General features: G+C 46.7%; 3 protein-coding genes across 6 annotated transcripts; 2 read left to right on the top strand and 1 right to left on the bottom strand.

Moving 5' to 3' along the window:
• Positions 1-14,249: 14,249 nt before the first annotated feature.
• LOC144119717 (uncharacterized) lies at positions 14,250-16,482 on the bottom strand. Its single transcript, XM_077652271.1, has 3 exons — positions 16,415-16,482; positions 16,060-16,356; positions 14,250-14,455 (listed from the first exon to the last, which is right to left on the bottom strand). The coding sequence occupies exons 1-3, from the start codon at positions 16,446-16,448 to the stop codon at positions 14,250-14,252; spliced, it is 537 nt and encodes a 178-aa protein (XP_077508397.1). The 5' UTR covers positions 16,449-16,482.
• An 8,331-nt stretch (positions 16,483-24,813) lies between these two features.
• LOC144118624 (uncharacterized) lies at positions 24,814-29,134 on the top strand. Its single transcript, XM_077651507.1, has 2 exons — positions 24,814-24,909; positions 28,111-29,134. The coding sequence occupies exons 1-2, from the start codon at positions 24,819-24,821 to the stop codon at positions 28,947-28,949; spliced, it is 930 nt and encodes a 309-aa protein (XP_077507633.1). The 5' UTR covers positions 24,814-24,818; the 3' UTR covers positions 28,950-29,134.
• A 2,572-nt stretch (positions 29,135-31,706) lies between these two features.
• Positions 31,707-63,240, top strand: LOC144121325 (uncharacterized). 4 transcript variants are annotated; one of them, XM_077654493.1, is made up of 6 exons: positions 31,707-33,591; positions 35,200-36,173; positions 37,363-37,565; positions 44,013-44,152; positions 58,692-58,839; positions 62,412-63,240. In XM_077654493.1, exons 3-6 carry the CDS (start codon positions 37,371-37,373, stop codon positions 62,772-62,774), a joined length of 846 nt encoding a protein of 281 aa, XP_077510619.1. In that variant the 5' UTR covers positions 31,707-33,591; positions 35,200-36,173; positions 37,363-37,370; the 3' UTR covers positions 62,775-63,240. The 4 variants fall into 4 exon arrangements, with proteins under 4 accessions (XP_077510619.1, XP_077510618.1, XP_077510620.1 ...); XM_077654492.1 differs by having other exon boundaries at positions 31,707-35,258; XM_077654494.1 differs by lacking the exons at positions 31,707-33,591; positions 35,200-36,173 and adding an exon at positions 36,184-36,960.
• Positions 63,241-70,898: the final 7,658 nt, after the last annotated feature.

Here is a 70,898-nt window from a genome sequence, read left to right as displayed (position 1 = left end):
CGTTCATGAAAACCACACGCAATATGACGTGCTCTGTGTGTTTATTCTATTTATCATTGAACTTCAATATTCGATTGACTCTTCGATATTTATGTTGAAAAACTGTCAAAATACCGTAAAGAAGTCCTTAAGTGCATACTGCATTATAGCTTTGGCGTACAGAAGTGTGGTTATTTCGGGGTGCTCGTTTTCTTCCCGCACGCATGTTATTATGTTTTGCTGTGACTAGGCCCCGCGATAATGCACCGCCAAGGAAGCGACCCGCTTAGGTATAAAACTGTTTTTCATTACACAAAGCCTGCTCTACTCGCTACTTCTTCCTCTTTAGTTGGGAAACAACGAAGCACACGATTCCTCTCATCAATGCAAAGAACCGCAATAATGATGATTCTGTATTGGCCAGTTACTTCGCAACATTCAAGTGGCCTGTGGGCAAATAGCAGAATGAGGTTGAAGTAATAGATTTCATTGGTTCTTTGAAAATTAAAAATTTGCAGGGTTTTTCTTGTTTTCCTCTTTTCTTGCGTACCAAGAGGAGCTTTCATTCATGGTCGCAGTTGCTTTAGACGCACGGCAAGCCCGGTCTGCCAGTTTTAACTTGTTCTCCTGGTCTCATTTGCACACAACGGCCTCCTATTGGGGTGGGGTAGAATAGGTTAGCGGTGGTATTGCCAGGATTTCCTAGCTTTCTTATGTAGTATGGTATACTAGGGTTTCTGAGAAATTTTCTGAAAACGGATGACGCAATGGAAAGCACGTGCGAGTATCAGTATTGTGATAGTACAGCTGTTTTAGCCGCACTTAGAGGCATAGTAAGAAATTAATATCCCCCCCCCCCCCCCCCCCCGCCTCAACGCTACTTCGGATCTGCTCTCTCGATACTCTCTTCTGTCGCGCAGGGTGAAGAGGAAATTATTTACGGTCTCCCTCGGGGTTATGTTCAAATTTTGATGACACATTAGGACGCCTATCTACCGAAACCACCATTAAGAAAGCTGTGATAAAACCTGGGAAGCGCGACTAGAAGTAGTGTTCTCTGCCCCTGAGCGAAATTAATTAGGTCAAGACCACAGCATCATCATCATTGGTGCTGAAAGCAAAAGGCTGAACAGCAGCTGTATTATATTGTTTTGCTATCGTGAGTTTCAAGTCGCTCCTGAGCACATGACCAACGCCTAAAGGAGCAATCTCATCGAAGGCTACGTGTCATCGAGAACCGTCATCAAAGAATGGGTCTGCGACCGCCAGAATGACCTAAAAAAATCCTGAAAAAAATCGTTGCACAGCATAGCCTTATACCATTCAAGTAAACAAAGCATCGGCAGGCCAGGGCTACAGCAATGGAGTGCGATAGTAAATACGCGGTTACACTACTTAAAGACTGAGAGTTCTGGTTGCCTGCATTGGCAGGATTAGATTCTCATTACGAGGCGCTGAAGACGAAAAGTAGTTATCACAACGGTTTATTATTGGCAAGGAAAAGGAAAGTCCTTAAAGGGACACTGAGGAGAAATTGAAGTTGGCTTGTATCGATAGAATACCAGCTCCTGATCACAAAAAAGCCGCTCTTACTGAAAACAAAGCTCTTGTAAGGTAGAAAATAGCAAGAACCAAAATACAGGTATCGCCGCCACAGGCCAAACTCGCAAGTACAAGCGTGGTGACGTCGTAGGACAAGAGACGCCACCTTGGAGGAATTTTCCTTCCTACATGTTGCGGGAATCTCTGAGGCTGACAAAAGAAGATTGCGCGGTTCAATATTGAAGTAAATTTTGTTTTAAAACCGATAGTGCACTTTTATCACATAAAGAAGGCAGACAAAAGGCAACCTGAATGTTGGAAGAAAAGAAAACCGATGCTTGGCGGCACCACAGGCGGGCCAGGAGAGTTTCGTTTTGTTAAGGCGCTTCGCGTATATGAACTTTGCGTGCCCCGTGGTTTTGTTTTTGACGCTCCTCGATTTACAAGCGCCGAACAGCAAGAGGAACTCCAAGTGCCGGTTCAAGTGCTGCTTAACCTTTGAAGGAGCCTGTTAAGGCTTGTCAGATGATCGCCACGGTCGATGAAAAACTATGATGGCACGATGGTCGGTAATCGTACAAGGCAGCACTTGTGTCTTCGCACGCTCGCCCGGCGAAACAATCCCGGCTGTGCCGGTCAACTTCAAACTACTTAACGGAAATCGTTTATTAGGGACGGGAGACAAGGTACAAGGCAGTTCAGAAAAATTTCTGACGGCCTAGCTCTGTTAGTCCAGGATATTCGTAGCGAAAGCGCGGAGATTTCTGCATAAGAGTGCATTCACTAGATGCGCCTTTATTGATAATTGCTGCTTGAGCCGTTGTGGCGGAGTGGTAGCGTATCCGCCTCAAACATACAAGGCCCTGGAACCTCGGCAGAGGTTTTTTTTTTTATTCAGTGAGTGGGCGGGGGGTTTCAGTGGCTCCCATAGATGCCGCCACCGAATACGTTGGTTAGCGGTTAAGCGCAGGCTCTGTTAAGGCGCGTTTATGCTCCGGCATAACACGCGCGCGTTTCAGTGGCTCCCATAGATGCCGCCACCGAATACGTTGGTTAGCGGTTAAGCGGAGGCTCTGTTAAGGCGCGTTTATGCTCCGGCATAACACGCGCGCGCGAGCGCGCTGCACGGCGCCGCCACGTCGGCCAAAGCGCGACCCTACACTGCGCTTGACCGCCGACGCGTTCGGCGGCTTCGGCGCACTCTGACCGCACTGGCGGGGATACTTGGAGCATGTCTATATCTCGCGCCGAGTGCGCCAGCCGCCGCCGGCCCGGCCAGACTAATTCGGCTCCGCGGCGAGGTGCGCGTTGTGACGTAATTCAATAACTTCGGCAGTTGGGCGGAACTGTTCTTTTCGAGCTCTCGGCTAATTTGATCCATTCACGGTACACATCTGAAGGTACATGCAAGTGGGCGAAAGAGCCCGATCCAGTGGACCCGTTGGATCTAGCGGAAGCCGTTGAAGCGTCGTGCGTCGGCTTTAGTTTCAAGGCGCCCACTTTAAACGCGACCGCCCTTGAGCACCTATCCGTTTTTTGTGGCAATAAACTAAATAAATAACTTGGCCCTTGCAACCGTGGGCCTCGACGCCGCCTGCTGCCCCGTGCAACAGCGCCGTTCAAGGAATCCCAATCCGTTGGCCCCAAAGCCGCGGCCAGCCTCCGATGGGCGCAACGCGCCGACCTTGTCCCGGCGCCTCGCGACTCCCCGCACTGGGATTATGATATTTAGTTTGCAACGGCTGCTCACTGAGGAAGGGGGAAACGACCCGCCGGCGCCTAACCTAGCCGTGCTCCCTCAAAAGCATCGCACGCTCTGGGGGGCTGAGGTCGCTGAAATGCAGGCCAGAGTTTTTGCGAGAACTACGTCGTCGGGTTCGGGAACGGGATCCATCGCAACGCTGGCAAGACGCCGGTGCAAACGTAAATAGAGCGACGGTAGCGACCCCCGATAGATGCCTTCAACGTGGGGCGGCGGTAGCTTTCATTTCGGCAGCTGCTAGACCGCACCGCTAGCCACAGAAATCACGGAGTTTCCGTTTACGTCACGTTTCACATCACTCCGTCCTGTGACGTCATAAGAGTTCTCCGTGTCGTCATAAGAGTTCTCGAGTTTGAATCGGAGCGGCGGGAAAAACTTTTGCAACTTCGATTCCAAATTTCTTTTAAATAAATGCATCTTTCGCTGCCGGACAAGCGGCAACAAAGCCATGAAATGCCGAACTATCAGATTTTGCTAACGAAAAAAATTTGATAGGGTTCTCCTCGTGTCCCTTTAAAGGCGGAAAATGTGTGCTCAGTGCGACCATGCAACAGAAACATACCTGGTCAAATGTTCAGGGAAATTCCCCAAAGTGGAGTATATTTGTAATAAGGAAGCAATTACTCATTTTCATCCACCAAACCACAACCACACGGCTACAAAGGTAAGCTGTAAAGATTTCTCAGAAACTTCCAAATTAAAAAGAAAAATTCGTCCAAGTCCGAGGCTTGATCCCCGGACCCGGACGATTGGAGGATTTCCCTAGACATTTGACCAACACTGTTCCCACCTTGAGTTATTGATGAAATTGCTCTCGCTCTACCGTAAGCTTGTCGCCCCGATTAGCTCAGTTGGCAGACCCGCTGCTCCGGTGAAGCGGTGGTCCCGGGTTCCAACCCCGGACCAGGACGAATTTTTCTTTAAGTGCGAAGTTTCTGAGAAAGCTGTAATGCTTTCCTTTGTAGCCGTATGGCTGCGATTGGTTGGATGCCAATATGTAATTTGCTGCCCTATTAGAAACATATCTGGAACACGAGAAATGTTCCAACCTGAGCAGGAAAACGGAAACGACTGCGGTCGTCACCGAAAACCGGAAAAATTGACCCTGCGTCCAGGAGCACACGCCTGTTTGTCAGGGGTGCGTCATGGGGCTGGAGACAAAACATATTTCAAGCTTTTTTGGCTGTCGTTTCACAGTTTTCACCACTGATTAGCCAAGACGCTTTTTGCAGTCTGCAAAATACCTGATTTAACTGCACTTTTTTTTTGGCGGGGAGTCATAGTTTATAGGTTTTTGCGGCTCTGCCAAACACCCAGAAACTACTGAAGCTTATGAAGCTTATTATAGTTTGAGCTTGTTGTGCATCACTTATTGTACGTATAATCAACATGGCCTTCACAAATCAGCATCGTGGAGCAAGTGACGTACAGCCTTCGTCATATAAAGAAGAAATGTGGTATTTTTGTGTCAGTATGGTCCATAACAAAACGCCTTGAGCTCTTTGCATCTGACAAATGCAGATGCGGGACATTTATACTACAATAAACTGTTTTATGTCCCAAACGCATGCTTAAAAGCCCTACCAGGATGAGAAGCTGTCGGCCGTGTATTGCTAACAGCGAGGGCCAGTATGCGGTGCTGCACACCACAATGTTCACTTATAGCCAGAAAATGAGTTCAAAGCTGATACCGTGTTTCGAATACTTCACAATTGTTTTAATTGACGGCTCATATTTATAGTAGCACCAAACACTGCAGCTGGGGTTGCCTATATTGCATTGTATTGTAAGAGAAATCGTAAGCTGTGTATTAGGCGAATAAAAAAGCGAAAAATATGTTGCCGGCCACTGGCTGCAGCGCACGTTATCTCAGAGTGACCCGCAAAGAGGCCGTGTCTCCTCAGTCAGGGCCTCCTTGTTTGCAATAGAGTTTTGATGCGCCACACTTCCATCAGCAGCACGAGGTGCAGCAGGGTCAACGTGAGCAACGTCATCAGCAAGAGCGCCGGCGATAGACCCGCAATGCGTCGCAACACGGTGACTGCCAGAGCTGCCCTGGCCGGCGGGGTTGACGCTGCCGCCTCTGCGGACGAGGAGAAAGAGAAGTTTCTGCACATTACTATAAACAATTCCTATAAACTGTTACTGCCATGGCGATAACAGTTTTGTATGAAATTCGACTCAAAGTTGAAGCTGCAAGCGATGAACACCTAGATGTCGTGACGTAACGCTCTTCCGCGTAGGTTTTATACAGACAACGACGTCGTTGCCAGAAAACATCTGTTCATTGAGGCTGCAGAAGCTTAAAGCTACTGCATTATTCTGTGTTATCTTGAATAACTTGTTTATGGTTTATGGTTTACGCTTTATGGCGTTTAACGTCCCAAAGCGACTCAGGCTATGAGGGACGCTGTAGTGCAGTGCTCCGGAAAATTTCGACCATCTGGGGTTCTTTAACGTGCATTGACATCGCACAGTACACGGGCCTTAACATTTCGCCTCCATCGAAATGCGACCGCCGCGGCTGGTATCGAATCCGCGTCTTTCTGGTTAGCAGCCGAGCACCGTAGCCACTGAGCCACCGCGGCGGCTAACTTATGTATTGATAATATTATTGACATATGTGGCATCAATAACTTATATGGAGTGGTAGGTGCATCGAACACTGAATATCATGAAAGCAGTCAGACAAGCTCTTGTCCATGTGCCCTCGTTTTTGTCCTGTCAGCGTGTTGTACCTTAGCTCCTCTGGGCTGCTCCGACAATTTATACTCTAAAGTCTTTAAAGAGGTTTTAAACCGCGCTCAAAACGCCGGCAACAGTCTAAAGCTGCTGCTCCTATTGGTTGATATGTCCGCCAGTCTATGCCGACCAATGGGAGCTGGGGTTTGTGACCGTTTTGTGACTGTTTTCAGATTGTGATCGTTCCCTAATTCGGCCCCAGACGCTCTTCTGAACATCCGACTAGTTCCTGGGGTATTACGCAAATATTGCATGGCGTGCGAACGAAAATGATTATAGACGATCAATACGACTAATGCGGTGGAGTATGCGTCAGCATTAGTGTTCCCTAGGACGGAGCAGCCGCTGTCGCGAAGGGCTTCAGCCCGAGCTAGCAGCTGGCGTGATACAGTCCGTCAGGCACCGTGTGACAAGCCGTACTCCTGGTTCCATTCGTACGATCCAATCCAGCAGTCACAATGTGACACAATGTGTCCCCGCTCCAATTCCGCCACCCGCCACTTAGCGCCTCCCGCCCTCTTTTCGTCTTCCTTCGGCCAATTTTCCCGTCTTTCTCTGCCCGCAAAGTGGAGAGGAGAATTTCTCTCTCTCCATTTGGCCACCTGGCAACCGAGGTCGCAGACGAATGAACGGCCGTATTTTCTGAAATTGGGGTTCCGATGCTAATGGATCGAAAACTACGCTGGTCTTTTCCAATAAATAAAAACAATTACTTGCCTCCTTCTTGCCGTGTTTATTTCATGCTCATTCGTTCAATAATATTTTGAGCATCCATTCATATTCGAGGTTGTACTTGGCCACAGAATTCTACTGAATGAATGACATCACTCACTTGCAGTTAACCAGATCCTCCTATACACGTAGTCAAGACACAGTAGGTATGGCATGTTTTCAGTAATTATCGCATTAATTTCATATTTGATGTTTGATGACTAATTTGATATTTAAAAAACTGGTCGTGTGCTGCCAGTATAATGTGTTATTTTACTTTAGAGGTTGAGGGAAATGAAAGACTGTTATCATATTCTACCAGAAAAGCTGTAATTTCGAGAGAGGACAGCATTTAGAAATGCAAAAGCCTTAAATACAGGTATCGCCACTGCAGGCACTTGTCACAATGTGGCATCAAGTGCTTTTCATTTTTGTTCTCTGGAGCTAGGCCGCATTGTTGTTGACTTCTATACATCGATTGAGGAGTCTCTAACGCTCTAAAAATATACAACGCCATAAGATTCAACCAAGTGGCAGGAAAATGATATTTGTTTTTAACTGAAAATTTATCAGGAATAAACAAGCCTCACGATTCCGAACAAACGTCAAAAGATGCGGAACAATCTAAACAATATACTTTACAAAAACCTAACATTATTTGGAAATATCCGTAGGGTCCCTTTTAGCCAAATTTCTCCTTGCGTATTAAGCTACTGAGTGCGCCTAAATGCATTTTTTCGCTTGCTATTTCAGGTGCATAAAGCGACGTCTATTTGCCACTGGAGGTTTGAAATGTGACCGGTGTCCACTTCATCAAAAACCACTCTTAAAATTTTAGGAGTTTAAACATGATATACATGGCGGGCTTCTTTTAGTAACGTTGCTTACTGGATGTCTTCCAAAAGTTTTTTTTGTAAACTCAGGCCGAAAAGTTTTTCTCCAAGGTTTCCATGTAGCAAATGGCACCAAAAAAGTTCTTCATTGAAGGTTTGATTAAGGATCCCTTAATGTGCAGACTGTTGTTCAAGCACAGAACTGATTTGACGTTGCACTCAACAATATAGTAGCAATTTCTTCGATGAAAACCTTCCCATTGAGGAGAGGGTTTCGTCATCAGTGCTAACTACACCAAAGTCGCCAAATATAGACTCCAAGTTTGTGTTGCTCGGACCGCGGATCGATTTTGCACACTTAGTCGTTTCTTAAGCAGGACTCTTTCAGAGGGGTGCTCACGACTCCAACCTTGCGTTGATAGTCAGCAGCCGCAGCTTGACAGGTGCTGGACCTAGCTCCCTCAGTGAGCACGTCGTGGCGCGGTTTCAACTGGCTTTGGCATCACATTTAACATTTCGTTAAAAGTGTTTCTGCACTCCCCCTTTGTCAGCACCTCACCTCCTCACATAAAAACAACAGTCCAATCCGAGTCGTTTGAACCCTAAGGGGACAGAAGACTGGATTAAGATTAACACTGGATTAAGAGGGATGGTCTAAAAATATGTAAGAAAATTGTTGAGTTGAGTTGAGTTGAGTTTAATGGCGCATAAGCGACTAAGGCTATCATGCGCCAAGCCCGAAAATTGTGTGCAGTTTCAATTAACCCACAATGCATCATAGGTCATCATGGATTGCGTCCCATACGCAAGCTGTGCGGCAAGAAAGGGTGAATCACGCTATGAAGCCGAGGGGCTGCTCATTACGTTTGGAGAGTCCGCGAAAAGCATACATGCAGAGGCGAGCTCGCCATGGCCATCTGTTACATGATCAAATAAAATGCTCTCCCCAGTTGCCCACCGGTGCACCACGACGCACAAGGGTCAGGATTGCGAACAATACTGCCGCAGATTAAGAGGTGCCCAGTGTGATGTTGACGGCATCAGTGCGTGAGTTCTAATGAGGCGTATGCTCTAGTTAGGTCGCACTGTATTAACAAGATTCCCTTGTACAACTCTTGAAACGAGGAGCATCATTCCAGCGCTTAGCGTGCTTGCCTTGTTGCTGTTCAGGTGTAGGTCCTTGTGGAGACAGGTTTTCAGGCCGCCGCGAACTCGCGCCGCTTCCTGGGTTTTCGTAGGCGAGCCCCCTATCATCACCATGGGAACAAAATAGCCCTGTGTCTCCGACACAGCTGACCACTGCCGGATGTGACGAGGAAGCAGATATCGCCGCGAAGTCAGCGATATCATCCTCAACGTCGCGAGGCTCAGGACCTGCTGACAGCAGGGCTCGGTCCGATTCCAGAAGCCTCTCCATGGCCTGAGAAAATTCCAAAACTTAGAGAAAGGTTTGCATGAACACATTGTTCATCGGAGCAGTGATAGAAAGAAAGGCTTAAAAAATGGGAGCTCTTCTTGAGCACAGCTCACCCGCTCTCCTAGCTTCTTCTTCTTTTGTTGCAAAGGCAAAAGAACTATACCATCAAAAAGCACTTCGTTGTCCTCTTTCACTTCAGTTGGTCACAATGTCATGTTTCGTACTCCGAGAAAAATACGTGCTAATGATATTTTCAGAGCACAAATGCTGCATCATATTGCTCCCATGAAGCTATGCTTTCAGGGTCCCGAAATTTCTGGGCTAGAACAAATGACGAAAGGGGAACGCGAGCTGTGGTGTGCACAACGTGCACAACCTTCTGCCACTGCTCCTCCTTTTTTCGTTAGAACACCGTTAGGACATAAGAGCTTAACTGATTTTTCGCTTTCTGAATTGTCGTCTGCGCTAGCCGTTCCGACAAGGATGTGACTTTGGCATCGCTCCTCGTCTTACTTTTGTCTAATTTTCGCACTTGTGCATCTTAGAGTCCCTCATGACTGTCAAAATGTTCCTGACCTTCTTTTCCTAAGACATGCCACCCGCGCCCTCCTCTGTTCTCTTCCACTTGCGTGTCATCGCCCTTCTCTGAGTGATTGCAGCTGGATAGCTGATGGCCAAACTATCTTCTTCCCCATTATCTTCACGTTCAAACAACGTCCAGGGTCAACTTTTGATGCCTGGTTTTGGGCATCCGCCATTTCACCTTTGAACAAAATGGCAAACCCGACCAGCTTCTTCATAGTTTTCAGCCTCTCTTCTATGCGGCTGTTCTGTTACCTCCTTCATCCTGTAGCTATGCTTAAAATCGTCCGATATGATCACACTTGTAGGTATGCTGACTCATCGTTGCTTCCGTCTTTCTCGCCATGTCTCACTGTCTACGAAGGAATCGCAGCCACACTCCTCACATTTCATGTTAACCATTTTCCGTGACCCTGCTACCCTACGCGTATGAGGTTCGTCTATTATTCTAACTTTAGGTCACAGAAACACACAAAAAGAAGATCAAACCTACCACGCATTCACCACTGCTGATTAGGTCTTCATTCCCCAGTACAAATCCATTTCCCAAACACAAACACCAAGCCCTCGGGCAAAAAAGAAAAACAAAGAGGAAAGATAGCTCATGCCTAACGCTTAAACGCCAGAAGAGTTCGACAAAAATTGTGACGATGGCGCCTCCCGTTGTTGCATCTGTAAAATATCGAAATGGTGCCAAGTGGGCCCTTCCTGGAAAAATGGCCCATACTCAACTTCCTCTAGAAAAAGTTGCCAGCGCTATCACAACGCCTATCTGCGAGTACGTCTCGAGGTACGAGGTGCGCGATTTGCCGAAACTTCACACAACGTGTATCTACCTATGAGGCTATGTAGGGTGCACCTAAACAAAGAACGCTACCAATAGTGCGCGCATCTCTCAGCGTTCAAAATCTCATCTTGCTTCTGAAGCGACCCAAGTGATTGTCGGCGATTCGTTGAGCAGTATGGGCGTCCCACCGCCAGTTGAGTAGCTTGGGTCCCTTAATGGAGTTTCAAAATATTAACATGCAAAAGCTCAGCGCCCTTTAGAGTGCGGCGACCACCGCGCATGCACCTGTTCGCCGCAGTTGTTTCACCGGAATGGCGGGTGCACGCCGCATGTGTCTGGTGTTGTCGACGCCAATACCCTCCCATTCGCAATGAAGCATGTGCAGCCAAGTCCGAAGCTCAGAGTGTTGGCGAACTCGCCAACACACGCTGAAAGACCTGATGAAGCGTTCAGAAAGACAGAGCCGCTCATAAAGCTTAAGAGGCATTTGGTCATACTAGTTGCAATATTCCTTATGACGCCCGTGTATTTTGCAGGTTTAGCGCACTGTGACGCCGCTTTCGGCATTCAGACGTCGTGCATCAAACTATTCAAAACAGTTGTACAGCTTCAAGCAGCATATTGTTTTACTCACAGGCGGCTGTAGTTTCGTAACTGGTGAGATCAAAATTAAACGCTGCGGCTTGCTTCATGACATCATTGTTTCCTCTCATCCGGGAGCCTAATACGAAATGGTATTCTGAGTCTCTATATCTGTATCACTCCGCTGTGAATAATGACAGATCTTTCGTGGGGAATCTGCGGACTTTTCGAAACTTTAGCGACATTTTAAAACATATTTTTCGCTTCATCCGCAACTAATACATGGTGAAAATATTGTTCAGTACCCGGCAACCGTACCAGAGCCTATAGCGCGGCGTAGAAATTCCGTGCCCCTACTCCTTTCATTTTGCTACGTGCATAAAGCGTGGCAAATTGCACAGAATGAACATCGTAAGCGTGTGTAGAATGAAAGCGGCAGCTGTTGTTGACATATGGTTCAGAGATACGCGGATGAAAGAGTAGGTGCAGATGCGCTTTTGGGAGGTGGTTTGTGAGCGAGGGTTCGTGAGATGATACTGCGACGTATCAGTGTCTGAAATGCCGAATTAACGATATGGTTTTTTGAGACATTCGTGACGCATTTTTTTTTTGCATTATTTCCTAATTATGAGAGAGCCTCTCTGAACCGCCTAACATCCGCATAGCTTTTCAAAGTTCGGAGTCGCGACAGCGCTCTCGTCCTCTTGACCCATGTCGTGCAAAGATTTCTGGATTATGAAACGTTTCTTTGATCCACGCTCGTTCCAGGGCGCGTTAGTCGCGATCCTGTGTCCGTCTCCGTTTTTGCGCCGCTTCGTCACTTCACCTGTTCGGCTCATTGCTTCATTCAAGCAGGTATAGTTATTTGTTCCATCAAGCCATGAAGTACGAATCTCACGTGGTCTAGTCTCATCCGGCGAATAAGGAGCCACCCCAAGGCTTCGCTGTCTAGGTACAAACTCGGCAGAGCTGCCGCGCTGGCTGCGCCGTTGGGACAAGAAAATAAACGAGTGTTTCGAGCGCATCTTTCCCATCCGAAAAAGAGTAGAGGCGAGCGAATTTGTAAGCTAGCAGCCACTTCGTTCCTTTTCAGTTTCTCTTTGCGCATGCGCGGTTTGTCGAAGAGTAGGGATTAAAAGGGGTGGGGTTTGGTGCCGTGTTTGGCCGAGGCATAGCATAACATCTGACGCTTTAAAAAAGACGGCTTTTAAAAGGCGCAGGAACAGAAGTGGTCCTCTTACAGTTATATTTTTTCATTTGTTCATGCAGATTCACCTTAACTATTTTGCTTTACTCTGGTTAGCATCCGAGCAGCCGAGCTTATCGACACAACATGGCACGTATTCGCTTTTGAGTTACAAATCCTTCTTTCGGCCATGCGTTATCAGATTCCTGTTTTCTCTTTATTCAGCTTCATCTAGTCTGTGCTTCGTTTTGCGCTTTTCTTACCACATTTCTTTTCTATTTCTTGCTCGTCTTTATTATTTGGGCTGCTTATAAATAATTTTATTTTGTTTACTCTCAGTTCTCCTTTCTGTACCCAGCCCTTCAACTCTCCGAAAAATGCTAAAATCGTTCCTTTTTGCTATTCCTGCCCTGTTGCTTACCGTTTTCTTGTGAACTTTTTTCATGCCTACATGCCATGTACAAAAATATAACAAAGCTTTCAGCCTACAGCGTAACCTGCTCTCTTTATTGCTAGAAACTACCGTCGTTGTCGCTCGCCTTGGAGCAGAAAGAAGTTTACACCAGTCAATCTGACGAAAAGAAAGCATCCGGTGCAGTCAATAATAATAATAATAATTGGTTTTTTTGGGGGGAAAGGAAATGGCGCAGTATCCGTCTCATATATCGTTGGACACCTGAACCGCGCCGTAAGAGAAGGGATAAAGGAGGGAATGAAAGAAGAAAGGAAGAAGAGGTGCCGTAGTGGAGGGCTCCGGAATAATTTCGACCACCTGGGGATCTTTAACGTGCACTGACATCGCACAGCACACGGGCGCCTTAGCGTTTTTCCTCCATAAAAACGCAGCCGCCGCGGTCGGGTTCGAACCCGGGAACTCCGGATCAGTAGTCGAGCGCCCTAACCACTGAGCCACCGCGGCATGTGCAGTCAAGTTCCCGAGTCCAGTTTTGTCATCGTGGTTTTCCTTATGATTTTACGGGCTATCTGTACCTTTCAACTTTGCATAGAGGCCTCATTTTCTATCCTATTCACCTGGACACTCTACTCAAGAGACTTTCCGACCTATTCTGCCAAAACTCAGTGCCTTACAAGTCGGTACGCATCGCACCCTGCAATCAGATAAGTAATTGAGACGTTGACTTTCTACTGAGTTTTACAAACTGAACACGTTCCTTTTCAATCGCTACCAAAAGAGATAAATGCTGTATTTTTGCAGCAATTCAGAGTATTCAGAAATGATTCCACCTGATTCGCACTAAGCGGCCAAGGACCAGCTTTATACTGGGACGCTCGCTGGTTGACAATGTTTACAATCATAACCATACACAATGGTTGTCTACTTATTTGGACCAGCCTTTACTGTCAATCTATTGAATTCTGCTCGCAGTCACATCATCAGAACCTCACTGCACAATCGTTATAGCATTAGGAAACCAGAGTAAGCCTCAAGGAACTATACGTTTCAACGAAGGTAGAATACAACATGGCCCCTAAATTATAGAACCCCGTTTCAGCTCTTCTTTTTTATACACTTTTCGCGTCGGTGCGCTATTACGCAATCTTTATTTGCTTTCCTTTCGCATACACTTATAGAGCGCAATCATAAAAAAAATGGTGGAGGATTTATTGTGGTTAGGCCAAACGCGCATTAGTAGCGCTAGCACTTCAGTTTCGGATCGAGGCTCGGTTTTCAAGGACAAACAGGTTTCAGACAAAGATCGATGGAATCCGTCTTTAGTTTCACCTCAAGGTTATGACGCGATAGCGCCAATGGGTAGTGCCCATATATGCGGAATTGGCTATTCTCTACATTCATAGATCACTGCCACTCATGGCACTTCAGGCGCAGCGCCATCAGCATGCCCCATCGGAGCATGGCATAAATTACTTTGTCAACAGCGCAGCAAAATAAAAATATAAGGTACGGGATGTCGTGCATTCATAGCAGCGCTACAAAGTAAAGTAAACGTTTTTGCGGAACGTAATTTGCAAATGCAACAAGCAAAACAACGTCTTGTTGTCGCATTATACTTCACAACGGGAAAACTTGCAAAGATACGCTGGCGCAAAGTTTAATTCGTGTCGAGCGAATCCCACTCGTGCATACAATCCGATTTCCGCCGTTTCTACGAGGCAGCAGCGTCGTCGTTCCCCGAGTTCCCCTCGGCGTGTGACTCAATAACTTTGTGCCAGACGCGCAGCATCACAACGAAGGCAGCCGTCGTGAAAATCAGCAGCAGCAGCTGGAAGACGGTCAAAGCGAACCGGTCCACGGAGCGCAGAAGCTGGTTTCCCTGTGCGCCATCGGCCGCCTGCTGCAAGTTTCCGGCTTCTGAAAAAGAACGGGGAATAAAAAAATGAGTACTCTCAATCGGGGAAATTATGACAGCGCATTCGGACAAAAGCAGTGAATTTCGGCAATACGTATCTTTTGTGCTTGCACACTAGAAATCAATAACCTCTTGCCAACCCGGCAGCTTTTCTAGTTTCACAGGATTTGTCACTATACTTTGTAGCGCTTACGTCTGCGAAGGTATCAGGACACGCCCTGAAAGGTGCACTTTCTAAAACAGGTTCAGTGCCTGAACCCGCGCCAGCGGCAGTGGCACAAAAGCGGATTTACAGCCAACGTTTGGAAGGCTGACCGGATGGGAAGAAGGTGCAGGGAACATTTAAAATGAAACTCCTATGTTATTTTGTTTTTCTACGAGGCATTTCTCGCTCGCTAAATTCGTTTAAGCACTGGTTCAATTACAACGAGCAAATGCAGGCACTTTTCGGTGCTTGTGACAAGCCAGACCGTCATTTTAACGCCATGAGGGAAGAAAATATTTGAAACAAACGGGCGTAAACATCTCACAAGGGTTGGTGAGGGGCCATAGACAAACGTTAGGCAATGAAGAGACGGAAATGATGGTGTACGGGTGCTTTTAGTGCTTATGTATGTCTGCTTGTTTCCCCAATACCCGTTGGCCTAAAAATGTATTCAAGACACTTGCATTCCTTCTAAACTTAAGCTGACAAAAAACACGTTAGTAATATCTTTGTAAGGAGCATTCACAGAGGAATTTATGATTTGCCAGCAAAAATAAAAGCACGGTAATGTCAGGATGCGTCAGCAAAGAATAACTCAAATAGCGAGGTGAAATACGTGGCTGGATGCGCTCTGAACAGGAAACAAAAAGCTCGAACAAACAAGGACGCACAAAGAGTCATACCAGTGCTCATGCATGAGAGGTACTCTGAAATGGGCTTTAATAAAGTTGAAGTTCACCTGGGCTTTTAAAGGAAGCCGCTTCACCCACATTATCCAGCAAGAATTTTTTTAATGTGCTGTGTAGAAGCCGAGTTATCTGTAGCCAAGATTTGAATATCACCGTCTTCGCGCCTTTCCTTCTCCGCTCGTCACTTTTTGCACGCTGGAATGTCGGCGCTCCTCCGCCGGCCCCACCTCCGGGGGCGGAGCGTCCTGACCCGCCGGAGCTACGCGGCTTACTGGCCGCGACCGTGGTAGCTACCTGCCATCTGAAAAATGTAACCAATAGCTATCTTTGAACTGGTATACGCAGGTGCGATCGAGCGAGGAAGGAGGGTGCGACAATGAAAAATTCGCCGGAAAGGGCTCGCCAACTTTCGCACGTGATTGCTGGTTCTCTGCTGCATGTAGAAGTGCATTATTTGGCTCATGTGTTCATGACAACACAGTACAGTGATTGAGTGAGTTTATGTACTCTCCTAGAAAGTATTTCAGAGCCCTTTTAAAGGATCGGCGTACTTGATTGTTCCATCACTTTTCGTCGATATCGAGACGAACCATTATCACAGGCCTTAGCGCCTCTGAGAAATCAAAACCCATTTCAGGCTTTTCTCACTGCAGACGCTTCTAGGACTAATAACGCTATATCTGAAGGCACAAAGAATCCAATCGGCCCTTGCCTCTCTGGCACCGACGACACTGCCTGCTCTCCGACGCACTGCTCTCCTGGCGTGAGCGGAAGGGATTGTCCCCTGTGTCGGTCGAGTCGCGTGCCTGCACAGCGCTGGTAGACGCAGTTCCTGCTTGACCGCTATCCGCCACTGGCAGTGACGGCTCGGAAAGACGGCGCCTAGGTTCGACTGGAGTGTTCCCAACGTCAGAAGCGTCTGGCTCATCCAGAACAAAGGCTGGGTTGAGGTACGTGGCGGTACCCGACCTTGGAGACAGCTGCAGCGGTTCGACTGGCTCGGTGCATTCTGCGAGAAAGACCAGAGACAAGGGTAAATCAAGGATAAGCCTCTAGAAGCAATTTACCTTCTTGGGAGGTGGTTTCCTCTGCCGGCTCCATTACACAGTGAGCAAAGCACAGCCGTCGTTTTCCAATCTTCCTTGTCACAAAAATTCGTTCTCTTCTTTCTCACCGATAAGGGTTTCCTAGGTGGAACGTTGGAGTAGCTGTTGTTGCCTCAAAAGCGATCGCACATACCCACGGTGAGGGATTGGTCAGGGTTTGGTGCAGGTCCAAACAGGAGGAAACTCATCCAGGCTCATCGCAAGCGACTCACAAATATAGAGGAATGTGTGAAAAAAAATCACGAATTTTAAAAGATCTTGGGGAAATCGCAATGAATATTAAGGAAACAAAGCGGTGACGGTTGAATAAATAATTTGGAAGATTGCAAAGATAAACTAACTTTAACTTTCACATAGCACTGAGAATGAACTGTGCTAAAGCAGACAATTGTCAAGTTGGTAAATCATACTTAAGAAGGAAAAAATTGGCGGTGGTTTGCTCTGGTTAAACCTGGAGTGACGCGATATCTACAGTTAAATTGCAAAGTCAGTCTTTCGCCGCTCCGTTTCGCTGCGCGTTCCTTCTTCATCTTCGTCCCACTTGACACGGCGCATGCGCACAGCTGTGTCAGCTCCGTTGTGCACGCGCGCCGCGCCGCTGGCAGCAGCAGCTGCTCCACATTACGTGGATGGTCACGTGACCAACCGCGTGATCAGCCACGGCGCCGGCAGCAGCAGCTGCTCCACATTACGTGGATGGCCACGTGACCAACCGCGTGATCAGCCACGGCGCCGCGCCGTCGGCAGCTGCTCCGCACTACGCGACCAACCACGTGACAGCGTGGCGGCGCCTCCACGCTGAAGGCTCGAACTGCTACCGTAATGTAGCTATCGCTACAAAACGGAGCAAAAACACTGGACGAGAAGGAACAGAAGGAGCCAATATATGCACAGATTTTGTTGAAGTGTCTTCTATGTTCGCAAGGATAAACCTGTTGCCTCTGCTATCGTTCGCCCACAACCCCACGTGATACCTGTCTGCGTCAAAACAACGTTTTTCACTTCACCTCGCATCGATTGTGCTCAGGAAGTTGGTACCGCTGATGGACAGTCTTTAAAGGGGCGCTCACATTAGCGGGAAAACGCGCAACGCCGGGCGTTTCCCGCGTGCCGCTTCCCGCCCAAGCCGGTTTTTCTCCCGCGGACAGCCTGCTCTCCCGTCCCGCGGAGCGATGGGTTCGGTACCTATTTTTCCCGTGCCGGTGACAGAACAGCCAATGGGCGCCGACCGTGAACCGTGAAGTCGGTCCCAGTTCAGTGACCCCGTCGGCGGAGGCGGAGGCTGCGCGCGTCCGGCCGGGGCACTCGGCGGCTGCTTTGCCAGGGCGACGGGAGGGGAGCTAGCAGGGTGCGCTTTCCAGTCTTCTCTAGTGTCACGTGACTATCCCCTTCTCTTTCTGCTCGTTCGGGTCCTCCCTCAGCGCCTCCTCTCTCCACATTCCAAGACAACCGCAGCGAGAAAACGCGCGTAGTGTGAGCGTCATTCCGAGGAGCTGCGAGGCAGCGTCGACGTTGACGCTGTGCCGGCGCGGGAAGCTTCCCGCTAGTGTGAGCGCGCCTTTACTCAAGTTCATTATTGCCTGAACCATGCCAAAGCTGGAATAAAATCCCGGAGCCAGCCACACGCGCCGGTTTACACATCGCCGCTAAGCAGCAGGGCTACTAAACAAAACCTTTAAAGGAGCGCTCACATTAGCGGGAAAACGCGCAACGCCGGGCGTTTTCCGCATGCCGCTTCCCGCCCAAGCCGGTTTTTCTCCCGCGGACAGCCTGCTCTGCCGTCCCGCGGAGCGATGGGTTCAGGCGCGCTCACACTAGCGGGAAGCTTCCCGCGCCGGCACAACGTCAACGTCGACGCTGCCTCGCAGCTCCTCAGAATGACGCTCACACTGCGCGCGTTTTCTCGCTGCGGTTGTCTTGGAATGTGGAGAGAGGATGCGCTGTGGGAGGACCCGAACGAGCAGAAAGAGAAGGGGATAGTCACGTGACACTAGAGAAGACTGGAAAGCGCACCCTGCTAGCTCCCCTCCCGTCGCCCTGGCAAAGCAGCCGCCGAGTGCCCGGCCGGCCGGCCGGCCGACCGGACGCGCGCAGCCTCCGCCTCCGCCGACGGGGTCACTGAACTGGGACCGACCGGTGACCAGAACAGCCAATGGGCGCCGACCGTGAACCGTGACGTCGGTACCAGTTCAGTGACCCCGTCGGCGGAGGCGGAGGCTGCGCGCGTCCGGCCGGCCGGCCGGGCACTCGGCGGCTGCTTTGCCAGGGCGACGGGAGGGGAGCTAGCAGGGTGCGCTTTCCAGTCTTCTCTAGTGTCACGTGACTATCCCCTTCTTTTTCTGCTCGTTCGGGTCCTCCCACAGCGCCTCCTCTCTCCACATTCCAAGACAACCGCAGCGAGAAAACGCGCGCAGTGTGAGCGTCATTCTGAGGAGCTGCGAGGCAGCGTCGACGTTGACGTTGTGCCGGCGCGGGAAGCTTCCCGCTAGTGTGAGCGCGCCTTAAGAGGCGAAAAAACAGACGCCGGGTGAGCTGTCAAAAATACCGACAGCAGTATATTTTCATGAATCATGTAAGAGACCATTCAAAAGCGCCGTCAGTCAATGAAATGCTTGTGATTAACTTCATTTAGACCGAAGTCATCGTGTCTCAGCAATGAGTAAGCGGTGAGTAGAAACGACGACGTGGAAGCCATACTTGCCGTCCACGGGGAGCAGTTGTCGGGGTGGTCGGTATACAGTGTGCGTGACCTAAGATTGCACACATTTTTTTTAAATAGGCTTTCCGAGTTACATGAGCAGTTATTTCGGCATAGCAATGTCAGCGGTGCACTACATCAGAATACAGCTAATACGTGCTAAGTAGCAGGCTGGTTAACTAATACTGTACACTAAATTTTGAACTATTACTGTTAGTCTCCTTAATTATAATGTTCGCCATCCCGAAGTGTAGTACGTCGCCAAATGCAGAACCAATTATGGACATCAAATGCTGAAATTTCTACTTCCCACACTTCTAAATCGCGTAATAAAAGAAACTAACATTGACTTATCTGGTATATCACTAAAAGAACTGCGTGAAATGTTTGTATAATGATGTCATACACTGAATTTTTTTCCCCTCATTTCCTGGTGCTTTCTTCTTGGAATGTTTTGCCTGACTCATGTATGTGTTTTGTCCAAGTGTTCTTCCTTAGCCGCCCGCATCTATGCTGTCCCGTGTGCTAGGGGGTCAGGGCTCCTCAAGCTGTTTCGTTCAGCTTTTACCTGCCCTCCTCGTAACTTTTTTGTTGCGGAATAAATTTGATTTGATTTGATTTATTGAAAGGCGTGTATCCCACCGGAAGTAATATTCCATAAATGTGTTTATAATTTCAAAGACGCGGATATCCTAGGCGCTGTGGCCCAACGAATTTCGGCTATTTCGACCAGTTGCGTGCACTGCAGAGGTTACTTTGCCTGCGAGCTTCTCGAAAGGGCGTATATTTTGGCGCGATGTAGCCAAAATTTGCTGGGTCATAGCGCTCAGTGTAACCGCGTTTTTAAAATTCTAAAAAGTGACATTATTATTATTAATATTATTATTATTATTATTATTATTATTATTATTATTATTATTATTATTATTATTATTATTATTATTATTATTATTATTATTATTATTATTATTATTATACTTACCGTGGGCTATACACGCCTCTCAATAATTAAGCAGGCTGACAGTAATAGTTAAAAATTAGTTAGCTTTTCAATATTAGTTAACCAGCCTGCTTGTCAGTAATATAATGGTGACGTAGGCCATAACGAATGCAACAGGATGTGGGGAAGGAAACAACCAATCAGATGCTCGGCGAGACTCGTCGCGGCGCCGCCAATAGCCACCCTATATGCTACCGCCGCGTCCAGCCTGGCCGTGCCACAGGGACCATGCTGCCAAGTCTCTCAACGCAAGGGCGATAAAGTTTGTCAGTCTAATAAGAAGCGTTGTTCTGCTCCGTCTTTCGCCAGCGCCAGCACGCCAGTGCAGCAATGTAGTGGGGCGTGTGTGTGAAGGTAAGTAAAGTGATGGGCGTGTTTCAGCCCCGACCAACTTCAGGTCATCTCCTGTGGCCTACATCACCAGGAGCTGTGACTACTGCAAAATAAGGACCAATAAAAAGCTGTGCGCAATAACGTATGAAAAAATTATAATGCGAGTGCACAACTAACTGAAGGCGTATACAAGGTGTTTCGCCTGAAAGTTTACACCACTTTAAAAATAAGCTTTTTAGTTAGAATAGCTCTTTTCGTGGCATAGCATTGGCAGCGGTGTTGTACATCAGAATAGCTAAGGCGTGGTAACTAGCAGGCTTGTCAGCTAATATTTAATACTTAACTTTTAACTCTTACTGTTGGGCTCCTTGGGGGGGAAATCCGACTGTGCGGCCTGCCCGTGCCCCCCCCCCCCCCCTCCCCTGCCACCGGATACGGGCCGGTGTAGTTTCGGCTACTAGGCTTTGTTCCGGTGCAACGCCAGCGGTGGGGATGGGCTGGCCGGGGCCCGTCCTCTGGGGATGCAAAACCCCATGGGAGTGGCAGCGACTCCCAAGCGACTGAGAGGGCCAGTCGCGCACGTGAGGTCCGATGCCTGTGCGGAGGCAGGCCTGGTTTTATAATCAGGTTGGACTCACGCAATTGGGCTCAAAAAGTGCTCGAAAATCAAAAGGCCTCTGCACGCGGGGGCGTGCGTGGCTACCGGCTGGCGCGTCGGTTTCTGGTCACGGAGAGGCCAGGTCCGCGCGGGGGTTTCCAGCAGAAGGGCTCCTTGGGAGCGATGTCCTCGGGGAAGTAGCCAGGGATGGCTGACCGCGGGGCCGTGAGGCTAGAGCGCGGGACGCCGAGGTAAGGGGGACCTTAGTACGACCGATGCGAAAACCGTCGATGTTGTGGAGTAGCGGTGGAGTAGGCCCGGGTTATCTCACCCTCGGCCAGGTCTTGGTTTGTGGCCCGGTCAGCCCGGCCCTGAACACTCCCTCCTCAGTAGGTGTGGAGCAAGCCAGGGGAGGAAATAAGTGCAAGGTTGGTTGGTTGGAAGCACAGGTGGGTCCCCGGGAGTCTAATTCCATTGGCTGGATCCACCACACATACTTCCGGAGTCTGAAAAGCCGCGAAAAACACTTGACGGTTAGTATCTGGGCAGCGTTACGCAAGTCCGAACCGGACCCCTGAAAGTCGTGGAGGAGCCCGAGGCAGCTGCCCCGGGTTAGGATTCCCTGTCTCCGAGTCGGAGCTATTGCGTCGTTGGGTGGTCGGGCATCCCGTGAGTGGAGCCGCACCATTGGACAACATCGACGCCCTCCCTGTCCTGGCCAGACAGGAGTCGAGCGATGATAAAATGAGGGCCAATATCTCGCTGTCCCCATTCCCATCACATTACCCATAACCCTTCCCTCAGTCCCATTCCCACAACCTATGTCCCACCCCCTCCGCTACGTCCCAGGGGAGATCAGGGGAGTCTCCCCGGGCCCGCTCCCCCGGCTGTGGGTCGCTTAGTAGCATTACCCCATTTTTTTTTATTTTCCCACCTGCGGGTGGCAAAAGCACAACATAGCCTTCGGGCCTTTTCATTTATATTACGATTGGGTTAAGCCTGTACTTTAGTGGTACAGGCAGGAGCTTATTGGTTTACGTTTTTTTATGGCAGCTCCACCATACTCTTTGTTGGGCTCCTTATTCTTGAGAGCCCTGTAGCCCGCCATAATCAATATCCATATCAGTTTTGGAAATTTTAAAAACTGATGTGGAAATTGTTTACGGTGGGCTACATGCCTCTAATAATTAACGACCCTAACAGTAATAGTTAAAAAGTTAACTTTTCATTACTAGTTAACCAGCCTACTAGTTACCACGTCGTAGCTTCTGATGTACTACACCGCTCACAATGATATGGCGAAAAAAGCGCTTTTCTAACACAAAAAGCCTGTTTTAAAATTGTGTAAAGCCTTAGGTGAAACACCCTGTCCTGTAGCTGCGAGTATTGGGATAATGTTACGCAGCACGCTGAACACTGTATAAAGGGCTTCGCTGCAAAAGGTCTTGGGTGGGGTTATCTGAATTACTCAGATAAGTTCAAATAATTTACGCTTCCTGGCGCTGGTCACGTGTCGACACGGGACCATGAATCGGTGGCCGCCACATGACTGGTCATGTGACCAGAAGTTTAGGGTCTACGTTCTAAATCGGCCTGGCAGGGCTCCGTCTAGCTGCTTTAGTTTAAAAAAAAAACTTTTTTTTAGTGTCTGGCTGGGCGAATCTAGTACACGTGTGACTGTTCTGCGAGTGAACAGTTCGAAGTGACATTCGTGATTGTGTTGTCTTATGTCTCGTCTCTGTTGCGACCTGGCCTAATTAATCATGCAGTACCAGCTAGCCCGACCACGTATCATACTGAAGGAGGCCTTGAATGGCGCTATCTCGAGACTGTTGAAGGCGCGTGCACCGCGGTGCAAGAATATCGTGGTGCCAGTGAAGCAGCCGTAACACGTTTTTCAAGGAACTGATTTTAGCTGAGCCTTTTATTGACAAAGGATAAGTGTGGATGTCCGTGCCTGTTTGCCTGACTAGTCGCCGTTACAAGACATCTTGTGGTGTTGCTGGCTGCGTATGTGATTGGCGCTTCCCTTTACACCTAGGGGGGCGTGCGCGCGCCTGCAGGTGCCACATATTTCCACGTTTTCTTGAGTCACCGAAAAGATGATGTAAAAGACCCCTGACTTTTGTACATTTCTTTTTCAATTTTTCTATCCATATTGCAAAGGTCTTGGAAACAAGGCCGCAGTATCAATAAATAAATAAAATGCGAAATTGCGTATTCGTTGTCAACTGTAGAGAATTGCGAACTCTGATTAATTTATTTTTTAAGTGTTTCCTCTAGCTTGCCTCCTTGGTCACCGTAGTTTATAAGCACACAAGGAACGTCGTTCGCAGAGCATCTACAGAGCCACCTTCCTCTTTGTTGTCATTTTTTTCCACGTGCAGCAACATCAGCAAGACGTTCTTTGGTGTAGTTTCACATTTTAACTAAGCGTAGCTATTTAAAAAATATGGTCCGGAACGAAAGGCAGATGATTTGGAAGAAAGGAACCAAAAGAAAGCGTGTCTTCGTTTTTTGTCATATTTCTATTTTTGGAGCGCAATAGGAAGCGATTAGCACTGTTAGCGACGACGAAGAAATCTTGTCGTGGTGAGCTCTCTACTTCACATTTTATAAATATGGTTTTTTAGCCAAAGATTTTGGCGAAACGATGAATATCTGCAGGTTCGGCCCTGGGTGCCCGAATTACTATGGAAGTGGTTCTAGTACAGGACTGAAAATGAGATATGGAAGCTATTTTTAATACACGGTTACCCTGGGCATAGCGATGTCAGCTACTTTATCAAGGCTTGCATTTCTAAAACTGCTGGACAGTGCTTCCAGGACAGTATTCAGAGTAGCGACAGACTATTTTACAGCGGGCAGCAAAAGTTTGCAGGATCTGCGTGCTTTATACAAAAATTTCTTCTTGTGCTGCCTGGAGACACCGTCGCATGGTATTGATACCAGCGGATAGAGCGTGCACGTTTTCTAATACCTGCAGGCGTTTGAGGCGCTCTGGTACCCAGACAATACTGAAATATTATTTTCCTTGCAGGAGTCAATTAAAAAATCTTCATTGTACGGATGGCTCGAAGCTGCAGAGGAAGTAGACACACTAAATTTTCAATGAATGTTTCAATCTTTGGAATGATGCGCAGGACACTAGTATACTAGAGTTACGACGTGGAGTTCACCTACGACGTGGAGTTCACCTAGCTGCTGAAACCGAAATCGAAACAGCATTATAGAAAAAGATGAAATTATGAATTATTTTCCTCTTGGCGCAATCCACGCAGCTGTCCATCGTTATCAAACGGCTGCTCATCATTCCAAACAAGGAAAATGTAGCGTTTTGCAATACTGTTTTAATGCTGGGAAATTCTTTTCAGCTCACCTACGTCCCCTAAATTTTTGCTGCCGACTAGCTGCTGTATGAGTTAAGCCTAGAGCAAATAAAACTCCGAGGCACAAGCGGCTCACGTACAACAGGAACCGAACGCCGAAAAGAAATAGCTATTTTTGCCTATTCTTTCTCCATGCTTATGCACGGCGTTTTTGGACATGCACTAGCGAAGCTATTTTCACAAATCCGGACCACAGCCTTAACATCATCGGTGTACTCTAGCACCTTATGAAGACATCAAAACAGAGGATAAAATTTTATTACGCCGCCTCATTGCTGAGCGCTTGTGCGTATGGGCGTCAGTATTAACTTTTTCGTGTTTTCACTCGCGCCAACAGCGAAAAGAGAATGGCCTACCAGCGCCCACCTGGCTTTGGGCCCCCTCAGCAATCCGGCGGCCCTCCAGCCGGAGTTGGATTCGCCGTACCACCGCAAACAGGTTAGCCCAACAGGCCTTTTCCGGCTCCGAAGTTTTCTTGTGAGACCTTCTCAAAAAGGGCTTTCTGCACGTAGCCATATTTCTCCGTCTCGCAGCAGTTCGATGAGTGAGTATTTTGACATCAGCACGTATCCGATAAAAATTTTTTGGGGCGGTCGAGAACATCTTGTACGCTCTTCCAAGACGAATTATACGTCAGAACATGCATGAATGCGGATGATAGAGCAGTGCCATTCAGGGGGAATTCCTTTTGTCGCGTTGTATCTTTCAGCCCAACGTTCGCTTTTGAATTACCATACCGCGACAAATAGCACAGTAGGTTCTTTATATGTGGTGTCCCTAGTAGCAAGCGGTGTCCAACACTGCACGGCTGAACAGTCATGAAATGCCGCACGCGGAGAATTGGTCACATCTCGACAAAAGCTCAGCGCAGGTGGTCAGTGTCCTTTGTGTAAATGTGTTATTATATATATTAAATACCGTAGTTATCCAACGTGCTATATAAACCCCAGTTGGCGCTTTGAGAAAATGAACGCACCTGGATTAAGAATTGCCTATATATTATATATTTTTTTTACTTCAATCAATTTTAATTATATTCGGATACAACTGAAGAACGCAGCGGCTTTTCCCCGTCAAGGACCCCGTTCCAGCCAATGGCGCCGACCGATTCTCATCACCCTGCTAGTGCGACTAAAGAAGGAAGCGGTGCCACAATGGAGAGAGGGCTCTATCCACAACCATAGATGGAAGGGATTATCCTCTTTCATCTTCATGAGAGTCGGCCGACGCCATTGGCTGGAAGGGGGAAAAGCCACTTCGTTCTTAATTTGTGTCCGACTTAAGTGCTCATTATTTGGTTCTTCAAGTGCGCATAAGGGTTACATCACGCGCTATTTGCCGACTGTTCCGTGAAGTCATTTGTTTGTCCATTCGTAAGCTAGATATATGCAAAGCCCCTGTTTGATTTATGTCGATAATCGAAAATCAAATATTTGCATCTATTTAATTACAAACATGCAGCATCATTATGAAGACTCGCTATAGGTAAAAATAAATCTCTTCATGGATGCCTCTTTAGTGGAGCATCTGCACCATCGGCACGGTGTACCAACCACACTAGGAAACTCTGAATCAAAGCCCACCAGAGCTGGTAACAATCGACCGGTCACACCGGAGAAAACCAGATTGGTCCACACCAGAACACAACTACCTGTAACGCATCAGAAACCATGTCTGGAATCCCGGACTGACGGGAACACCAGACACGGTCACGCCATTTAACATCACACTGGCCCACGCCAGAACCCGTATCTGAAAAAACTGCGTGGTGCAAACACCCGACACAGACTGCTGATGCCCAGGTGTAGACCTCTGAGCACTAATTCTTTCCATACAAAGCACTGAAAACCCAGGCAGCACCGTAGCATTGCAGCAATGTTACAATTTTGTTTTGGTCAAATGTTAATTCAGTGTTCTTAATGTCCTTTTTTCTAACGTTTCCATAATGTTACATATAAACTTTCGAATTATCTTTCGCTAACATTACTTAAAATTTAAGCAACATAACTTAAAATTCTCGAAAATGTGAAAGCAACCCTGCACAAGCATACTTGTGCAGGGTTGCAAGCCCGCCCGTTGGGACGACACACAACTTACAATGCTTTGCAAGAACCGACGACGGCAACACTTGAGCTCCACTGCCCAGCACAACAGGCAACCCGTATATACACTCAGCTCGAAAGGATGGAAAGGAGTCAAGCTCATATACCCATTACCGAGGCGTGTCCCATGAGTGACAACGGCGAGTGGGTTACAACCAAATAATGGTGGTGCATGCAATCTGTGGCGAGTACTGTCTAAGAGATGTAATCCGAAATTACTGCTAGTTGAAAAACATCTTTACTATAAGAACATCGGGAAAAGTTCTAGAAACCAGTGAACATTTGTAATGTTTTATAGTTAGAACGCAAACATTATAATAACGTTTAGAGACTCTATTAAAGCGATGTTTATTTCGAACGTTATACTGAAGTTTATGATATAATAATAACACTATTTAATAAGTTCTAACAGTATAATGCTACTTAAAGTCTGGATTAGAATAATGTTTGCTTTCAATGTTAATGCTTTCTAAATAACCTATAACGTTCCATGTTAATTTTTAATCTTAATGCAACGTTCCGACGCAGTTTCTAACGTTAGTGCAATTTAAGGACATTTTCGTAACCTTATTCTAATGTTCGGTGCTGCCTGGAAAAGAATTTCATTCGATAAGATCATTCGGTGCACGCTCATGGGGCGGAAACAGGTACGGGCGCTTGCCTTGGTTACGCGCATGACAAAGGAAAAAGAGAAAAATAAAAACAATTGGTGCTGCAGCGATGATAAACACTCTACACTCTTCATTAGAGTCAATTGGGTTGCCCATAATTATAAGCTTTCTTTCGCCTGCACGCCACCCAGTGACCTTCATCAAAGGTATGGTGGGCGTCGTGCACAAATCATGTCCATGGTGGGGGCTGCTCTAGATGATATCAATGCGGTGGGCTGCTGTGCAAGCGAATATTGATTTGAAATTCTAAAATGCAACGCAACGCGAGCGCTCTCACGCTTTTTGAGCGACACTGACCTTGTCTCGCGTTTGTGATGTCAGAAAGTGTGCTTTTTTTTAAGTAGTTTTTCATCTGCCTCCTCCCATCATCATCGTCCCCCATCGTGACCTTCTTTTATCTCCTCTTCCCGTCCCCCAGAGCAGAGTAGAAGGCCAGATATTTATTTTTCAGGCCAACCTCTCTGCCTTTCTTATCAATAAACCCCCCTCTCTCTCTCTCTCTCTCTCTCTCTCTCTCTCTCTCTCTCTCTCTCTCTCTCTAAAATGCCGAGGGAAACGAGCTGCTGTATTTGCTGTACTGTTTTTCAACATCCATTTTATTTTTCTGCATCAAAGACAGCACCAGGAAACTCTTTCTTGTTTTCTTTACTTGGTTAATTGGTTGTAAAACAGTATTTATAACGCCAACGGAGGCGACAACATACAAGACAAGAAGCATAAACCACTGCCATACAAGTTGGGCTTATATATTTCGTAATTTCTCCTCGAATGAGGAGGCGGGATTCTGTTTTACTTTTGTCTCGGGGATTTCGTTATCAAACAGAACAACATTTGCAGCCTATAAATCTTTTTCTTCTCAACTACAGAGCCACCACCAGGCTTCGCACAAAGTGGCCCGCCAGGCCCCCCATACGGATCTTTTGGTCCACGACAAAACGTACCGAACCCAGGACCTCCTCCATTTGGCTTGCACATGCCCGGCACAGCCGGCGCAGGCCCGCAGCCAGATCACAGCTCCGCACCTACTGGACAATACCAACCGCCCTCTGCTGGACTGTCTGGTTGGCAGCTGCCAAAAGATTCACACAAAGAAGGGAGACCACCCTCACAAGAAAGAGGAGCACCACGGCCTCCAACGGCTCAGGGCCCGGGCTGGGAAAAACCAGATGGAGCCGTCTACGGGAGTCGTTCCTCTGAAAAAACCAAACCAAGCGGTGGCGGTATGCCTCCAACTGCTCGAGATAAAGGGGCAAACCGAAGCAGCAGTTATGGTCCCAGTGCACCAGGAATAGTTCCCCAGCGTCAGGCGGAACAGAGCAGCAGTGGACCGATATATGGTCTTCGCGACCCCACTCCCCCGCAGGGCGGAGGACAGCCTTCAGGACCGTTTTTAGGAATGATGGGAGCACCACCTCTGATTGGATTTATACCACCGGAAGCCGGGACAGGGCTCAACGGATACCCGCCAGATTCTTGGTCTAATTCGTCCCGGCAGGGGCCACCAGGACCGAGCAGCACCGATGCGTCGCGATCGACGGCACGAAAGTCGTCGGAAGGGCACGGATCCACTACCGGCGGCGCCAAACAAAAGTCCCGGGAAGGTTCGCGTTCTCGGTCGCGCCGTTCGCGGACCGCGGCCGAAGAGCAGGAACTCCTGGAAGCGATAAAACAGTTTGAAGCCCTCCTAGACGCGGAAATCAAGTGAACAAGGACTTTCCACGGCAGATGTAAACGGAGGTCGATTTCTCTGAGCTCCTATAACATCGTATATGCTTGTTATGGTCGACGGAGCGAACAACCAAATCATGCTCTAGTGTTTGAAACAAATCAAAACTTTTTTTTCTTTTATGTGGCTATCAAGTGACACTGAATAAAAGATCATTAACTTTACGCTGTTGAGATTGATCGTACCGCCTGTGCACACTTCCCTATGCGAACGGAATATTAGCCGGCTGTTTTAATCCGCCAAGCCTGTCGTTGACGCGTACGATGACCTCCTATACTGCTTACGCGGACGGTGATTTTAGCGGAAGGTTTTCGTATTTTCCCTGTTTTCGGCAGCGTTTTTTCTGAAGTATGCGCCTGTATAATGCAGGAAGGAAGCCCCCCCCCCCCCCCCCTGTCTTAAAGGCTAGGAAAAGCACAATTTAGAAGCAGGAAAGCATTTAAAGAATTAAATGTTCAGGCTTTTAAACAAAATTCAAACGCCTTGTGGATCGATGTGGATTGAACATTCAACGTGGTTGCCCATATAGGGCGAGCATTATAGCTTTTGTGAGCGATGCTTCTTTCTAGGTGCGGTATCCTTCTTTTATTCTGGTTAGTTCTGATTTACATCGCGTAAATGAAGAAAAAGCAATCAAAAGGTGGTTTCCCGCCTGACAATGGCCTGCTGTTCTTGGACAATGAAACATGCTTATACACTAAAACACTGTATCGCATGCATTAGGACTCTTAATTGTGAGGACTACAAGAAGAGAAGAAAAAAAAGAAATGATCATTGTAGCACTGCATAAACAACAAGCTCACATACTACATAATTGAGAATACAAATGCAGCAAATATTTATCAGCTTTCACAGCTAACGAACACTAAAAAAACTTCCAAACGGTTGACGCGAAACAAGCAAGATAATAGGAGGCAGTTTTTCGTAAACAAGGAACAGCATCATAATGGTACTTTCATTTTTCTATTATAAACCAAGCAATACTTCTTGGACACGCTTTTAAATCTTTCTGGGACTAGATTTTCTTGTAATTAATTTTGCAATGGCCGGGAAGGTCGCAAGCAGATGCGGTATAAGGTTTCTCAATATCTTAAATCCGTAATTAGTTCGAGCTCTTGAAATGTTGCATTTTGTATGCCGAAAACTATAATCGATATGAGTCAGGTAGGTTATACAAAATTTCTGTGTGTTTGTTTTCGCCAGCTTAATTCTGATTCAGAATCCCTATTTTTTTCTTCACACTTTATCAGCAGTGAGCTGGTTATGTTTCACGAAATATTCGGCAGTGTTTACCGAAACGGGAGTGTTTTCAATAGCCCGAATAGCTCTTCTTTGCGGACGTAAAAGCTTTGTATTGTTTGTCTGAGTGCTAGAACCCCATACGAGTGAACTGTACGTAGTACAAGTGAGAGCGAACTAAAGAATAGTATATCTGTAGTTTTACGCCGATTGGGAGAACCGTTCGAAATTTAGTAATAATACCAACAGAGCGATCTACCTTTTATTGCAGACGTAATCTGTGCGGTCTGTCCATAACATGTGTGGCTCAAAAATGACACCAACGAATTTCATTGTGCGTTCTCAAGCAAGATTAGAACCTTCAATGATATCGAAATATCAGTTTCAAAACAGCTGTTTTTGCTCTGAAAAGCGCAAATTTTCTTTTGCTAACATTCCACTGAATTTGATTTCGATTAAGCCAGGTAGACAGCTCGGATAGTCAGTCATTTTCTACTGCCTGTATCATCTCATGAACAGTGTTGCCGAAAAAAAATACGTTCGTGTCGTCCGCATAGATTACAATGTAATTTGCTTGGGGGAAGGTAACTATATCATTTATGTTTAACACAAATAGGATCGGACCTAAAACTGAGCCCCGTGGAACAGCTGTTAAGACGGTGCCATTGTCTGATTTTACGCTTTGGACCACATTGCATTGGTGTCGGTTGCTGAGATAGCTTGCTATCAGATTGTCCGATGCGATTTCCCCAATTCATAGTGACTCATTTTTCTAATCAGTATAATATGCACAACTTAGTCAAATGCTTTGCGTAAGTCCAAAAAGATTCCAGCAGTTGGAAACAAAAAGCAGTTACAACTGCATGTCTCACAGATACCGGAGGAAGCAAGGAAATATACCAGCCTGAAATGAAAATGAGGGCACCTCAATATCGGAAGTTTCACCATTTTCGTGTGCTTGCTGACGTAGTTGTGCCGGCATTCTCAAAGACCAGTTGTCATGGTCAGTAAGGATCTTACTCAGCGCATCATCCTCGCTTCTGTTGATTACTTTCCGGCACTCGCTCTCACTTGCATATGTTGTCAGAGTAATATACTGAGCGTGGTCACTCGGCCATGACGATCTGCCGCGGTATTACTAAAGCATGTTGTATCTTAAAGGGCTAATTGTCAACTCAAATAGATACTGCTAGTACTATCCGGACGAGAAGTCTTAGATCACGACAAGTATGCAAAGGCACGTTAACTGCATTTGAAAAGACCGCTCTTAGCAAATGTAAAAAGCAGTGGTGGAATCTTAATCGCGAATGAACACAAATCGCAAAACACATATGTGTAAATGACTTCTTGTTTTTTGGTGGCACAGACTTTGAACAATTTAAAGGTTCTCAATATGCTTCTAGTAGAAATCTAAAATTCGGGCCCGCTGTCTGCGCTACCGCGGCTGAAACTGCGCATGAGACGTCAAGATAAGGCGCCCGACAATAATACGGTCCACAACATAACCATAACATAGAAGTCGCGTGTGGTCGCGTGCGCACGTGCCGCGCATGTGTGTCAGGGTGGAAGGTGTGGTGCTTGCTTATTTGTGTTGTCACTGTGTCATGCTGCGTTGTGACCACAGTCACACTTCTTGCATGGCGTGAAGTTCAGCTGAAGAGAGGTAGCAAGCGAGGAAAGAACTTTGCAGCGCTGACAGAAACACATCGAGAAAGTGCTGCACCCATTGTGGATCTGCTGTACTGCTGTGGTTCCTCAACCGTTGCGGTCTTGCGGCGAATGTTACGAGTGGCTAAGAATGTGTGGACGGAAAGCTTGTGACGACATATGGGTTACGTGTGATGCCTCGCATTACAGCTCCCAGTATTCTCAACGAGTGTTTTACTCAATGTCGGCTTGTTTTCGTGTCCTGGCTAGTTTCGCATGGATGCCAATGTGTGATAGCGAACGGAGATTATCAGCTAGTGATAAGCGCTCTCTGTTATATTGTCTGTTGTATTGAAAGCGTGAACTTGACGCCTTCAGTTCCTATATTCTGAAGATGCGTGACTTTGGTCATATTAGTGTTGCAGTTGGTTGCTTGGCCCTCACACGTTTATCTCGTTCGCGCACGTCTATGAAACGTGTATACGTAGTATTAGGAAATGACAATTTCATTAGAGGCAGATTTAGGCAGTTCTCTTGAAGGAAATTGCTGCGACTTCCGAAAAGTTCAAAGCATGGTCACTGCTTTATTTTCACGTGTCATTAGCATCTCTGTATCGCAGCACTGTGGTTCCTCATCCCATATAAAACAGTCGAATGTGCTACATCGAGCAGACACAAGTTGTCACCTTGCTTCGTATAGCTGCTCATGGATAAATAATTGTTTTTCGTGTGCCGATGATGCTTAAGAGTAAGCTACCATCTGTGGCAGCTTCTACTTATTTTACCAGCTCACCTGTTTTTTGTGAGGGGGTAGAGATAGATACGAGTTTTTCATCTTCTGATAAAAATTAAAATATAGTTGTACAATGACAGCAGTGGTATGCTGGTGAAAGCAGTCACCCATATCTGGGCACACTATATACACGTGCACTTAAAAGTATTACATATGAAGCCTTCAAACATAGCCTTGCATGTAATGGCTCTTGACAATGAACTCAGTCAAAATAAATAAACCGAGCATTTGTTAGCTTCAGTAAATGGACACCAAGTTACAATAGAGTTAGTACCTTGCAAAATAAAGTACCAGACGTGTGGCTTGTACTAAGCTTTTTTTCAATGAACAAATTATCTGCGAATAATATGTTTAAGCTGCCGCAGTGTCTCAGGCATGTGACATTTGGCTGCGGATCCCAAGGTCACAGGATCAAATCCCAACCACAGCGGTTGCATTCTGATGGAGGCAAAGTAGATATCCACGTGCTATGCGATTTTGGTGCATGCATAAGAATTGCAAGCTTTTAAAATTATTTAGGAGCACTCCACTGGCAGCTTCAATATACCCAGTGCTTGACAACATGTTAGGCTGGTGGTCAAACGTCTGACGAGAGATGTGACCACCTCCATAGGTGGTCATTTTTTTTGCTTTTGTTGTGCAGATGACGCTGTTGAATTGGACGCAGTGCAACGCAAGAGATGGCTTGGAGGTCCTTATTGCCAAATCCCAGAAAATGCGATAGCTGACACCACAAGCTGCGAGATCACTTTCTCATGGGGATTTGATGGAACTAACTGAATCTTTGCTGCTGGGATAATTCTGTTTTCATTGTGAATTCTCGCCTGAAACACTGTGATCTCTGATTGGTTATTTTGTGTTATCTTATTCAGCCCGTTTTGTACCTCAGCCTTCCTCATTTTGATATCTGACTAATCCGTGGCATGCAGTATTATACTGACGGTGAGAATACAGGAATCACTTTTTTGTGCTTAGAGACATTGTGGTCCTGAAGTCTGTGGAAGTCTGTGCTGAAGCTACTTTTACTAGGTTATTCGACTACTTCTTTTTTTTGTTTAATACATATGGATTGTTCTTTCTTGTAGGAAGGTATTGATTGGTCATTTACCTTCTTGAATAAAAGAGAATGACATTTTAATCTATGCTGGTGTAGCAGTAGGCCAAGCAAGCAAATCGTTTTTATGAAAAAGCTCACTTATTGTAAGATTACCACTCCCATATCAAAAAATACGTCATCGCTGATTCACACCGAACTCATTGCGTTGGCTAGCTTGCATAGTGGTATTACAACTGCTGTCCTTCACATGTGGTACTGATGTTTGGCACGGCTTCTGCTGTTATGTCGTTTTCATGTACATGGGAACCGGGGTAGGGGATCTGCAAGTATTCTTATACGGGAAGCTCAGCCCATGTAAGTAGGACGGGAAGTGGGGTGTGCTGATGTTCGGCGCATCACAAAGTATCCTTATAGGGGCTCAGCCCATGTAGATGGTCATTTACATTTATAAAAAGGTCAATGGTACAGGAAGTGCCCCTCCCAACCCCCACCCCCAGTTCTGGCATCCCTAAATGTTTTATCCAAGTGCACTTGCATGTGGGTGATGTCACGAGCTGCCATATTTATGTGCACAGTCAAGAAACAGATTGGTTATTTTGTTTGTAAACATATAAAATTTTACTAATGCATATTTTTGCTGCACGTAATGACAGCACCTTTCAAAATTTTTGGTAAATTTGGGGGGGTGGAGGAATTGTATTTTTTTTGTGAGTAAATGTGTTACTGCCTCTCCTCCACTGTACTGTGCTTGTGCTGCTAAAAAAATATGAATGGGTTCGTGCAAGGCCTTGGTATCATTTTTAAGATCTAGGCCAAAGCATGGGAAAAAGCCCTGATTTGGTAGTGGTGGCGTTGATTGCAACAATAGTTTAGTAAGTACTTCATTAACAGCCTTGCTTTATAGACAGGGGTACTGGAATTTTTCTCGGGTGGGGGGGGGGATGTTTTTGGAAGAGGAGAATGGCATTGAAATTCCTGTATAGGGGCTACAATGTGCCTTATAAAGATTACAATGTTGTGCATCAGTGAGCATTGATCTCACTGCTGGGTTATGTAGCCTCTGATTTGACTTTGCACGCATTATGACAAAAATACGTGAAAATTCGGGGTAGGGGTTGAAAAGTAATGCATTTTATTTTTGTTATTATATAGCTACTGCTAGTATATTCTGAGTGAAAGGAATTGACAGATATGCAAGCCAGTGCAGTTTTGAACTGTGCTTGAAAACTTTTTATTCATGCGTGTTGTATGGGAATCATTAGTATTCTTGTTTTCCACCACTACAAAGTGGACTGCTTTGTTTTTTTAATCATAACGTGTCTGATGGTTCCTTTAGTCGCATTCATTGTTACTCAAAGAATATAGAGAGAGCTACACTTGGAAAGTTGCTGTTGTATCTTGTGGACTGAGTTTTCTAAATATTTTATTTTGTTTTTAATTTTTTGCGGGATTAGTTTATGAAGGCTCGTCTTTGGACTAAACCTTCATCGCAGAGGACAGCTGTGAAGGTGCTTTTCAAGTTCTTGAAGGACTCGGGATTGAGTTCAAAATTGTAAACTTTCAGTGTGTGACCTGTGTACCTGTTAGTAGTGGTCTAACAGACACGTGGAAAAGTGTTCCTTTCGTCTCTCCCCTTTTTATCCCTCCTTCCATTCCCCCATGTGTAGGGTAGCCTACTGGGCATCGTCTAGTTAACCCCCCTGCCTTTCTGTTCACATTTCTATCTCGCTTTCCTTCCTTTTGTGCCTTTGTGGAAACAAACTTCTGCACAGTTACATTAGGCCATAAAGCTTCTAAGTTGAGGAGAACATTGAAGCAAAATTCTAGAGAGAAGCATTTCATGACAGAAATATGAATACTAAAGCAACCAAAACAAACCTGTCAGATTTTAAAACAAGCTGTATCTGCATGACGTTTTGTATTATGAGGCTTATATGTCAGTGTTATGAAATCCTTGTGTTGCAAATGACACGAGCTGTAAGTGGGCTGAGTCCTCACATACACGTAGATCACAACATAGCAAAACTTACTAGGTATGTGTGATGCGATTACATTCTAAACAAACTGAGCCTGTCATGTCTTATTTCTGTTTTTCCATAACACCATCCTGTGAAAGAGGCAAGCTGGCGACAGCGGATAGCTAGTCTCCAGCTTATAGCGTTTGTTACAACAGATTTACAATGTTTGTTGAATTTGTGTACATTTTCTAGTAGTTTTCTGCACAGCTACTTGATACGTACTGGCAGCCTACTTGTTTTTATCTTTGACTGTGGCACCAGCATGGCATTTGTTGGGATAACTGCGCCATTTGTGCATTAGGTTTGGTTCTGGTCGAGCAGGAACCACCCGCCATTGGCGTGTGCAGTGGTCGCCTAACCTCTGTTGCCGATGGCCCGCGCAAGAGGCATGCTGGCATGCCAGAGTTGAACGATCAAGGTGCTCACAAGCAGCCTGTTGCTCTCATGGGGTAACTAGCTATTTGCCTGTGCCATCAGCTTCACATTTCTGCAAGAAGAAAACTTCCTTTGGTAGTTGATGTTATAAGAGACCCCATGTCGAGGGTCATTGTGTCATTGTTTGTAGCTGGGATGCAGTTGTAATCCTTTTGTTTTTTTATGTGGTTTGCTGAAATTAGCTAAACTTAACATAAAGTCACTCACTCTGTTCCGAAGGCAGGAAGGGATTTCCTGTTTTTGATTTTGGTAACAAAATTTGTTGATTTTTTTCATTCCTGGGAGACTCTAATTATGTGTGCAGAGTTGCTCAGTGTGAAATTTACATGTTGATGATTGGCCCTACCAAGAGCCAAACATTGTGGGCCATCCGAAGACTGCTTGTAAGTTTCTTGTTTGGGCTTGTCGGAATAATAACTCAAGGTGAATCTGTAGTTGATGTCTTGCTGCATTTTGAGTGGACACCATTTCTTTTCATGTGGCGTACAGTTGTGCTCTCTATGAATGCTTGGCATGCAGCCAGCAAGTTTGCTCTTTTGTCTTAAAGCATATTGACGTGACTGAATCCAAAAAATGTCATACTCTCTCCCGTGGTACCTATGGGAAACATTGGCTGCTGTGGGAGTTATGCTGATGTCGATGATGTTTCCATATGCTTCTTGTGAATTAGTAATGATGAGGAGAGGTAGATAGTCTCTACGGGAGTTTATGATGTTCTTGCCTGTGGGAAGCCATGCAGGAGTCAGATGGGGCTAAGGACCCCTGTGTGCCTTGGCTGCTGCCCCTGTAAATGTAAATAAGGTAAATGTAAATAAATAAGTAATGTCAATAATGTAAATGTACAGAAAATTTAAAGAAGGGCATGCGGATGCATGGGCCTTTGAAAAAAGTTGCCGTGTTTGATTAATAGTGACTGGTTTATAGTGGCAGTGTGTGAGTTGGGGCATGATTAGTCCGAAATTAAAACGGGTAAAGCAAATGTAAGGGATAAGGCATGCATAGATTTAGGTGCTCAGAGAACTGAAACAGCCTTCCGAGGATCCCAAGGTTTCTATGCAGACTAGTTTAGACCGCCTAGTTTAGGGGTAGCTCCAGAATTTATTTGAAACTTTCCACATTATTCACGATTTCAGCTTGTCTTGGTGTTTATGTCTTTGTTTGTGTCAGTGACCTTGTTGAAGCAGCTGCTCTGTTGGGCTCCAGGTTTGGTCATGGTCAAGGAAGAACCACTGGAGGACATGCTTGTTGACTGTCTGCATGAAGGATGTGATGGTGTGGTGACATTGCACGGTCTGGACAGTTGCTATGAGCTGGTGAACCTGCAGGCGCAGGAGGCTGCTGACTCTATGGTGGATACAGGCTATGATAGCCGGCTAGCCTCACATTCAACATCTATATTGCCCACGGTATGCCTTCTATTTTCCCATTCAGCCACGGTGGCAATCCAGGAGTGTTGTTTTTCTTCTTAAACCGAAACTGGAGACAAATTGAAGTTGACCTGTATCGATCAATTACTGAGTTATGATGAATGCGCTACTTTTGCTGAATATGAACCTTTACAAGCTAGAAAAGGCCAAGTTCACTTGTTAAGAGTGATTGCAGAGTCTTTTTCAGTCTTGATAAAAGAGTGTGAATCGAACGAGACAAAAGAAGGCAAGGCAAGTTCTTTATTCAAACTGATTTTTCTCCAGAAAAAAAATACACCTTTTGCAGCCAAGACAACATCAGCATAGCCAGAAAGTGCCAAGAAATGCCTGAACAAAACTGAGATAGAATTGTTTGCGGCATTCTTTCAGAGCTGCAATGACTTATTTTTTCCATTTGAACAGCAAATTGCGCAAAAGAGCATAGTGCATCAAATGTGTTTGGAGCATGCGCACAGAAGACCAGTATTACAGGGAACACACATGCACATTGTGCTCTGTGGAGTGCCCCCTGGCAGCATGCTTGAGTCTCCACCATGAACTTACTTCACGTGTTCCCTTTGGCAACAGTTGAGTTACGTGGGACTATAGCTGCATAGGTGCAGATCGCAGAGGTGACGTCTGTGCGGCTTTGCGGTCAAGTGGGATGCTCTTTAGGACAAGCAGCATATGTGGCATACTGTTCAAACTGCCAGTTTTTGGTCTCTTTCTGCTGAAGCACGCAGTAGATATGCCCCTACGCGAGCATGGACCTCTTTAGGGTGTCAATAGAATAAGAATGGCACAGCAAGAATGAGGCTACTGTGTACTGGAATCTGCTGATACTGGAAGTGTTACTAGGATTTTTCTTTTGCACAACTCTTGTGGCTAATGTGCAGTTATTGTTGGTGTTTTTGACTGTCTAATATGCTTCACAGTGCCATGGTTAGAGGGACACTCAGAACAGCTGTGCATCCAGTTTTTGTTCTTGTTAAAAATAAAGGGTGTGGTAATATTAAAATTTTTTCATCCTGATTGAATACGAATGTGCAGACAAAATGCCTTTGAATATTGAATTGAATTTCAAATGTTTGTTCAGTGGGAAACGTACATATCAGACGCAAATAAATAGGGTAATGTTGTTGTCCTTATTGTTTTCAAAGTAGTCTATGGTTTTGAACCCGAAATAAACACACTTAGACACTCAGCACCATGCCGAAAAAATAACATCACATGCGCAGAAATGCGTACTCTTTGATTAGACATCATAGCAACGCGCATCCTAGATGTACTATGGTAGGAACGTAAAATGAGTAACAATATCAAATCCATGAATGACACATTTTGGGAACTAAAGGTAACATGATGGGTAGTAAAATCTCCTTAATTCGGACTTACTGGACCTATAAAAATACCCGAATCATCCGATGGCCGTGTTATTAAATGCCCTCCACCCCACGTGGAAAAGTGAAATTGCCTACAATTGGAAAATGCGAGGAAGCTTTATGAGGATGCTCCATCACACAAACAGAGAAAAGCCCGTGATGAGAATTCAATTTTGGCATAGTGGAAGAACAGTGCATACGTAAGCGAGGTGAATGCACATTTTCTTTGGAATGATGAGCCGCTTCTAAAAAGAAAAGGAAGTGACTAGTGACGCACCAGTCGGTGTCTGAAAGCGGTGCGCTGCTGTATTCGGATTGCCAGCAAATGCACGGCCGATAGCTGCTGTCGTCGTGGGCTGGCAGCGAAGCTCAGAAACCAGAACTGCATGGCCAAGCTGTCATAGTGGCAGTGGCTCCTGCTATTGCCATCACGCTTGCCATTGTACACACATCAGACGTGCACAGGTAACAATGCACCATCAGTAGGCAAGATTTTGCTTGATCTTTTGTCCATCCGATGACATCTCAACTTGAATCCCCATCGGGGAGCCCCATGTTAAATTATGAAATTCTGCAAGCGGACTGTCCAGCATTTTGCAGTTGACCCAAACGATGCGTCGCAGCTGATGCTTGAAGAGTTAACGTGACAGGACGAGAGCCATGGTTGTTGTTGTTTGTGTTAGGTGTGTAGCACACTTCATAAGAATGAAACAAAGAAACCACGCACTTTGCATTGTGATTGTTTGAAGCCTGTGGATGGCCATCTTGTTCTCATCATATGTTGTATGTCGGAAAGCCCACTTGCAGAATTTCGCCTGAATTTGCCCACATATTGCGATCTTGCCACGGTTGGACTTAAGGAAGTCGGTGCGGTGTTCGATCACTGCCGATTATTTTGTAATTTTCGTACAATCAGTAATTCTGAAATATTTGTTTCTCGAACTGAACATATAAACTGAATACCACACATACTCAATTCGTTTTTGAAATTGAACATTTGCACATGCCTAGTAAAATTGGATTTTAAAATTTTCATAGCACTTGGTTGAAACTCACAACGTCAAGGCTGAAAGGGACTCAATTACTTCCATTTGATAGTGAATGCCAGTATTGTCTCAGGATCTGCACTCTTGACTCACTGCATTTTTCTCTTGCATTCTGTTTTTCACAGCGAAAGCTGTTATAGCTTTGGTTTAGCACAGCTCTGCATTCTTCTCTGGAATCTGCAGCTTCAGCCATGACACCAAACTAATATAATTTACCTTAATCAATGTTAATTTAATTTTGTTGAATTTAATTTTATTCGAAGGCCACTTGCCACAGTTGGCAGGGAAATCGTCTTCTCCACATTTATAGGAGAGGAGGGAGAGGGCAAGTGCTGGAAGAAAGAGAGAGCAAACTTTTATTGACTTTGAGAAATTACGCCAGTGGTTTGCTGAGGTCTGGTAAACCATCATCACAGACGACCCTCCAGACCTGACTGATCTGCTGGTACTGAAAGGGGAGCTCTGTGTGAGCCAGCTTCTCCGCATTCCTCCCATTCCCAAACGGATGCACCCGGAACACCACGCCGAGAGACGGGCCGACCGGGCTCGTCAGTTCGAGAAACGCTTCAGCGGACGTCCGGACGTCACGTATACGGACGCCTCTTACCATCCATCGAGGCCAGCGATGGTGGCGGTAGCTCTCGCCCCTCACCGCAGCTGGTACACAGCCTGCAGCATTCGCAATGCAGAAACAGTCACCGCAGCTGAGGAGGTTGCCATTGCGCTCGCGCTAGCCGACCCTAATACCAAAGTCGTCATCAGTGACTCTCAACAGGCTATTCGCAATTACGATGCTGGCCGTATCTCTTGCCAGGCGTTACACATTCTACGTTCTACAGCACCCTCTTCCACATCTCGCTTACTTCTTTGGGCTCCAGCCCACGAGTCGCTCAGCGGAAACGCCCAGGCACACACTCTCGCTCGAGATCTCAGCTGCCGAGCCGAGAGTATGATCAGCCACCCTGCTTCCGCTGACACTAATATCCCACGCGCTTCACTATCTCTACTCACCACTTACACGGACATACTCCAGCACTACAGACTCCAAAGGTGCATATATCCTCCCGCACACCGCGATCTAACAAGGCGCGAGGCCGTCCAATGGTGCAAACTACAAACTGGCAGCTTCCCACACCCCCTCTTATACAGCAGGATCTTTCCGGTACAGATAGCCCCCATGTGTAAACACTGCTCAACTCCGGCCACACTCATACACATGGTGTGGACTTGTCCACATTACAACAGAGACAACGCAAACACCCCAGAGACGTGGGAGTCTCTCCTGTGTACTTCCAAGCCAGCAGACCAACGCTGGCTTATCCAGCGCACGGTGGAGGCCGCGGCATCCCAAAGGATCCCCGCCGACCTCCTCTAAGTCAGCGCAACCGGTCCTTTGACTGGTCCCCTGTTTTTGGGCGCAATAAAAGAGTTTACCTACCTACCTACCAGCTTCGCCTCCCACTGCTCATGGCTGAGTTCCTAAGAACTCTAAGTTGCTCGGGGCAGGTCCAGAGAGATAGAGGGTGGGAGGGGACAGGCATCCAGATCAGATTTCGCTTATTAGCAGGAACACGGCGAGGCTTATGGCTGACGGTGTAAACTCCATGGCAAAATGCTTGTCTAAATGGCTATTCCAAAACTATGACTGCTTTCGCTGATTAATACACTAAGCTGGTAAGCTTAGCTTTACAATTCTTTTTTAACTTTTTGTAGCCTATAAAAGCTTCGTTTTTCAGTGAAAGTGGCATCTTTGTCTTTAGAACATGGTAGTCTATTGATGCAGGCCAACTTCAACTTGTCCTCACTGTCCATTTAATGTATGAGCAATGAGCAGAATTAGTGTTACCATCTCTTGGTCACCCAAAGTACAGTAGAACCTGATTGCGTTGAACTTGGTTAGATCAAATTTTCCGTTATGTCGAATGATTTCTGAGCACAATAAAGCTATGACGCAAATGTATAGATAGGAAAATGTACAGCTACATCGTACAAAAATTAGCTGTCACAATCACTGATGAGACTTTCAGCAACACCAAGCAACTGAAGAACCTGGCTTTCCCTCACATCTATGGGGGTTAGCTTCCCTGCAGGTCCAATCAAACTTTGACAACTCTGGTCGGCTCTGGCTTTTCCTCAGTACATCTCCGGAGGTTAGCTTTCCCGCGTGGACCTGCGGGTGCTGTTGGTGTTGTAGTGCTTTGTAGCATGCGCAGACCAGTAATGACGCGGATTTTCCCTGATGCAGGTGCCTGGCGCCTAGCCAGCCAACCAGAAGATGTATGTGTTTTTTGCACGTTGTGCCAGTTGTGTCCGCATTGTCACACAGATCACACGTATGGTGCGTCATGCTGCCATCTCGGCAATTCAGCCTGGTTTTCTCGGTCTTTGTGTGCCCACGATGGCAGCTTTGAAACAGCAGCACCTTTCCTTTTCCATGAAACTGGAAATTAAAAATTAAGTTGACAAGGTGAGAAGAAATCCAAAGTCACTGCAGCGTACAAAATTCTGAGAAATGCGCCTGAGCATCATTTTGAAGAATGAGGCTGACATTTGGGCTAAAGCGGAGAAGAGACCTGGTAGAAAAAGCAAGCCTCTGCGATGCTCGCAGGTTGCGCTTCCGGTTCCGTTGACCTACAGGTCCATTCAGAGAGCATGGATGATCTTCAAACATTTTGCCAAGTGGCTAAAGTCTTCGAACAACGACCTGGTAGGCCAAGATTACAGCGTCTGCCTTGTCGTAGAGTAGACAGCGGCTGTGCTCACCGCTATAGGCTAGTTTCAGCAACGTTGCACTCCGCTTCTTACTGCCGAACACTGTCAGAGCTTCAACCCTTGGACCAGCAGATAATCTGTGTGGTGCAGGTTAGTTGTAGGAAACGTCTGATTGAATGGCTCCTGCAGGACCTGAGGATTGGAAGAGGCCTAAAAATCGACCTCTTAGGTGTCCTGTCTATGCTTAGCAGGTCGTGGAATGATGTCAAAAACGAAACTATACAGAACTGCTTCCGGCATTCTGACCTCTGTTTTCCCAAAGAAGACGGAGCAATTTCTTTGTCGAGTGAGCCTGATGAAGCCATCACGGATCTTGATGATTTATGGAGCCAGTTGTTCAAATTTCCTGGTGCTGTTTGTGATCGGGCAGCCGTAGGCGACTTTGCCTCCACGGACAACGATATTGACACCACGAGAAAGCTTGCGGATCACGACATCATTGCCGATGTCCCGGATAACCAGTACACCACTGATGCAAACTGTGACGAGGACTTAAGAGAACCTGCTTCCATGTGCATCGACGTGTTCCATGAGCGCTCAGCATGGTTCACTGCTATCGCACATTGATAGAAGGCTGCAGTTTCAACTGTTCAGAGTACATCGATAAAATTGAAAAAATGTATTCTCTCCAAGGCAATGACAATGAAGAAACAAAAATTCATGACTATTTCACTTGATAATCTGCATGCACCTAGTCACTATCATAGAAATATCATAGTTTTTTGGCCTTGTTGGTAAGGCAATGCTAGATACCTGCTGGCATTGATTTAACCACCACCTGTCTTATCTGTGTACAATTGTTTGAAATGGAAGAAAGAATTCACCAGAGGTTACCTTTCTGGTGGTGTCAATTTCAGCAGCAACTGGGATGGTGTAAAAAGGTGACATGAGTTGGAGTGTTTTGTAACTTTGAGTAGGGGAGCTGGATTTCTGTTTCATTTATGCCACTACATTGAAATGTGAAGTGTTGCCACTACGGGCAGGTAGTACTGCTGTCGCTGAGTTTCCCACATTACGCAGCATGGCGTAAACATTGTCAATTCTCGCCTCTGAATTATGTAGCCGCAGACTTGCAGATATTATCGGGCAGCACATAAATTTGCAGGCAGCATCCCTTGTGCATGCTCCTTGTGTTCAGCCAAGAAGGTGTTCGTTTAAATTTGTTTCATTTGCTGAAACGAAGAAAAATGACGGTCGGTTATGTTGCCGTTCATATTGTATGTGGGAATGGGTTTCCCTGTTTGCAGGATGACAAGTGGCTGCAAGGGCACAAGCTCCCTCAGTTCTCAGAAGAACTGCAGCCTCTTCTGCAAGGCACTTGCTTGAGCCGGGAGCAGCACCACCGTCTGGGCAAGCAGTTGCGCCGAGAGATCATTAACTTCCTCAAGTGAGTTCGTGGAACACTGTAGAGCAACAGAGAATGAGTTTGGCAAGCGCTGACCAGAAGACGTGAAAATAGTGTTAGTATGGCAGACTGAGAGAACAAAGCTATTAGCACAAATGATGTGAGACAAGGGCAAGGTAAACACGTGATGGTTCTGTGTCTTATATGTCCTTGGGTTCATGTTCATGTTCTTTGTTCGTGTCCCGCATCTTTCACATTGTTAGCTTAGACAGACGCAATAACAATTGTCCTTAATGTTGAGAAATGAGATAACGGCTACAGTCAAATCTCTGTATAATGAATCACTCGGGACTGCCGAAAATCGTTCGTTATTTTGAAATTATCAGTGTAATGAAAAACGCAGTTATAAGCCAGTGGTCAAACCTAGGAACGAAAATGACCTACCTCGGCAGTAGACAAGCGTGTAGACAAGCAAGCTCTCAAATTAATATGTTGCACTCACTTCAAAGCTGTTTTATTTGAAGAATCAGTTATTTTCTTCTTACGCATGCAGCGCACATGGCCGGTTACGAACACCTCTACACCTTCCACTTTGCATAACATCTCATCGGGTACGTCATTGCACCATGCGATGAAAGTGCGGACTTTGTTCATGTCCACTAAAACGTCACAGTTCGATATGACCTCCTCTTCTTCAGTGTTCCATGACCCACAGTCATCTTCCTTTGGGTGGTCATGATCACTGGAAATGTTGCGAACGCTGTTAATGATCTCCTCGGTTATCAAGTCAGCTGAGGCTAGTGCTGCGCTGTCGCTGTCCACGTAGTCGTGGAACGAAGGGACGGTGGGCAGCAGTTCCGCAACCTCAGCCCACAGGTCTCCCGGGTTGCTTTCAATCACCTCTAGGTCGTCTTCAAGATGCACTGATGCTTTGAGGAACCCTGCCTTTCACCAACCGTTGCTAATGGTGGCGGCCTTCAAGTTGCACCAAACTCCTATGAGCATTTCCACTGCCTGACAAATACTTATTGCAGTCGACTGCTTTAGGCAGAGGTTGATAAGCAACCGCTGCACAAGATGCTTGCAAAACTCTGCCTTCACGCTCTTTATGATGCCTTGGTCTAGCAGTTGCAGCAAAGACATGTTGTTTGGCGGCAGAAACTCCAGGCAAATGTGCATCAAGCGAACATTCATAATGTGAGCTGAGCAGTTGTCAACAACCAAAATAATTCTTCAGTCATTCTTCCTCATTGGGTTGTTGAGTTTGATCAGCCACTCGGAAAACAATTATCTCGTCATCCACGCATGCGTGTTCGTACGGTAGTCTTACACAGCTGACATAACCTTCTTCAAGCAGCGAGGCTTTGCGTGCTTGCTTATGTCGAGCGGCTTAATTTTTTTCATGCCTGTTGCATTGCAGCAAAGCAGGACGGTCACGTGAAGACACGACTTCTTCCCTCCTTTGCAATGCTGTCCTTTGAAGTGCATCGTCCGATCTGGCGGCAGCTGATAAAAACATGCGGTCTCGTCCGCTTTGAAAATATCGTCCCCAGAGTAAGATTCAGCTACCTCTCGGAAACGATCATTTCGGCAGGAATCAGCGCCTTCTCTGTCAGCAGCCTTTTCCTCGCCCGAGACTACCTGCCAAGTTATTCCGTTTCTTTGACAGAAACAGAAAAGCCAACCCGCACTTGCGTCGAACCCAGTTATTTCAAGTGCATCAGCAAATTCGCACGCTTTTTCTTGCAGCATTTGGCCAGACACGAGAACGTTTCGCAGTTTGGCATCTTTAAACCACGTGACAGCAGCTTCGTCCACATTTTGAAAGTTTCCCAATCGCAACCGTTTCCTCGGAGGAGCAAGTTGCGACTCCCGGTGAAGTTTGGGGATCTTTTCTCGATCCCTCAAAATGGTCGCGACCCTCGTTGGGGCGATGCCACGCTTTCTGCACAGGTCAATTTTATTTTGGCCTGCATCAATTTCTTGCAGTATGTCCACTCTTTTCTGTAGCGAAAACTGTTTTCGCTTCTTCTTGGTGCCATCGCTAGCTGCATTCATCGTTGAATCATGCACGAACTTCGCTCTAAGATCATGCACAACGAAAAAAGCACTCGCGCGAACAATTACTGAACGGTTACCGACACCCAACCCAAAGAGAGAAAAGAGAAAAAGGCAGATAGGCCTGCTAGGCTTCTGAACATTAAACCACAGCCTTGTGGTGGCGCTAGCACTTGGCACTAGACATGGTGATCATGATAGCTACTGCCCTCGGAGCCTAATGCCCATAGAAACGGCATTTTCTGATTCACACGATGGTTGCAACACTGTTAATTTTAGCCGAATTTGTAATACTAATGTTCCTTGATTTTACAGGGCAGGATAAATCGCGTATGTTTTTCTGAAATATGCGCTATAGTGAAATTCGTAGTTCTGAAATATTTTTACATTGAAAATATTCGAAGTTTAATGGGTATTTTGAAAAAATTCCTTAATTTGAAAAATTCGTTAATGTGGTGTTCATAGTAGCGAGATTTGACTATAGTAAGTAGACATTGCTTGCTGAGTCGGTAGCAATTGCATAATTATTGGAGGCCATATCAGAAGCTAATTATGGAGGAATATGGTTGTTAGGGACCCACAAGCTATAGTATTCTTAGTATCATAGTATAGTATCAGCTGTTCATTGGTGCATGAAAAAGCTTCCATTATTAACCACTTAAAATAGTGGATAAATGTGATCAAAGGTAGGGAATTCTCAGTCTGGGCTCTGTGGAGCCTTTGGATTCTTTGGAGAGCCCTTTGGGTTCCCCAGGTACAATTGTGGTCAAAAATGCATGGCCCATGTCTGCGGCCGCACCATGGCGCTATCTCCGTGGGGTAACATCAGGCACTCGCTGCGAGGGTGCACCAAGTGGCAACAGTCTTCACCCTCACTCTCGCTCGGGCACATGAGAGGCTCGGTAAATTTCCAGTGCGGCATTCAACTGTTTTGCATCTGACGGTCAGTACGCAGGAGGGCACCTCCATTTTGCCTCTTTTGCCACTCAGCCGTAGTGAAGGGGAAAGCATGCGGTTTGCCACTGCCACTTCTATTTTCCCTTACAAGTGCCTGGCTCCCATTTGTGCTGCTTACCCTGCGTAATAACGCCTGGGCACAGTGTATGGGGGCACGAAGGAGCTCAACAAATAGGGTAGAACAAGTTGTCATGTCAAGCTGCCGCCAGGTTCACCAAGTGAACTTGTTTCTGATTGCGTATTGATATCTTCTGCTACAGACGAAGTGCACTTTCCTTTCTATTTAATGTGAAAGCATTATATGGCTCATTAGTAATAAAATCCGGTGTCGTCCAGAAACCTCATGACATCATCAACACAATCATAAGATAAACAGCTGATAATCGATAGGTAGCCAGTAGTTAACGTTAGTTAATCATAAGGTTGGAGTTCAAGTGATAAGGGTAATGGTAATGATAAAGGCCTTTGAGGTATAGAATAAGAGTAAAGATAATGATTAAGACCCTTAGGCCTTTAAGGTAAAAATCTTTAGGGTGACGGCATGTAAGGCAAATGCCTTTAGGGTGCCTGTGATTACAAATTGATGACATTGACCACTTTGTTGTGAATACCCAACTAACAACCGCGCTTTTGCATTCACAGCACGTAAGTACCTTAAGTGCCCGCTATAATTCTTTTGAGAGCCGGAATACTCTTGTGCCATCAGTCAAGTGCCAGGCACAGGAGCGCAGATTACACGGGCGCGAGGTATGCTTAAACATGGAGCGCAAACCCAACTTGGACACTTTCCAGGCATACGCGCCGTGCACTTACCTGAATGGCCGAACACAACCTGCTGGAGCTGGCAAGCATGTGCTGAAAGGTACTCGAAGGACGCGCACTGGGGTTCATTCCTTTGTACTGACCTAGGGCGCCTCGACGGCCAGCGCCGCTTTCAGGGCAAGGACAACCCTCTTGATGGCGGCATGTTGGGTCCCACTCTCCCGTTCGACTACATTGAGCGCAATCCAGCGGCAGGTCATTTTGAAGAGAAAACTGCGACTACTGTGTGGAATTGCGCAAATTTGGTGTCATGCCAAGACAGAGTGCTACAAGAGATTGTCAAAACAGTGAATCAGAATTAGTTACGCTAAAGTATGTTATCTTCCGCAGCTCATCAGCCGAGAAACCTGGTGCCTTGTGAACAGTCGTTTCATTCTCACAACGAGCATAGCATGTTCCATTGCAATCTGTTGACTGGGATACTCTACATTTGATTACTTTTCCAATAAGCAGGCTTAGGAGTTTCGAGCTGCAGTTGCATTTTCACCAAAGACTGCCATTCAGACAGCTTCTTGTTCCCTATTAAAGGGAAGCCGAAACGGTTTGCAAATCGCATGAAACGCTGTGGTTGGGAAGTAAGGACCTTGAAAATCGTGTGTATATTTTATCCCGATTCTGTCCGCAAACACAGCTGCAATCGCTTCTTAAAAACCCGCCGCCAGCACACCCTCGTCGCTTCCGGAAGCGCCGGGTGGGGGGGACGGCCGAGAGGGAGAACTGGCGGAAGTGACGCCATTCACGGAGAGTCGGCCGGCCGTCCGGCTACGCTTGCTTCGCTGCGGCCTGTGCTTTGGAGAACCACAGATCAACGTAATCTTCTGCCAGTGCCATTTACTTTCTCTCGTTCGGGCGTTCCGTGTAATGCTTGAAGCCTGTATATAAATCAGTTTTGGCATTTTACTTCTTTCGAACAGCGCTCAGCACACAGCTTGGTAGAATCCGTCGGTTGTTCTCCCCCAGCCTCTTCCACGTTAACCTGACAATCTGGTGGTACGCAGCATGCCGAAACTTCCTGCACAAAATATGTGCACCAATATTTCTCTCTTCGTTATATTACTTTCTTACCTGTTTGTAAACTCTGCCTTTTCCAGCTGGTTCACATACATGCTGAGCTAAGGCCACTGTCAGCACTGTCTTTAAGGCACACAGTCTTGAACTCTCTTCAGCTGGTTACGCTCTGTGTGCCTCTTTGCTTTTTCATGATTGCTTGCACCTCGTGGCAGCACAAGCAGTTCTCTTAAGCTTTCATCAGCGCTCAACAAACGCAGCTGCACCTAACTGAACAAAAAAGCAATTATATAAGCCTAGTATACTTGAGCAAAGCAAACATTTGCATTCATGAGCGCTTGGTCATGGCTGACGATCGACAATGGCGCCAGGATTCATGCTAATTTGTCTTTGAGTCAGAACGGCAAAGTTGTCGAGCCGCGTTACGCATACATGTATGTCATCCACAAGTAATTCTGCTGGTTATCTCGATACGCAACAGCAGCGACCATATCTCACAGCACACTAGTTTTGATGAGCAGCACTGTGAGCTCTGAAACGCAGCCATAATTATTCTTGAAAAGCGTTTTCAGCATGCAAAAAAACAGCAACAACGCAGGGGGTAGGAGCAGAAGTTTCATGGTTGAACAGTAGCCCAAATATGCAAAAAAAGGAAAGCGCACACGGGAGCTTCCTCCCGGCTGCCTCGTCTCTTCGCGCTGCAGTACAGCAGTGAACCCACTCCAACTCATCTAGTTTGCCATTCTTTTGTAGTTCTAAAAGGCCTTCGGGAGTAATTAGGCAAGTAACTATAAATAAATGAACAAACAAATGCTTTACCTCGCGCAACTTGTGTAAGCATGCCGGTGATCTGATTTAGATCATGCTTACAGGCATTACAAGAAGTTCGTCAAGAGAAAAAAAACCAGCGAAAGAAAGACGCAGGACCAGGAGAAGACACACACACAGACTGTCACCGGAAAGAAGTTGGTGGCTAGGGTTTTATGCGGCAGCGGTACATGACAACGTTTCGGCGCAATTTACTTTTTTTTCATTGCCACTTGCATGTGCACCTACGCAAAAGATATGCACACGCATGAACCTACGCAAAACATGCGTGTCAGCGGAGATTTGGTTTTCGTGTTACCCTGGTAGGACGTGAAAGGCCCATACTTTGTTAACAGAATTTCCGGCTTGCAGGCGCCGCCATGCAGTCGCTTCTCTGTTACTTAGCTTCTTATCCGGTGGCACCAGTTTTCTGTTTAGTCGGTAGTTCTCAACGATTTCGGAATAGGTTTGCGCGCGCTCGTCTAGGTTCTGACAGTCCGGCAGTTGCACGGTTATCTGGAAGCAAAGAATATGGAAATGCGCTGACTACCCCGGAGTCAACGAAGATATTGATAGCAGAGAAAGCTGGGAACCCCTGCTACGCAGCGAAGAACCCACGCAGCAGAAACAAGTTAATCTGCCTGGCAGCTGAGACTGCGAAGAGATAAAATATCTTTGTTAGCCTTTAGTCACGGAGGCACCGGCCCCCGCCCTCCAGACCTGCGTGCAGGGGGCGGTGAGTAGTAAAGGGTCTCCATTTCCAGTGGATATAAAAGCTGTCCGTCCGTCCATCCGTCGAGTTGAGTCGAGTCGAGTCGAGACTTCCGACACGTGAAAACGTCGCGACTTGACTTTCGCTGCCGGCGCACTCCGCGGCGTTGTTGGTTCCACCGTTTTCTGAAGCTGCTGATGGCTTGAACATGCATGGTGAAAGTCCAAACTGTTCAACACTGCTTGAATTATCGATAATTTCCAAAACGTAGTCCTTAAAAGCCAGCTCAAGCAACGCGCTACGGAGCAGCGCCGTCAGTGCCAGCCGGAGATCCCTGTGGATGACGTCACGACAGTCCTGGCCAAACACAGGCAAGAGCGGCGTTCGCTCGGCACCCTGAGGCGATGGTGCGCGTTTTCTTCTAAAAAACAGCTTTTTGCGTTTATTTCCGCTCTTTTTGATGAGATATTCTTTCTCGGCGGTTTAAAAGCTATGAAATGACGCAGAGAGCTCACTTTTTTCGGAAAGTACTTCATCTTCCCTTTAAGTCAAGTGCAAGAAGTTGCTGCTGGTGGCTGCTAATTTCAATTATTACGAGAATACAAAGTTGTGCATTATACCTTTGCCCCCCCCAGTACAATGTGTTCTAGAAAACAAGCCTTTCGCATGCCTTACTTCGTATACTTTGGAGTGTCCTGTTGGTTTCCAACCATCTCGCTTTAACTGTGATGCCCAGCTTTTTCTGCCTGCGTCGTCCCGAGCAAAGCGAGACAGCTGCCGTCCTTTTTAGTGTGGGCAGAACACACTGGAACACAACATCTCCTTATAGCTTGATCTCCGGCTGCTGCACCACACATACACAATACGATCTCACTTCAATCAAAGGGGCATCGCCCGATGAGCGAACTTGTCCACTTTCGCCTCCGTTTTGCATGTTTCGAGCTTTTTCCGCCGCCGTTCTTCTCTCGATTAGAGGCTGCTCGTTACGTGTCGCAGCCTTTGCTCTGCCAATTGCAGCCACCTTGGTACACATCGCACCTTCTGCAGCGTGCTATCAGAAGTCGCATGTTTTGTCCACCAGACCAAAACACATGTGCCAATTGCATAGGCTGGGAAAGCCAAAAGGCAAGTAATAAAATCTGCAAGGCCACAACAAAATTTGCCGAGCGTTTTCTTCAGGGCCTGACGATAAATGCATTTACCAATAGGGCAGACACGCATTATTTAGAAGCTCTCGCTAGTAAGCAAATATGTGAAGCCCCTGCTGCTGCATTTTGTTCAGTTTATTTTTTTTATCTCTGCGCCACAAAGTTTTTGTTCAGTTTATTTATTTTACCTCTGTGCCATGAAGTAATTTTATCCCCACCCCCACCCCCTCCAATTCTTTGCACCAGCTCACTACGAATATGCTGGTGCCGTACGTACCTGCTGCACGTCAGTATGCAAAGTAGTGCAAGCAAGGTCTTTTGTGTCTACCCCACTCCTGCCTGGGCCATATTTTGGCCTGCAGTATCTAATAAATAAAAAAACAACTAAGGTCATGGCTGCGTGATGCTAACAAAAGGAGCCTTCTTCCCAAGTAGTGCTTTATTTCCCTTCCTTTTCATATTGCTTTTAAATAAGCCACTATTTGGGGAGAAAAGATCCCTTTTGTTGGTGTCATGCAGCCACATCAGTAAAACTCGTCACGCATGTTTCTGGCCAGCACCTCCTACAGCTTACTTCTTATTTTTTCCTTCCTTGATGACAGCAGCAGGAATGAGAGCTTGTCTGTATGTTCACTCGACCATGTTTTTCTGCACACTTTGTGTCAAATGTGATTTTCCAACGAGCCCAGACCCATAGCTTCATGAGAGATCTATTGCCTTGCCAGATGACTATCGAGCCAAGCAGCAAGCCAGCGTCTCTTGGCAACTGGTGCTGACAGTTTCCTGGAAGCGAGAAAGGCGGCCTGTGTTACTGCGACTCTCCTTTGTTAGTTTGCGGGGATAATGGGATTCAAACGTAATGGTATCAGGGACCAATTTTGTGAGGTTTCATAGTGCATGAGTCGCTTCTAATGGTTTTTTCTTCACGTTTTGAAAAGAAAAAATGAACGTATTGGTTACATTTGTTCTCGAGTAGTAAGGCTACTTAGCAGCTACGAATCAGCGCTAGATGTTGTCACATCGTACCATAAATTTGCTTGTAGTCAACACCTTCTTAAAAGAAACTCAACGGCCTGTATGACTTTTTTGCGGAGCAAGCCACTAAGGGAAGCAGTTCAGAAAATACGACCATTTGGTTTCAGATGTGTCCTCAGCTGTCCACCCCAGAGCGGTGTGGTTATGGACCGTTTAGAGGAGATATTCGCCATGATTGCGTGGAATTCTCCACATGTGCTTCAGTAAAAAGACAAAGTGATCCCAGAGAATGTTTAAAAAGCGGATGTAAAGTATGTAGAAATATTTTATTTGGCAGGTCACCCTCCTCGCTGCTGGCATACCCGAGAAACTTAGGGCCTTTATTAACAATCCTTATATTCGAGCAACAAATACAATACAGCCTAATGCTATCAAATTCGACAAGCCTGATACTAATAATTATGCCTACGAAGGAAGGCCGATTTACTGCAGTCTTTCTCAGTGCAGCCAGAACTTCGATTGCCATGTAGTTGGAGCGACTGCATTATGCATAAAACATACTCAGAAGTGCCAGAACATTACTGCCACGAGCAAACAACTATGCACTGCCTGTTTCCAGTTAAGTCGCATTTTTGCAGTCGCCATGCAACCGCAGAGAAACCACGTCACACGCATAGTGCGCAATATGCGACCGGCGCATGGAACCCAGCATGCATCTGCGAGGGGGAAGCGGTGGTGCAAGATCGTAAAAAGGGCGTCCCCACTCTGAAAGCGAAGCCGAGTGGACATCCAGGCGTACACTAACACTATACTGACCGTCTGCGGCGAAACAACTGAACGCCGCACCTGCAATTTATCAAGTGTCTGATGCACCCGAGCGGGAGTGAGGGTGAAGATTGATATCCCTTGATCTACCCTTGCAGCCAGCACCCCACTAAAATAGCAGCGCCGCAATGAAGCCCCGCAGTCACTCCTGCGGCCGGAACCGTGGGCCGTGCATTTTCAACCGCAATTGTACCTAAATCCATGCATGCCTTAGCCGTACCTTCTCTTTTCCAGCTATATTTTGAGTTTAATCATACTGTTGTAACTGCTTGCAGAAGACTGGTTTGCTGTGTAACCAGTCATTATTAAATCAAATTTGGGCATTTTTTTTAAGTGCCATTTATCTGCATCAGAGTCTCAAGCTCATATTGCTATGCAGGTGTCATGCAAAAGTGTGCTTACGATGTGGAATGGTAAGCACTCTGTGTGCGTGCAAGCCTATAAAGCAGAGCGAAGGCATCAGAGGGGAAACTCAAGACGCCACACTTTATACATGACTGAACAACAACAAAAAAAAGAGTGCACTACACATATACAAAGATAACGCTACAGAAAACACTGCAGTCCTACCACACTAATGGTCCTCGCGCGTACACCACAAAGTCACTCATACAGTCTTGCTACCAAACGCGGGTTGTTCATACGCTATCTCAGATGTGGAGTACAGACAAAAACTCAGGTGGTACCTTGTTTCATGCGATGTCGCTGTTCCACAAGAACAGCGTTGAGGAGGATCAGGTGAAGGGAGTCAATGCTGCTAGGTCGCCTTAGCTGGATGTTGGCGTTGGAGCGTCGTCATACCGGGTGACGAGGTCTCGGAGATAGCAACAGCTGCTGGCTGAGTCGTCGTTCTGGAGGTGTTGACACAGGGCCCGCGTTCCGAAAACGGGGTCAACGTTGTGATCCACGGGACCGGGGCATCAATCGGTGGGGACCACACCTGGTCAGTAGACCTCACGATCGAACACCTCCTGCAGCAGTTGACGGCCGTGCGCCAATGTCTACTCCTCCTCCTGACCATGTCGCCACCCCTCCTTTTATACCTCCGCTTCGTTTTCTTCTACTTCTGCCTTGTTTTCGGTTTCGTCGTGGTCTTCGCCATCTCTTCCAAAAGTACTACTGCCACTCTCTTTTCTTCCCTCTTCTCTTTCTCTGAAGTGCCACGTGCCAATTAATGTTCCTTTCCTTAGGTCTAGTGTTTTACTCATCCATGTTTTCTTTTTCGCTCTTGACAGTGGGCCACATTGAGAAAATTTTATCTCCGGCGGGCCAGAAAATAAAAATAAAAATTAGGGGGAGGGGGTCAATAGCAAGGGCTTTTTTTTTTTTTGGAAGGGGGTGGGGTGGTGTGAATAGCACCAATCTTGCAGTGTGTAAAAGAAGAAACTACGGAGATAACTGGCCTTGTCATGAAGACTTTTTATTTTTTAATCGCAGGAATTGCCCTTCAGTTCTAAGCATGCTGCTAGCTTGAGGTCTGAGAACGTTTAACAGCGACAAGGGATGCAATATCTGGCATTAGGCCTTGTGCAGAGATGATTTACATGGTGGCTCCAAGGTGGTTGTCTGTCATCCTTGAATGCAGTGCAGATTTGTTCACTTTCAATAAAGAGAAGAGGTGCTCGCTCAGATGTGTGCCCCCTGAAGATGGCAATGATGCTTCTCGCTTGGTGCCGCAGAGTTGGAAAAATTGTCTATCTAAAAAAGTGTAAAACTCCAGGATACAACTTGTATCGTAATGTGGTGCTTGCTTGAAGTTCATTAAGCTCCATTTGTAACTTGGGCTGAACATCGTCGGATCGCACAACGAAGGGCACAGAGAAAATTTCAGACTGTTTGGAGAGGCTGCGGATGTTTTGAAACCGAATTTTGAATTCTTCCTTGAGGTTGCGGAGAGAGAGAGAGAGAGAGAAAAACTTTATTGGCGCCAAAAATTGGTCGATTCAGCGGGTCCCGGGTGTCTTCATGTTGAAGTTCCGAGTCTTCCAGGGCTGGTGCCCTTATTCCAGGGCCCACTGAGTCTTGCTACCTCATACGCGTGCTGGACCGGTCCTTTTTGGACCGCCAGCATGCTGCTGGTGAGCAGGCTCTCCCACTGTTCCGCTTTGGGCTCTTTTAGGAGGAAATCTGTAATAGCATCGCAAGATTTTTGGGCGGCGTTTCATAGTTATTTGAGAGTTAGAAAGTGATCTAGCTTATTCACTTTTATCTGGCGCTGTCAGAGTTGTGATTTTGCCTGAAATGCACCAACATCCTCACTCATTTTCATTACGATTTTTTGTTTTTTCTATAGTTTTACGTTCAAGATGTTTAGGTGATCACATATATCTGTGGGAACTGCAAGGTAACGAAGCCACTTCTCATCAGATGGCTCAGCAGTTGGCTGATTTTTCTCCTTCAAGAAGCTGTCAATTTCCTTTTTGAGGTAAAAATGTCTTCAGCACTTTTCCGCAGCTCAACCATCACACATCCATGTGGTATAGGATTTCCTTAAGTTTGCATTCTTCCTCTTGTAACAAAGAGGTGAACTGATGGTGGTTTAGCGCTCTTGAATTAAAGGGAGTGTGCGATAAATTAATTGAGATTACGTAAAGCAGACAAGAGATAGGCATTTCATCACTCGTCACCCCAACGCAAGAATTTTTAAGCTAGTTTCAATAGCAACGAAGATATAGCAGAGTAAAAATTACGCTCTTCCTCACCGCCCTCAACTCATACACGTGGGGCACCAGACAGAAATAAAGAAAACAGCTCTGGGACTGGGCCCTGCCCATGAATGCGCCATCCGCTGACGTTCCTTTTGCAACTTCCGGTTGTCGCTCCTAGCACACCAGCAGCAGCGTCGGCGGCGTGATTGCGGCGCGCATCGGGTTTCTTTGCTTGTCGTCTGTTGTATTTAGCAGTAATGGACCTGGACCTCGAGTCGTGACTGCTCGCTCTTACGGCCGCGATGGGCATCGAGCCCTATGCATTCACGCCGTACCGGCTGAACGCCAGCGACGACAGCTCCGACTCGGCGAGCCACTGTGAGTGGCTCCGGAACTCCCGACAGAAGGAGGTGGTGGAGGAAAATTGAAACCATATGCGCGAAGGCAATGCCATGGCTCGCGCTTGCCCGAGAGGGTCGCGCGGCGGCATGAGCAGACGGTTTTCACGGCTACCGGAAGTGTGCCCGTGACGTCGTGGCTGCCATGGCTCCAGCGAATGACAGCGTGTGGCGGCCTGGTGACTTCATGGGTACAGTGACGTCTTTTTTCACGATTTTAGTTTCAAAATTGGTCACTACGAGCACACCAATTGGCCCGCGAATTTTAAAAAACACTGTTTTTAAAAATTCATAATAAATTGCCGGCTCAGTTCCGAAGACTCATACTTGGTATGAATGCTTCTTAGCATCATTTCTAAGCAATGAAAACATTTACAAGCGACTTTTTATTCATTGCATAGTCCCTTTAATGGAGTTCACTGTGCCCAGCACAGTGTCCATGACAGATTTCATATTCAGTGTCTTGCTGCATAGTGCTTCTTGGTGTAAGATGCAGGGCACCACCAAAAACTGTTCAGTGGCTCTGAGCCCTTCAAGCTTCATTTGTAAATGTCCTATAAGACCACTCCTGCTTCTGACCATTGACAGATCGCCTTCAGTTGCCACACACACCATCCACTCCTACTGCAAGCTGGTGCGTTTAATAACCCATTCAAGCACCAAATGATGTCCGCTCCTGTAGTGGTGCCTTTCTTGGGACAATGTCCAGTAGTTCTTCTGTCACGTTGATGAGGTTTTTGTCCACGCCCCTAATGAAGATGGTACACTGGGCATTATCTAATGTCAGTGCTTTCATCAATGATGAGGGAAAAGTCTTCGAATTCCTGACATCGGTTCACTAAGGCATTTTAAATGTCATGGCCTATTGTGGTAATTCCCTTCGCAACCGCATTGGGTGAAAGGCTTATCTTTTTGAGTTCCTTTTTCATGCTGGGACAGATAGCACGTGCTGCTTCAAACAAACATTTTTTCACAAATGACCCATTGCTGAAAGGTTTTGCAGATTTTGCAACTAGATGGGAAATAATTTAGCTTGCTCTCACCATTCCTTTCGTAAAGTTGCTGGCAGTCAGGAAGTGTGCAGGTTGATCGAGCGGCAAGAAATAAATGATAGATGGGCATCTTTTGTTCTCCTTTCAGTAAGGAGGTGAGAGCTCCCCCCCCTTAAATATAGAAACTTTGTAGCTGTATCGGCCTGCTCACATATGGAGGCTTTGTGTGCGATCCGAGGCGTGCCCTCAGCGTCCTCATATCTTTCATTAGTCACCTGTGGTTGCCCGTTTCGTCTTCGCAATGTTATTTTACTGAATTAACAAAATAATGCTGTTGCTGGAACGCCCCGGGAGATGGGCAATCGGTCAATTTACAGATTACGTGGGCCGTGGCTAAGGGAAGTGCATCGTCCATGCTTTTTAATACCAGCTTGGTACTTTCCCGTCTTACAAGACGAAAGTTAGTGACCCACTGTCAGAATTAGAGGGAAAGGTAGGAAGTTACTGCCTTTCAATTTCCGCACCAGAGATTTCCACTGTGTTGTGGAAATTGTCCACTTCCAGACAGTTTTTGTAGCTCTGCAGTGAAGACTATGCAGGAAAGGGAAGGTGGCGGACTTTTGTCCCTTTGTTCCCGTGTTTTGGGGGTTCAGGGGTGCGGAGGGGTGAAAGAGAGAGAGAGGGTTGTCGGGCGCATCGCTCCTTGTGCGCTCTGGAAGGCAGCTGACATCCGTTTGAAGATAATGCAGATTAAGGGAACCCTGACTCTTTTCCAGTCCGCAAAGGATCGGTGCTCTCCGCGGACGTAATTTTTTGGTCGATTTTAGTTGGAAAACAAATCTGGTGGTGAAGCTGACTTGTGAAGCTATCATGAGCTTTCAGCATAAACGATGAAACTTTGAGTGCCGGCAGGCCACGTCTTTGATAGCCCTGATCTACATGCTCTTCTTGCATGCGTGTTAATTTTGAACAAACAAGAGGCAAGATGCGTGAAGTTTCTCGACACGTCTATGTTTTTGAAAAGCTGTTGTGGTTCCCTGAGGGTGAAAAATTGAGAACTCCTGGTCCGAGTGATTGTGCTTTGGTTTGAGTCTGTCGACTCATTGTGCTCACAGATTATTCTCACCATGCCTTGCACATTGCCCGAAAACATGGCAAGCAGCTGCAATGATGTGCCCCTCAGTGCCAACCGTATGTTGCCGTTTCCCTTTCCCCCACCACCCTTGAACAGCGCGCACCACCTCATCAAGGATGCCAGTTGTGGGGGTCGCCGCTGGAAGTACCACTACCTGGGCCTCACAATGTCCTCGCAGTATCCTAGGTTCCAATGGGACTTCAGGGGCAGCCGAGCATCGTACAATGAGCACATGAGCGCCAAGGTATGCCCATGATCTTGCTCCTTTTTTTTTTAATCCCCCCCCCCCTGTGTGCTGTACTTGAAATTAAATTTTCTGATATACCTCATCTTTGTGAGCACTACAGGGAAAAAAGGCTCCTTCCCCTTCATTTGAGGGGAGAGATGACAGACCTATAGCATGCTGGGTATCCTCTATTAATAAAAATTGTGTATGAGAAAGGCAAGCCTTCAGGTCACTCAAGAACAGCTCCATCAGTTCTTAGTAAAAGTTGATTTCTTGCATCCTTGTGGCTACTTTGTCGCCTGTGTGACACCAAAGGGCAGATATGTGACGGCAAGAATTGCGTTCAAAATTGAAAAAAAAATTTCCTTAGCACTCGTTTCAAATGCTTGACGTAAATACTAGAAGCGACTCCATGATCGCTGTTTGAAGATAACGGCAGCCGCAGAGATCCGTTTCAAAAACCGCACTAACATCATTAAAACTTGTTTGTAAAATTGGCCAGTGAGACCGATACATGTACATGTTACACATTTGGCCTTTTCTCACTTGTACAGGCTCCTTTTTCAGTGAAAATACTAACCTCTTTAACTAATTGCACACTAACTACTAACTACACACTAACCACTAACTGCACAGGGCAACTTGAAGCTTGTTTCTTAATGTAGCTGCTAAATTACTGGCTGAGCATTGGTAGCGGATATTGGTGGGAATGACATAATGATGGGAAAATAAGGTAATTTTACATATTTGATATTTGCACCAATGTAATGCAAGAGGAGTCTTAGACCTCAAAAAAATTTTTGAAGGAAATGTCGCTACGATTGTAACCTTACCTCAAACCATTGAGGCCAACCATAACTGAGCCTCCTCTTCCCCCAGGAGCAAAAAAAAGGGGGTGGAACTGCATGCTGAATTACAGATGCTATGGATACGTTGAGAAATAGTGTTTCAGATGCTTGAGACACAATTGTGCGCAGCAAAGCCTGCGATGCATTGTTGCACACAGCATACCTCGCAGCAGCGGCAGCCATCACCACCATGATGCCGCTGCTTTGTGTTTCACATTGCCTAGTTCTGCATCTGTCCGCCATTCCTTCCTTTCCACATTACTCTCAAATGTAACCCGATGCCACGCAGCTGGCAATTCTACCTCTGCATGACTCTATGTAGCCACAGCCACGACGCCGCCGCATCCCTTCTGATCTGCACACTGACTTCGTGGAGGCAGTTGCTGCCATATCGCGGCCCGCGCTCTGCCTTAAGGTTATGATGCGGTAGCTAATGGGTTAATGCCCATATGTGCAGAATTGGTCTGTCTCTACTTGACATTCATAGATCCTTGGAAGTCCTGATAACACTCCTGGTGCAGTGGTGCAGCGGTTAAGCAGTGCGTCAGTGCCCTGGGATGGCAGGTGTTGCCATCGGTGGGACATTGTACACTGTGGGACGACGCACAACCATTCATTAATTAACCACCACCTGCCTGGTTGCATGAGGACGCTATCTTTCGTGGGTGCCATCAAGCGTCAGCACACACACACGCACACAGATGAAGTTTTCGCTCAGTGGGACAAGTAAGCTGTACGCCTTAAAACAAGACTTGATGGAGTTTTTAATGTTAAATAACGTGCAGTAAGGATGCTTATCAGCTCCTAAATAATCAGTGTTGAGAGAAAGATAATGTGTAAACATGAGTATAACATGAGTTCTTTTCCGTAGTTCATCAGTGTGAGAATGCATCTCGCATAATATTCGTAAAGTGGACACGAATATAGCGGGCTTTTTTTTTCTCGCTCCTCAAGATAGCTACAGCAGTCTCCAATGCCAGTTTCGCGAGCCGCTAGGAGAAGCCACCTTTTTGATGCCCTTGGAGCTGCACGGCATGCACGGTCAAAGGGCAGGGTGGACATAAATGTGGAAAGAAGGCAGCATAGATCTTCGAGGAAGAGGAGGCAGTGAACGAGCAGAGTGGAGTAGGGAATGGAAAGAAGAAGGGTGAATGAGTGCCGGACTGGCTAATGTGAAACACGAATGAGTGATGGCACAGCCATGACGGCAACCGCTGCTTCAAGGGGTTGGGGGGGGTGTACTGCACGCATCAGCATGTCAGAGGATTTGCTCATTCGATGATTTCCTGCTCATTTTTGAAGTCCCTCGAAAACAGTATACATAGACGTATCTATTGCTTCCGTATTTTTGCATGTCATCTCCGTTTTTTCTTAGCCCTTTGCTGTAGGTGGCTTGAACAGGATGACATTTTGTTATAACTGTAATTCTATAAGAATATATATTGATTAAGGCAATGTTAAATGCTCTCCATAAAATGTTTCTCTCGTTTAAACTGCTCGCGTATTCATGGTGGAATTTGTCGCAGAGGTAGCATGCAACAGCCTAGCTTTTTCAATACCAAGTTTGAATGATGTACTTTTCTGATTTGATCAGAATTAATTGTAAATCTGCGTCGTCTACAGCATGGCGACCCACCATAACAAGCAGCTTTTGCATAGTGCACGTTTGGTGTTGCAATAGTCTGTATAATCGTAATATTATCGTAATATAATATTATAGTATATATAATATATAATCGTAGTATAAAACTTTCGTGGCTCCTCTAACTCCAGCCTCGCGTTGCGTATGTGTAAATACAATACCATGTCGATCAATTTTACTTTTCTAAAATGCGAAACTGAGATTCTCTCCATTCCTGAGCACACCACAGGCACCACCGCAGAGCACTATGCTCCATCTTTCTTGCATTGTGCCACAGACCTGAGCTGTTGTTTCACTTGCGACATTACCTTTTGCTGCTAAGTCGAAGTCGTGCTGTCTGTCCTTGCTCATTGAAGTTTTTGGTCTAACCTCGGCTTTAAGGAATGGACTATGGACAGACAGACAAAAAGCTTTCTTTCCTTGACACGATGCATTACATAGTCAGTGCATGGGACGAAGTCTATGCAGACACGATTGCCTTCTCGTTCAAGTACTGCAGCTTTAGGTGAAGTGATGCTTCCTCTATTGATGAAGTGGTGATCCTGATCGGGGATGACGTGTACTTTGGCAGTTTGCAGCTGCCAATAACTTTTTCATTTCATCAATGCGAATGACAACATCACCGTGCGTATTGCAGTGTCACCGAACAACTTCGTTGATTCTGTGCCTCACCCTGATGCTGCAGGCACATTCAGTGAAGGGAATTAGGACATGATGGAAGCTATCGTGTTCATTGTGAGTTATGGGGATACATTGTGCAATGTTATGCAACAGCTTTTTGTGTGCACTACAATGTCGGCAACCCGCTTCCAGAAGTTGCAGCCCTTAAGAGGAAGCTGATATATGAGATTTCATTGTGCATTACAGAATGCAGCCTTCATACATGTAATGTTTTCCAGGCTGCTTTTGTCTGTTCCAGTTTATAATTTGGGCTTCTTTTCTTTCATGTTGTGCAAATGTCGGACAGTGCCAAAATTCATTTTTATTTACTTTTGGTGAGTGTCAGGTAACTTGAGCATACCGAGTTATGGTGATCTGAACTATAGGGTCACATTGGTGTTATGTTTGACACGGCAATAAAGGAGCACATTCTTTTGCAGGCGAAATTCCTGTCAAAGTTGGCGGAAGCACGTCGTCACCAGTTGGCCAGGGCCAAGTCGCGGGAGTGTCAGAATAATGCTCCAAATCCGTCGGCTGATGCCAGCGGTTCAGCTGATCCCAGCGGGTCAACTGATCCCAGTGGGTCAACTGATCCCAGTGGGTCAACTGATCCCAGTGGGTCAACTGATCCCAGTGGGTCAACTGATCCCAGCAAGGCAGTTGATCCTAGTGGACCAACTGATTCCAGCAGAGCGACTGATCCTAGCCAAGCCACTGATCCCAGTGGACCCACTGATCCTGCGGGACCTACTGATCCCAGCAGGCCCATTGATCCAAGTGGACCCTCTAATCCAGTGATGTGAATGATGCTGCCAATGCTGTGCTAAAGCCGTAGGCAAGTGCCTGCAGAGAATTCAAGAAATGTGGTTGTATGCAAGAAGTGTGCCCTCAATGACAGCCTTGTGCAATAGAACATGGATATATCTCCATTGCTAGGGCTTTGTCTTCTATGTGTGTAATTAAAATCAAGATCGCACCAGTTGACGACATTTTGTTATTACCTGTGCAGCATGATTGAGGGAAGCAAACTTCATAAATATGATGTGGTGGTCCATGCAACATGCAGGTTGGAAATGTTTGTGCAGTCTCAAAAACAAAGCAAATAACCCTGCAAGATATTGAATTACTTGAGTACATTGCATGTAGGGCTCAGAATTTTAATTATACATTACTGTTGCATGCACACTTAACAAGTGGTTACACTATGCCTGCAAGCTTTACACTTTGCTGATTGTGCATAGATTGCGGGCTTTTGCCACAAGAGCAGCTACATACCCAATGCACGCAGACGCTGGAGGAGTTTTCATCATGCACTGAGGTGGCTTGTGCAATTTCTCTTTAATAGCACAATTGTGATATCTTTTGAATTTCTTAATCTTTGAAGTAATTCACTAGATCATCTCAAAATGTGAATGCGAAAACGAATGCGCTACTGTTATTTATATTTTGAATGCCTTGATTTCTGGCTTAGGATGCAAAATCATACCTTGCTTCTTGCCAGCAAAGTAAGAACTTTTCTTCTTTCATAGCTTTATAGCTTTGAAGTTAAATTCAAGCACTTCCTTTGAAAGGGCAGGTCTTATGGATGTCATTAACCTGTGTTGTGGCTTATTTGATGATAGATGAGACATTTCTTCAGCACTAATAGCTTGGTTTCTTTTGCCATTTATTCTCCAATCCTCTGCCGGTTGCATACCTTGTAGGTGTCTTGGGACCGTATATACAGCAAATTCTTGTTGCATCTGACAGAGCCTCACCCATCGTTGGAGAATCATTTTATCCGCACCGTTCATGGGCTCAGTGTGCATTAGTTCCACAAGATTGTCAAAACGACCATATTCTCCCAAGTCATGCACTTACTGTATATTGCTGGTTATGAGTGGACTTTCTTTTTTTCGAAAAATAACCTTCCAGAGGCGGGGAGTCGACTTATAATCGGAGTTGACCTCTACGCTGACTCAACCTAGGTCAACCAATGTGCAAGGTCAAAAGCAGTTTCGACCAAGCCACGGATAATATCACTGCCCGTGTACACACATGTAGTGAAGTAATACAGTCAAACCCCGCTACAATGAAATTCACGGGGTGCGTGAAAAATTTTGTTGAAGCGGAAACTTCATTGTGGCGAAATCAGCCCAAAAAACTAAGATCTGACTGCGCTGTTCAAAAATATCATTTATTTCCAAAAAATTCAGTCATCTTGGCTTGCGTCCTTTTAGTCGACATGCGCGTCGTGGTGCGAGTTTCACACTCGGCCAACAACTGCATCGCGATGTCGTCGTCGTGCTCACCAATGAAAGACAGACGTTCTTCGGACGTCTCCAAAGAAAGAGCTGCAGTGATGGAGTCTTTCGCCTTCAAAATGGTCTAAAGTGTGCTATTGGAGATGCCGAAATCCGCGGTGATGTCACCTTTCTTCCTCCCGCTTGAGGCCTCTCGGATTATGCGAGCTTTATCCTCCAAAGAAAGGAACTTGCGCTTTCTGCACTGCGTTGCCATTCTGGTGTCAAGTCTAGCACACTAACACAAATGAAACACCGGACAATTGCACTGCGTCGGGGCCGGCTCCGCTGCGCTTCTCTGTCGATATGACGTACGATATCAAATGGTGCACATCGATTCCAGCAAGTGTTTTCAGTGAAATTAAACGCCATGAACATATGAACGGGTAAAATTATGCTTGTTTTGTCCTAAAATAAATGTTAACCCCATCTCCACTGAACAAAAATTTCATTGAAGCGGAAACGCACCTGAAAAGATAATTCGTTGTGGTGAGAACTAGCATGCATTTTTTTTCCATGGCTAGCTGACGGGAGATCTGAAATATTTCGTTGAAGCGGCATTCGTTGTTGCGGAGTTCGACTGTACCATATTTACTGGCGTAATTTGTGAACTTCCTCTCTATATTAAGGCTTAAGAAAGGGGCGCGCAAAGTCTGCAAAAACTTTCTGAACATGTCTTAAAAATTTACAAAGGTCATTACATGCATATATATACTGTTTATTGGCACCTATACGTCGACCCCCCTTCTCGCATCCCTTGCTGGCCAATCATTCATCCCGTTGTGCTGCTGCTTAAAAGGAGACAAGGCAGCGACGCAAGAGCTACCTGTGGGATTTTTCACCAGCAGTATGCACGGAGGTTTATGATAAGAGATAAGCAGACGCAGCACCTATTGGTTGCGTAATTAGCATAGCCAGCGCCTGCATCGTTTCCCTCTCACCTTTAAGCGGCAGTACACCCAGCTGCATCTGCAGTGAGCGAAGAAGTAATACGTACGTAATGGATGGAGAGCTAGAAACTATTCAGTTGGACTTTTTGCAGACCGTTCTGCAACTTTCTGATTAGAATTTTTTGCTTAACTTTGCTGCTTGAGATGTTGGTTAATTAATCTCGACTAATTATGCAATTTAGCTGAATACAAAAATTAGTGTGACTTGCTCCTTTCAAAAGCCAGCGACGTGCATTTGGTCGCGTTGTCTTGGAATGCCTCGCCATATTTTTTAACCCTGGCTAAAGTTAGCTGGCAGACCCTGTATACTGAAAAGCGCAAGAAGAGTAGGTAGACCAGTGAACTTTTCAGCAGCAGTCTAACGTGCTAAGCCGTGAAATCTAAGGTTCGATGAAATCTCGTCTGGTCGGGTGAATACATTAGCGAAAATAACGAAGCGCCGACCAAAAGGTGTTGTCAAGATGGAAGGACGTTTCGACTTCCACACGGAAGTCTTGTTCACTGATGGAAAAATTTCGCACACAAAGCTTAAGTACGTTGTGCTAATCGTCGCAGGCATCTAGCGTACGAGGGCGGCAGATTGCCGATGTTACGGTTGAGCGTCTGATCTGTTGTCTGGATAAACAAAGACTCCAGATATTGGCGTGACATCCAGTTTTTCTCACGGCCGATAATTGCCGCTTCTTCCCAAGCGATATCATGCTTCGTGTTTTCAACGTGTTCAGCCAGTGCGTTGGAACAAGCCTTCTTTTTCTTGGCATCATTCTTGTGCTCATTCAGCCGTCTTTCAAAGTTTCCGCTTTCACCTATGTAGGAGTGATCGCAGTCTGAGCAGGGGATTTTATAAATTACTCCGGGAAACTTTTCCTTTTTTAGCTTGTCCTTTACGGACACCAACTCGTGACGAAGCTTGCACGCAGGCACGTGCAAAACTCGCAACTCTCGCTCTACCTTGAGTGTAGGGTCCCGCTTGAGTCGCATGTACGTGCCATCATCCTCCAGAAGCTTCGTCATTTTCTCAACGTAGTCGCTGTGGTTTAGGATGACGGTGGCGTTGCCCTTGTCAGCATGTAGGATTACGATATCCGTATTGCTCCGCAGGCTCCAGACTGCTACCTGGCCGTAAAGGGAGTCCGGCCAACAGACCTACCCCCACCGTCCACAATCTGTCTTCGTATAGGCCTACTCGAACAGAGCTCGCCGTTCTGGAGCTTGGTTTGAACTTCAATACGAGAGCGGCTCCGGACACAAGGAAAATCATCTGTGCCGTGGAACAGGCTGTGGGACGCGTGGAAAACAATCGCCGAGAAGAAGCTCATACCCGTGCGATCAGCATACTCGCCAAGCTGCCACATCGGCACCCCACCCCACTCCTTGCTCAGAAGCGTGATGCAGTCAGGAGCCTGCGGAGCAATACGGATATCGTAATCCTACCTGCTGACAAGGGCAACGCCACCGTCATCCTAAACCACGGCGACTACGTTGAGAAAATGACGAAGCTTCTGGAGGATGATGGCACGTACATGCGACTCAAGCGGGACCCTACACTCAAGGTAGAGCGAGAGTTGCAAAGGCTTTTGACAGACGTCTTCCAGTTTGTTCCACCACAGCACAGGTCGTTATACTTCACGCTCCTCTGCCACAATGGATCTGCCCCTGCTTTATATGGCCTCCCGAAGATCCACAAGCCAGGCGTTCCAATGCGACCAATAGTGGATTTTACCCGCTCTCCCTTGTACCGGCTTTCAGGCTACTTGCACAAAGTTTTTTTCGCCACTCGTTGGCAAGAGACCGACTTTCGTACGCAACTCCTTTGATTTTACTGAAAAAATACGCGAAATCACGATTGACAGCGACGAGATAATGGTGTCATTTGACGTCAGATCACTGTTTACCAGCGTCCCCGTGGATCTGGCGGTGAAGGTATGTCGTTCAGCGCTTCGGGACGACGACGGACTGAGTGCTAGGACACCCATCGATCCATCGGACCTGTTGAAGCTTCTGCAGTTTTGCTTGAAGAACACGTACTTCATCTTTCGGGGCACTGTCTACAAGCAGGTTCATGGCACTGCCATGGGAGCATCTATCTCGGTCACAACCGCAAACCTCACAATGGAAGCACTGGAAAGCCGCGCTTTGGCTTCGTTCGAGCCGCGCCCGAAGGTCTTCCTGCGGTACATTGATGACTGCTTTTGCATAATCAAAAAGAATGCCTTGGCTGCTTTCACGAACCATTTGAACAGCATGGAAGATTCCATCCAGTTTACCATCGAGGAGGAGATTTCTGGCCGTCTTCCTTTTCTGGACGTCATGGTGGAGCGACGTGATGACCGCCTATCATTCAAGGTGTACAGAAAGGACACGCACACAGGCCAATACCTTCACTTTAATTCAGTCCATCCTACGTGCCATAAGCGCTCCGTCGTTTCTACCCTCGTCCGTCGTGCGGAAAGAATATGCTCGAAACCCGAAGAAAAAGCCTCTGACATACGCCAAGTGCGACGCGAGCTCAACAATTGTGGCTACCCGAGGCACTTCGTGGACGCTGTAATACAGCAGACAACGAGACCAGCTCAGCCCGTTCGCCTACCTTGCTGTGCCCGAGCTGCAATACCCTATGTGCCAGGCGTGAGCGAGTCATTGGCCCGCGTTTTTCGCACCTACGATGTGCATATAGCTCACGTGCCTGCGTGCAAGCTTCGTCACGAGTTGGTGTCCGTAAAGGACAAGCTAAAAAAGGAAAAGTTTCCCGGAGTAATTTATAAAATCCCCTGCTCAGACTGCGATCACTCCTACATAGGTGAAAGCGGAAACATTGAAAGACGGCTGAATGAGCACAAGAATGATGTCAAGAAAAAGAAGGCTTGTTCCAATGCACTGGCTGAACACGTTGAAAACACGAAGCATGATATCGCTTGGGAAGAAGCGGCAATTATCGGCCGTGAGAAAAACTGGATGTCACGCCAATATCTGGAGTCTTTGTTTATCCAGACAACAGATCAGACGCTCAACCGTAACATAGGCAATCTACCGCCCTCGTACGCTAGATGCCTGCGACGATTAGCACAACGTACTTAAGCTTTGTGTGCGAAATTTTTCCATCAGTGAACAAGACTTCCGTGTGGAAGTCGAAACGTCCTTCCATCTTGACAACACCTTTTGGTCGGCGCTTCGTTATTTTTGCCAGTGCTAAGCCGTGTGCAGATGCCGGTTTCTCCGCACTGCACGAATGAGCGATGCACGTATCGCGTCTGACTAATGCAGGCGGGAGTGGCGCAGGGAAAACAAAGTCCAAACTCTGTAACCTAGAGAGTAACTCTGAGGAAAGGGGGGGAGGGGGGGGGGGGGTCGAGCACATCGATGCATTCTTGTGCGCAAACTGGCAAGCAAGGAGGAAAAGAAGACACGGGATGGAGCGTGACGTCACGTGGCCAGCATTCGCAAGCGAGGTTCTCATGAATCCGCACCCTCCCCCGTTTTTCGCTCTCCGAATCAGTATACGTAATGTTTCGGTGCTGGTACGCTTTAGTGTGCGCGTCTGCGCGGCCCATTGCGCAGGCGTCTACAGCAAGGGGGTGATTTACAGTCAGTGTAGTAACGGAGTGATCCGATCAACATTATTAATCACTCAACACCACACACATTCTGCTTCTGCAACACAAAAACCACCATTTATTCCATGGAGGAGAAAAGGCGGCACGCTACATCGCCGACCACGGCGAGTCAACCAAACAACACTTAACTACTAAACCCCATCTCCCAGTCCCCTCCACGACCGTTCCGGGCCTTCCCTTTCTCCTTCCTCTTCGAGGGGGAGGACTCCACTTCCCGGAAAGGGCATACAAGACCCCCGAGGTCGTCGTGTGGGGAGGTCTGGTGCGTCCGGCGCCCACTGGTCTCAAAGTAAAGAGGTAATATGCCCGGTCCGCGCATGCGCATGTGCAGTGGTGAAATCGCCTCACGATACCACGTGGTGTGTTCACGGGAGGACAAATTCTGTCCTTTTTACTTTCTATGACTAAGCTTCAAGATTACTGCGGGACACTCCCTCCTAAGATTTTTTAAGGCGAAAGCCTTTAATGGCTCATACTCGCGGCCACGACCCTGCCCGTCCGTCCGTTACGCTGTTTAGCAACTCCATGAGAAAAATTGCTGATGGCCTAGCTCTGTTAGGCCAGGATATACAGTATATACGTATACTGGAAGCGCGGCGACTTCTGGATCGGAAGAGTTAATATATGAAACCCGTGCATTCACTAGATCCGCCTTTATTCGTCATTCAACAAAGACAAAAAAAAACCGTTGTGGCGGAGTGGTAGCGTCTTTGCCTCAAATGCCAAAGGTCAGTGCACGTTTAGGATCCCCAGGTGGTCGAAATTATTCCGGAGCCTACCACTACGGCACCTCTTTCTTCCTTTCACTCGCTACTTCATATCCCTTCCCTTATGGCGCGGTTCAGGTGCCCAACGATATATGAGACAAATACTGCCATTTCCTTTCCCCATAAAACCAATTATTATTATAAATGCCCTGGTTCGATTCCCAGCTTAACAGATGACATTTTTTATTCAGTGAGTTTGCGGGGGCTTGAGTGGCTCCCATAAATGCCGCCACCGAACATGTTGGTTAGCGGTTAAGCGCGTAAGGGCAAGGCCAGGTGAGGGCGGCTCCGCGGCGAGGTGGACGTCATGTCAGATGGCGCGGCGTCCGCCCAGCTGCGGCGGTTGCTAGGCAACGGCTCAAGGTCTGTCCCTGTGCGTCCTCAGAGCACCGCCACAGCGAAATTGCGAGTTTCTGGCCAGTAAAGCATTCGGTGTAAAAAAAATGTGCACTACGGGGTTCGAGCCAGCATCCTTCCGTTCCGGAGCCGAGCGTGCTAACGACTACGCTACTTCCTCGAATCAGATGGATGCCTCCCAAACGCCCTCCAGTGTCACCAGAATTTAAGATTCAAAAGCGATTGTGTACTCAATCAACATCTTAACTACACATTAGTGACACAAACAGCACCACCACGCTAAAGGATTTCGCCTCACCGCACTTATTTAGTCAACAAAGTGCCCCCCCCCCCCCCCCCCTGAACTTTTTTCCACCTTGCTGGCGAGTCCCACCTGTGGCTGTGTTTCAAGCAGCCACCTGCCATATATGGCAGTGGCGCACAGCTAAAGGGACACAAGAGGGGAATTACTAAGTCAGGCTAGACTATATAGTAGAATACAACTTAAAGAATTAGCTGCGGTTTAACTACTGCTGAACCTGGTTAGGGAGCGAAAGCTGTAGTGTATCGGGCAATTAGATGCAGCTTGGCGTCTGTAACGTTGAGACGGTTGCGCACAACGGACAGGCCGCGCGCCTACCCTGCCACCCTGGCAGATGGCAGTTAAATTAAAGGGGCTCTAATAAAGTTGCAGTATGGATGGGATGTTAAAGCACGCCTCTTCACGAATACTGTCCAGCAAGAAATGTTTGAATGCGCTTTGTAGAAGCTGAGCTATCTGCAGTCAAAATTTGGATTTCAGCATCTTCGCGCCCTTCCCTTTCCTCTCGTCACTTTTTGCACGCTGGAAGGTCGGCGCACCCCAGCCGGCCCCACCTCCGGGGGAGAGCTTCCTGGCCGGCCGCTACGCGGCTTACTGGCCGCGGCCATGGTAGCTGCCTGCCATGTGAAAAATGTAACCAATAGCTATCTCTGAAC

This window comes from Amblyomma americanum, chromosome 2 (assembly GCF_052857255.1).
Source record: "Amblyomma americanum isolate KBUSLIRL-KWMA chromosome 2, ASM5285725v1, whole genome shotgun sequence".
NCBI lineage: Eukaryota > Metazoa > Arthropoda > Arachnida > Ixodida > Ixodidae > Amblyomma > Amblyomma americanum.
The sequence above is the reverse complement of the archived record's forward strand: the minus strand, read 5'-3'. Positions and strand labels throughout refer to the sequence as shown.

What these genes read in the sequence shown, in the direction of transcription:
- LOC144119717 (XM_077652271.1), bottom strand. Translation starts at nt 16,448, where the DNA reads ATGGAGCCGGCAGAGGAAACCACCTCCCAAGAAG. An exon ending in GGAAACCACCTCCCAAGAAG is followed by an intron (nt 16,357 to 16,414) that starts GTAAATTGCTTC and finishes TCTTTCTCGCAG; the next exon opens with AATGCACCGAGCCAGTCGAA. An exon ending in GTGTCGTCGGTGCCAGAGAG is followed by an intron (nt 14,456 to 16,059) that starts GCAAGGGCCGAT and finishes GTTCTTTTTCAG; the next exon opens with AAGCCGGAAACTTGCAGCAG.
- LOC144118624 (XM_077651507.1), top strand. Translation starts at nt 24,819, where the DNA reads ATGGCCTACCAGCGCCCACCTGGCTTTGGGCCCCCTCAGCAATCCGGC. An exon ending in CGCCGTACCACCGCAAACAG is followed by an intron (nt 24,910 to 28,110) that starts GTTAGCCCAACA and finishes TCTCAACTACAG; the next exon opens with AGCCACCACCAGGCTTCGCA.
- LOC144121325 (XM_077654491.1), top strand. Translation starts at nt 37,308, where the DNA reads ATGTCTTTGTTTGTGTCAGTGACCTTGTTGAAGCAGCTGCTCTGTTGG. An exon ending in CAACATCTATATTGCCCACG is followed by an intron (nt 37,566 to 44,012) that starts GTATGCCTTCTA and finishes CCCTGTTTGCAG; the next exon opens with GATGACAAGTGGCTGCAAGG. An exon ending in ATGAGCACATGAGCGCCAAG is followed by an intron (nt 58,840 to 62,411) that starts GTATGCCCATGA and finishes ATTCTTTTGCAG; the next exon opens with GCGAAATTCCTGTCAAAGTT.